Below are 72,089 nucleotides of genomic sequence, written 5' to 3'. Positions count from 1 at the left end.
GGACTCCTATGATTCAAATGTTGGGGCGTTTCACATTGTCCCAGAGGTCCCTGAGGTTGTCCTCATTTCTTTTAATTCTTTTTTCTTTTTTCCTCTCTGCTTCATTTATTTCCACCATTTTATCTTCTACCTCACTTATCCTATATTCTGTCTCCATTATTCTATCTTGGTTCCCTCCAGAGTGTTTTTGATCTCATTTATTGCATTATTCATTTTTAATTGGCTCTTTTTTATTTCTTCTAGTTCCTTATTAAACATTTCTTGCATCTTCTCAATCTTTGTCTCCAGGCTATTTATCTGTAACTCCATATTGTTTTCAAGATTTTGGATCATTTTTATTATCATTATTCTAAATTCTTTTTCAGGTAGATTCCCTATCTCCTCCTCTTTTGTTTGACTTGGTGGGCATTTTTCATGTTCCTTTACCTGTTGGGTATTTCTCTGCCTTTTCATCTTGTTTAGATTGCTGTGTCTGGAGTGGGCTTTCTGTATTCTGGTGGTCTGTGGTTCCTTTTTATTGTGGAGGTTTTACCCAGTGGGTGGGGTTGGACGATTGGCTTGTCAAGGTTTCCTGGTTAGGGAAGCTTGCGTCGGTGTTCTGGTGCGTGGAACTTGATTTCTTCTCTCTGGAGAGCAATGGAGTGTCCAGTAATGAGTTTTGAGATGGGTCTATGTGTTAAGTGTGACTTTGGGCAGCCTGTATGTTGACGCTCAGGGCTATGTTCCTGTGTTGCTGGATAATTTGCGTGGTATGTCTTGCTCTGGAACTTATTGGCTCTTGGGTGGTGGTTGGTTTCAGTGTAGGTATGGAGTCTTTTGGATGGTCTCTTTATTACTTAATGTTCCATGTAGTCAGGAGTTTTCTGGTGTTCTCAGGTTTTGGGCTTAAGTCTCCTGCCTCTGGATTTCAGTTTTATTCTTCCAGTAGTCTCAAGACTTCTCCAACTATACAGCACTGATAATAAAACTTCTAGGTTGATGGTGAAAAGATTCTCCACCGTGAGAGACACCCAGAGAGGTTCACAGAGTTACATGAAAAAGAGGAGAGGGAGGAGGGAGATAGAGATGAGCAGGAGGAGAAAAGGGGGACTCAAGAGGAGAGAGACAGATCTACGCAGTTCTCTGTTCCCAAAGTGTTCTCTGTAGCCCAGACACCCACAAAGATTCACAGAATTGGATTGGAAAGAGAAGGGGAAGGGAGGAAATAGAGGTGTTCTGACGTAGAAAACAGAGAGTCAAAAGTAGGAGAGAGTAATCAACACACTCCTGAATAAAAATGGGAGCTGAATATTGGATTCTTAAATGTCCAAAATTTATATCACATACTAAAAAACAAATATTAAAAATCTAGAGTAGAGGTTAGACTCTTAAAAATACAATATTAAAAACAAAAACACAAAAAATTTTAGAAATATATATGAAGTTCGGTTTAAAAATAGGGCTTCTCTTTTTTTTGCAAGGTTATAGTGAAATGAAAATGAAAATTAAGGAGTAATAGAGGGCTTTAAAAGAAAATAAGAGAAAAAAACAAGAAAAAAAATTTTTTTTCCTAATTAAAAAAATCATAAAAATATATGAAAATGAAAGTTAAGGAGTAATGGGGGAGTAATAGTGAATTTTAAAAGAAAATAAAAGAGAAAAAATAAAAAAGAAAAGAAAAAAATTTTAATTAAAAAAAAAAAAGGTGCAAGTATATCTAGGAATTTCTCTGGAGCTGTTGTGGTCAGTGTGGGTTCGGTTCTGTTTCAAATAGCTCCTCGTTCCAGCTTACACTTCTCGATATCTACAGGCCCCTTCTGGTGTAGTCGGTGTTACCTACAGGGATTTTAATCTGTTGCACCGGTCACTTGTGAAGCGGTTCCCTTTGTTTATTTGGCTTCTGTTTGCCGGTCTCTTCAGTGTCTAATTTCCGCCCTGACACAGGCGGGCGGAGGTGGTCTCTTGTTCAGGTTCGCTAGTTCAGTCCTGCTGCGGGGAGGGAGGGGCACTGCAGACAGATATCGCTGTGTGCGGGGAGCACTCACAGTGTCCGGCTACACTGGGTTTGCCCCGCTCACGGGTGTGTGCTCTCCCCGTCTACACTGCTCAGGCTCCCGGCTGCTCTATATGGAGCGTGCCCTGCGTGGCGTGCGGTTCCAGTTTTCAGGTATTCCACAAAAGCGCGGGCTCAGTTGGGCCTGCGTTATGTGCCTTCCCCGGCCTGGGCAGCTCAGGCCGCCAGGAGCTTGATGGGCGCATTCTCCCAGGGTGCGGTGCGCCTTCTCCCCTCCGCGGCCCCAGCCCCAGTCCCTGCCCGCGCCAGTCGGGTGCATGCGCCGTGTGTCTAGCCGCGACCCTCCCGGCGGATGTCCACCATCCAGAATCTCAGGAAGTCTTTGGTTAGAAACTGAAGGCCTGTTTGCAGTTTGGTAGGGGATGCGGTCTCTGGGGCCGAGTTTGCCCCTTTCCCCTCCCCCCTGCCTCCAGCCTCCGGAGGGGATGGGCCGGTCCATAGCCGGCTAGCTCTTCTCTGGAGTTATTCACTCCCTTTGTTCTGCGAATGGCCGGCAGTGGGTTCGGGCCGGTTAATTTTCTCTCTCTCTCTCTCACTATCCCACAGTGTAAGTTGCTGTCTCACTTTAGCTCCCTCCAATTGCCCTCAGGGCCTTTGGCCCGGTCCTTACCCTAAGCAATGCCGGCTCCTCTCCGTTCCGCCCCCACTTGCTGGTGGCGGATTCGGGCGTCTGGGGTACTTTTCTGCTGGGAGTTGCTTTTAGGCATGTAATCTGTGGGTTTTATTTATTTTTCCTCCCAGTTAGGTTGCCCTCCGAGATTCGAAAACTTCCCCCAGGCCCGCCAGTGCGAGGGTTTCCTGGTGTTTGGAAACTTCCTCTATTAAGACTCCCTTCCCGGGATGGGTCTCTGTCCCTAGCTCTTTTGTCTCTCTTTTTATCTTTTATATTTTGTCCTACCTCCTTTCGAAGACAATGGGCTGCTTTTCTGGGCGCCTGATGTCCTCTGCTAGCGATCAGAAGTTGTTTTGTGAAGTTTGCTCAGCATTCAATTGTTCTTTCGATGAATTTGTAGGGGAGAAAGTGGTTCCCCGTCCTATTCCTCCGCCATCTTGGCTCCTCCCCTATTCCTTCCATTTCAGAAAAAGGCTGCATTTAAAATTCAGATTGTAGTTCAACACAATTATTGCACACGTGAAAAAGTTGAAACATGGAGCCTTTAGAAAACAGACAGGAAGAATACGCGCTAAGTGTCCGAACTGTAACTGGAGCTCAGTTGTCCCGACATGGGACTGTCCATCTCTCTAGCAGTCACTGGTTGCTCACGCGTGATGCTGTTTAATCATTAGAAGAAATGACCTCCTTTTGTGGGAATTTCATCTTTCATAAACTATTCAGTTTCTCATTGAGCCTGATGGCGTGGTCTAATTTCACAGTTTGAGGAGCAAAGAGGTTGGGGAGGGTTTGCATCAGAGCATGGGGGAAGCCAGGGCCAACCATAGCGTGAGAACTTGCTTTTCCTTCAAATGAACCTGACAGTTGAGTAAAAGAAAAAAAGTGAGTGAATTTCTCAACCAAGCCAGTAATAAGGATGCTGCTGTTTCTTTAATTTCCTATCAACAGCACTGATGGCATTATTTTCCATGATACAGGCAGTGAGAGGTAATTGAAAAATTGGGAACTATGAAAATGTGCAAGGAAGAAAAATAAACACGAGCACTGCCATCAAAACAACATTATTCTCAGCTCTGGTAAATTTCTTTCTAGTTCATTTTCCATTGAGACATCTGACTGCACACATTTGAGTATATAATTTTATATCTTACATTTACCCTTCATATTATAATGTAAGGATTTCATGTTATTTCATAGTCTTCTAATACTTCTTATTAAAAGGTTGCACAATACCTTGAGAATGGCATTTTATTTCACTGTTTTTTTTTCTGGTAACCGCTTGAGTTGTTTACAGCTCTCTGCTAATACAACAGAACTGTAATAGACATCTATATAGATGAAGGTTTTCTGTATTAAAGATTACTGGACCAAAGAGCATGAACAATGCTTGCGGCACAAGGTAACTGTAGAAGGATCACGCTCTGTTGACATTTAAACTGTCATTGAAAACTTCCAGTTTATTAATTTTAAATTTATTATACCTATTTATATTTAAAATGAGACAGAAGCATTAAAAAACTACATAAGCAATGGGTAATGCTTATAAAAGTTTACAAGATACAGAGATGAATAAGGTCAAAAATGAAATTATCCCATAATGTCATTTCCTAGAGTCATTACTCTCTATAGTTCATTGCATATTCTTCCAGATTTTGTGATCTGCACATACTAACCTTTATTGCTGTTATCATTAGTATTAGAGATGTGCATAGTGTTTTGCATTTCACTTTTTTCATTTATTGGTAGATGTTAAATATTGTCACCTTGGCACATGTAGATCGACTTCATCCTTTTTAATAGCTTCATGGTTGGAAAATAACTCATTTCCTTTGATAGACTTGTGGGTTAACTTCAAGTTTTCTCCTCTGGCAAACAAAGCTGCCATGAGAGTTCTTGTCTATATGGTTTATTTTTAAAGAGCATTTACTGCTGTGCTAATGTGACTTTGAAAACAATGGTTGGCAAGATAATTCTCGTTTTGTGTGGAACATACAATATGTAAACGTCATTTAAATTTTAAAACTAGAATTGAGTCACTTCCATTAAAACCAGGTTAAAATCACAGCGATCTCTTTCTCTTATGTACGAATGAATCCTCTTGCTCCAGATGGGACGTAAAACTCCTTAAATTGAAATTCAGTGCATGGGGGCTCTGATGGCCCTTAACAGATTGAAGGACAATCTCATCTGGGTGGTTATGTAACAGTGATTCTCATGAAAGCCTTTGGAGAGCCTCAGACAGCAGCTGGACTGTTAGGCTCGGGGCAGAGGCAGGTGAAGAGGCTGGAGTCACTAGTTTCTTTGTGTGTGTTTATTTGCTAGTGTCAATAAGACTGGGGTCTGAGATCTGAGCAGTATAACACAGTCTGGGCGAATGACTAATGTTGGGACCTCAGAAATCTCCCATTTGGATACAATTTGAGTTAGAAAAGACCCTAATGCTGGGAAAGATTGAAGGCAGGAGAAGTGGACGACAGAAGATGAGATGGTTGGATGGCATCACCAACTCGATGGACATGAGTTTGAGTAAGTTCTGGGAGTTGGTGATGGACAGGGAGGCCTGGTGTGCTGCAGTCCATGGGATCACAAAGAGTTGGACACGACTGAGTGACTGAACTGAACTGATAGGTATTTATTCAGTTGTATGGCTTCTAAGAGCTAGAGATACAATTGTAAATAAAAGAGATAATCTATTTTCTTTTTGCCCTAAAGGGGAGGTTGTTGCCTTCTTCATCTGAAAGTAATCCGCTAATCTGCTTGAATTTTGTCAACATACCCACTGAAGTTTAGCCTTCACGCGTTACCTCTTTTTGGTATTGTAGGCTGATGGTGAAAGCATTAGTTGCTCAGTCATGTCCGACTCTCTGTGATCCCATGGACTATAACCCTCCAGGCTCATCTGTCCATGGGATTCTCCAGGCAAGAAGACTGGAGTGGGTAGCCATTCCCTTTTCCCAGGGATCTTCCTGACCCTGGAGGGGATCCAACCCAAGTCTCCTGCAATGCAGGCAGATTCTTTACCACCTGAGCCACCGGGGAAGCTGCAAGGCAGGCTAAACTGCGGCAAACTTATTAGCCAAATCAAACGAACTTGTCTGAACCTATCCGTTCAACAAGATGCTATTTCTCCTGCCTTGCATCATGCCTGCATTGCCGAAGTCAGCGCCTTCCTTTCTTTAAAAAAGCAGATTTATTTATTTATGGCTGCGATCGGTCTTTTTTGCTGCACATGGGCTTTCTCTAGTGGCAGCGGGTGAGGGTTACTCTCTCACTGTGGAACACGGTTCCGGGCATATGAGCTTCAGTAGCTGTGGTGCGCAGGCCTCGTTGCACCCTCAGGCCTAGCCGTGCCCGCAGTTCGAAAGCATCAATTCTTCGGCGCTCAGCCTCCTATGGTCCAACTCTCACATGCATACATGACTACTGGAAAAACCATAGCTTTGACTATGCAGACCTTTGTTGCAAAGTGATGCCTCTGCTTTTAAATACACTGTCTAGGTTTGTCATAGCGATTCTTCAAAGAGCAAGTGTCTTTTAGTTTTATGGCTACAGTCACCATCCACAGTGATTTTGGAGCTCAAGAAAATGAAACCTGTCATTGTTTACACTTTCCCCCCTTCTGTGGGACTGGATCCACGATCTTAGTTTTTTGCATGTTGAGTTTCAAGCCAGCCTTTACTCTCTCCCCTTTCACCCTCATCAAGAAGCTCTTTAGTTCTGCCATTAGAATGGAATCTGCCTTTCTGAGGTTGTTGCTATTTCTCCTGGCAACCTTGATTCTAGCTTGTGATTCATCTGGCCCAGCATTTTGCATGATGTACTTTTCATATGTCCCCTGTTAAATTAACAGGGTGACAATATACAGCCTTGATGTACTCCTTTCCCAGTTTTGAACCAGTCCCTTGTTCCATGTTTGGTTCTAACTGTTGTTTCTTAACTTGCATACAGGTTTCTCAGGAGACAGATAAGGTGGTCTGGTATTCCCATCTCTTTGAGTATTTCCCACAATTTGTTGTGACCCACATAGTCAAAGACTTTAGTGTAGTCAGTGAAGCGGATGTTTTCTGGAATTCCCTTGCTTTTTCTATGATCCAGCAGATGATGGCAGTTTGATCTCTCCTTCCTCTGCCTTTTCTAAATCAAGCTTGTACCTCTGGTACATAGTAGGTGGGAAATAAATTTTGGGAGTCTAGATATCTAAAAATATTTATTGTCTAAACTTTAGGCACTCAGAACACCTTTGGTGGATATAAGTATAAAATACTACTTCTGCTTTCAAATATCTCATATCTGCTTAGGAGATAGGCACATTAACCAGAAATATGGATGCTTTAAGATTGTGTGCGGTGTCTTCCTCCATCGCCCCGATTAAAGTCACCATTTCCCGATTTCTTGTTCTATTCACCTACCCTATACTTTTTAATTTGCCTAAAATCGCAGACCAGATAAGCCAAAACATATTTTTGTTTCTGTTTTTGGTGAATCAGAGGTTACATTTCCCATCTTTTTCAAGGATATCTTTGGAGGCAGAACTCTTAAATGTTTTATACTTATTTGAAAAGCTGATATAAATATTTCAGGACACAATTGAGCTTTTCTCATTAAAGCCCATTCTTCCCTTTCTGTATGCAGAAGTTTCTAGCTGTGGAGTGTAAGTACTATTTTCAAATAATTGTGAAGAGCCTAATTCCATGGTAACCATGACAAACGGACTTTTGCTATAATAGGTTTTGATGAGCTTATTTTAAATCAGAACAATGACAGTTTTTTAACCTAATTTGGTCTGTGTTTTTCAACTTGCTCTCACTTAAAGGCTGTGGTGGGCTAGACAAGTCAGCATCAATCTATTATTCAAACCAATAGCATAATCTGTGAGTCACTGCTCTCAGGAAGATTTGGTGATATTTGTTGTAGAGTTGGTAGCTATCTTTAATCTTTTTTCTTTTTTTTCTGCATAATATAAAAATCAACAAATAAGCAAAAAATCTTCCTTGGTACTTTCTGTAGAATTACATTTAAATGCACAGTAAGGGATGAGAAAAATTTTCATTTCCCCTTGGGTCACTTTTAATGTCCTACCCATAGGTGGCAGCAAGTGCCTACTCTGCTAGACCTCTGGGCCTTTGTTGTTCAGAAGCTGAATTGTGTCTGACTCTTTGCAGCCCCATGGACTGCAGCACACCTAGCTCCTCTGTCCTTCACTATCTCCCGTCGTTTGCTCAGACTCATGTCCACTGAGATGGTGATGCTATCTAACTTGGTGATGCTATCTACCTCATCCTCTGCCGCCCCCTTTTCCTTTTGCCTTCAATCTTTTCCAGCATCAGGGTCTTTTCTAATGAGGCAGCTCCTTGCATCAATTGACCAAGGTATTGAAGCTTCAGCTTCACCATTAGTCCTTTCAATGACTATTCAGGGTTGATTTCCTTTAGGATTGACTGTCTTGATCTCCTTGCAGTCCAAGGGACTCTCAAGAGTCTTCTCTAACACCACAGTTCAAAAGCATCAATTCTTTGGCTCTCAGCCTTCTTTGTGGTCCAACTCTCACATCCATACATGACTACTGGAAAAACCATAACTTTGACTATGCGGACCTTTGTTGGCAAAGTGATGTCTCTGCTTTTAAATATGCTGCCTAGGTTTGTCATAGCTTTCCTTCCAAGGAGAAAGCATCTTTTAATTTCATGGCTGCACTTACTGTCTGCAGGGCCTTCTAGTTTCTTCCTATCAGCCCTGTGTTGTAAAACTCTGGTAAAGGAAAGAACAGGGAAGATGACAGATTACATCACTGACGGATGCTTCATTTTGTTTTCTGAGATGTGGCCCTTGTCTTCAGAGCTGGAGAATTCTGTTCTGTTTTGATTCTTCTTCTGTGGCTTTGGAGAAGAACCCCAGTAGCACTGAAGTAGCCATCAAGGTCAAATAGGGAGGATCAGACTGGATGGGGAGGGCCAAGGTCATCCAGGGAGTGCATGTGGTTGAGGCCTTCCTTGGATTGCCCAGGGCCTTTGCCTCCTGCCTTGACTCATTCCGGTCAAGGCTTATGAATTGGAAGTGCCTCTGACAATTCAGCATCATCTATTGGCCCCTGGGGGTCTGGAGTCTCTCTCTCTTTTCTCTCAGCCTCTCAGCAAATTGTATTCTTGGGCAGCCCCTGACTTGAGTCCCGATGTGTATCACTGGTCCCCAGAGACTGGACAGCCAGCATGCACATGATTTTAGACAGAATAATTTAAAGTCGGCATAAATGGATTTGTAGGTATATTCCTTTTATTCTGTGCTTATTATTTAACTAGCACTGTGTCAAATACTATATATACAACTTCTTACTATCCACAAGAGCTCTATAAAATAGAAATTATGAATCTCATTTGACCAGTGTGGAAATGGATGTGAATTAACTTGTTGAAGTTTATAAATCTGGTTTAAACTTCTTTGGCTGGTTTAAGGAGGACCTTTCTTGAGATGTGGGAAGACTTTGACCTTCTCATTCAGTACGTACAGATTACTTCCATGTGCCTCATGAAATGTGTAAATGTTCCGTATCCTTGAAGACTTTATTGTGGGTGGGCTTACACACATCAGAAAGACATCAAGGCAGCAGAATTTGAGAAAACCCAAATTATAGTAAGTGGAGTCTTTGGGAGATACTGGAATAAAAGAGTTTTCATAGAAACAGAAGAGGCCTGGGTAGAAATGTAAGCTTACTAGGAGACATATTGAACACAAGATGAACTTGTCCTATTCTTTCAGTTTCTTTTGATTGGTATAACGTTTAAAAACATGGCTAGTATTCTCACCTGGCAAGGGCCAAGTTGTATGAGTAACCTGGATCATTTCAAACTCTCAAGAGAATGTAGGAGCTGGATCTGCTCTCAGAATAACTCTTATGATGTAAGTTTTCTGAAGCATCAACAAGAGATATTTTATAAGGACTCATAGCTTACCAGTGGCCAATAAGCACATGCAAAAATGCTCAACATCATTAGTTATTCAATTCAGTTCAGTTCAGTCACTCAATCATGTCTGACTCTTTGCGACCCCATGGAGTGCAGCACGCAAGGCCTCCCTGTCCATCACCAACTCCTGGAGTTTACTCAAACTCATGTCCATTGAGTCGGTGATGACATCCAACCATCTGGAAATGCAAATCAAAGAGATACCATTTCCCACCCATTAAGGATGGCTAGAGACCAAAAGTCAGAAAACAGCAAATGTTGGTAGAGATGTGGAGAAATTGGAATGCTTATGCATTACAAATGGGAATGAAAAATGGTGCCACCTCTTTGGAAAACAGTCTGGCAGTTTGATTAAATTTAGAGCTACAAAATGACCTAACAATTCCACTCCTGGGTTTATACCCAAAGGAAATGAAAATGTACATCCACACAAAAACTTGTACATGCATATTTATACCAGCATTTTTTCATAATAGTGAAAATGTGGAAATAACACAAATGTTCATTAATTGACAAATGAAGATATCCATAAAATGGGATATTGTTTAGCAATGACAAGGAATGAGGCACTGACATATGTTACAACATAGACGCACCTTGAAAACACTTTGCTGCATGTGAAAGAAGCCAGTCATAAAAGACCACATATTGTGTGGTTTCATTTATACGAGATGTGCAGAACAGGTAGATCTATATGGACAGAAGCAGATTAGTGATTGCCCTGGGCTGGGGGTGGGATGTGTGGGGACATGGTGATAGCTAAAGAGCATGGTGTTTCTGGGTGATAAAAATGTTCTAAAATTGAGTGTCATGATAGTTGAATAACTCTGTAAATACACTGATTGATACAATGGGTGAACTGGGTGAATTGTGTATATGTGAATTACACCTTAATAAAGCTGTTAAAGAGGGGGAAAAAAAAGAATCCATAGTCCCCTATGGTTACTTATGTAAAACTTTAAATCATTTTCATATGTTAATTTTTGTGATCTTCTCAACAACCTCATGAGGTGGAAACTTTTAATCTTCCTTACAGGTGTGTGTTAGTTGCTCAGTCATGTCTGACTGTTTTTGAGTCCGTGGACTGTAGCCCCCAGACTCCTCTGTTCATGGGATTTTCCAGACAAGAATACTGGAGTTGGTTGCCATTTCTTCCTCCAGGGGATCTTTCCAACCCAGGGGTCAAACCCAGGTCTCCAGCTTTGTAGGCAGATTCTTTACTGTCTGAGCTTAACTGTAGACACAGAGGGAGGAAGGATACTGACCAAGGTTACTCAGCTTTTGAGAGGCTGAGTTAGAGACACGTGGGTAGAATGGGAGGCTCTGAATCGTCGCTCTTCATGGTAGGTCTCACTGTCTGTGAAAGGGAAGTCTTTGGGTGTGATCACCTGGCGGGGTTAAACCCTTTCACGTGCTGTGTGTGGTTAGTTGCTCAGTCCTGTCCAATTCTTTGCGACCCTGTGGCCTGTAGCCTTCCAGGCTCCTCTGTCTATGGGGATTCTCCAGGCAAGAATACTGGAGTGGGTTGCCGTGCCCTCCTCCAGGGGATCTCCCCCAACCCAGGGATCGAACCCAGGTCTTCCGCATTGCAGGGGGATTCTTTCCTATCTGGGCCATGAGGGAAGCCCATGAATACTGGATAGGGTAGCCTATCCCTTCTCCAGGGGATCTTCCTGACCCAGGAATTGAATCTGGGTCTCCTGCATTACAGGTGGATTCTTTACCAGCTGAGCTAATATACAGGAAAAAAAGGCACACTTAGGGTGCAGCTGCCACATACGCCCCAGCTGGGGCTCTCCACTGAATCCCGTCACCCAGCCACAGAAGGCCTAGCAAGGACAAAGTCTGAGCCATCTGCATACACAGGAAGACAGTTTTTCTTAAATTCTATATTTATTACTTTTGAGTCTAGGGGGAGAGGTAGGTCAGACTGCATAGATGGTGTTGGAGCAGTATTAAATAGAAGAAAATGATGGAGCAGGCAATAAAATTGGTTGGGGATTTGGGAATTTATGAGAGAGAAAGTGAAATAATATGCAAGCATGTCCATGAAATAGTGCCTGTCTCATTCTTCATTATGTATTATCAGAGGATTTCAAGGCAACTAAATTTGCAGAGAGATTTTTGCCTGAAGTTAGAGGGATTCTTTTTTATAGGAGAAACTCAGGTATTCCACATGCCACTTCTGCTTCACTGTTAAATCTAGTTAGGAAGAGGGTGGGTAGCAGCAGGCTATGGAGAAAGATGGGAGAGCGGGGATAAACCTTAATATTCTATTAAGTGACTTACAGGCATGTGAGCACACTCAGTTGCTTCAGTCATGTTCGACTCTTTGTAACCCCATGGACTGCAGCCCTCCAGGCTCCTCTGTCCATGGGACTCTCCAGGCAAGAATACTGGAGTGGGTTGCCATGCCCTCCTCCAGGGGATCTTCCAGACCCAGAAATTGAACCCATGTCTCTTACATCTCCTCCATTGGCAGGTGGATTCTTTACCATAGCACCACCTAGGAAGCCTGATTTAAAGGCAGAGGACCAGTAAAAGCCTTCAGAATTAGTGTATGGTCAAATTCGCCATCACTATTCCTCCTGCTAGCTATCTTTCTCTTATTTACTAGCCCAGCCTCCTAGAACAGACCTCCAACAGCTCTTAGTTTACCCTGTCTTCTTTACAGTAAGGGCAGTCATCTGGTCCAAGGTCTTCTGAGTTTCCGCTGAGCCTGAACTATCTTTCTGTTCCCTGGCATTTTCATCCTCCTTGAATTGTTCAACTGCTCTGTCTGTTCCATCGCTGTTTCTTGAAAGGTTCAAAGTGGAGCACAGCTTCAAATAAGACTCTGATTTTCGTAGTCTTACATTGGAATTGTAACCCTGACGGCTTCCCTTGGGGGAATGTCTGTGTCTGTGGGCAACGTTAGATTGCAATGTGTTCAGAAGAACGTGGCAGTGAATGCAGGACACAAAGGAAGAGCCACCCACGCAAAAATAAAGGAAATAAATTTGAGGTGAGAACCACTGAGGAAGAAAGGCTAGCAGGAAGTGTCCCGGGAAGCAGTGATAAAAGGTAAATGACAGCTGTAGTTGGACCAGCAGGAAGTGTCAAAGTTTGGGTGACTCAGTTTGAATGAAAGCTCACAGTGACACACAGATGGAGAAGAATTTTCCCACAGGTTGGGATAAGCCTCCAGGCCCAGTAATTATACATAAGCCACTATTTAATTTAGCAATTGATGTGAAAAGAATAAATAGTGATAGCCTTTCAGCTTAATTCAAGTAAACATAAGATAAATGTTTTCAGTAACCCTGTATAAAAATACCCAGGACAATAAAACAAACTATAGCTTAAATCGGGAAGACAGTCTTGGTCTTTTAAATTCTCTTCTTTATCATCATCCTGTTTGATGATGCTGATAATTACAACAACAATGAAAATAACAGTGGGTTATTATTAATATTTGATTTGGAGTAACGGGAAGTCCTTTCACTCTTATTAGTACTGATTGATTATCCACAAAAAATACCTTCTTGATTTTGAACAAGATGAAGAGCCATGTACAGCACTTGGCAGGTAAAATGGGGACTGCCTACTCAAAAACCATGCCCTGTTTTTCTTGCTCTCAGAGCCCATTTCTTTTTTATCTGACAAGGTGCCCAGCTCCTGTGATGATGTTATTGGCCTACACCAATCACGACTTCAGGATTTCCCTTTAACAGTGATTGGTCCAGGGATGAACATGTGACCCAATTCAATCCAGCAAGACAAGTTACTGAAGAATTCTGGGAAAAATGTTCCTCTCTGATGAAAAGCAGCAGCAGGATGAGAAAGGCCTTTTGTCACACCCCATTTCTTCCTGTTTGGATGTGGTTGTGTGAAGATGTGGTACTTGCAGTCATGCCAGTCATTTGGGGACCCTGCTAATTACTGGGAGAGGAGAGCAAGGAGATAGCAAGAGCCCTATCCTTTGCTGATGTTATAACTACCTTCCTGTAGGACTGCCTTCCTTTAGATGTCTTGTTTGATGAAATAAACACAATTATTTGGACTACTTTTATTAAAAAAAAAGTTTTTTTGACCATGCCCCACCATGGCATGTGGGATCTTGGCTCCCCAACCAGGGATCGAACCTGTGTCCCTTGCATTGGAAGCACGGATTCTTAGCCACTGGACTGCCAGAGTAGTCCCAGAACGACTTTTAATCAGTTATTTCCCTCCTGTTAGCTGGAGGTGTCTTACCTGCTCTAAGTTGCTGTGATCTGAATGCTTGTGCCCTCCCCCGCCAAATTCTTACATTGAAACCTTCTGCCCCCATGTGATGGTATTAGGAGGTGGGGCCTTCAGGAGATGCTGAGATCATGAGGGTGAACCCTTCATGAATGGAATTGGTGCTCTTATAAAAGAGACCCCAGCGATAGCCCTTCTCCTTCTGCCATGTGAGGTTAGTGCAAACAGATGGTTGTCTATGAACTGGGGAGTGGGCCCTCGTCAAGAGCAATCTGCTGGCACCTTGATCTTGAACTTTTCAGCTTCCAGAACTACAAGAAACAAATGTTTGTTGTTGAAGCCACTCAGTATGTGGTATTTTTGTTATAGCAGCCTGAAAGGACTTAGATACAGGTACTGTAATCATTGAATGTTTTGCCGCCGCAAATGTGCAAACAGTCAAGATGAACATCTGTATGCTGCTAGTTCGTCTCAGTGTCCCCTGAGACTGAGCTGTCTTTCTGCTCTCTGGCATTTCAAGCACTTTAATCATCCGATTTTGCACACACACATTTCATTTTTTACAAATAAAGTCCCTGAAGAGAAAACAAAACCAAATTAAAAGTTTGCCTAAGCAAACTGATCCTATAAAATCCTTTTGGAGTAAAAGCTGACAAAACAAATGTGTTGCTAGCGCTAGGGTGTTCTGGGCTGTTAAACAGGGCAAAGGTCCAAGATGGAAAAAACCTCCAACAAGGGAGCCCACATGAGTAATTAGGGACGCAGGAAAGGAAGCTCAGATTGCAGTGCCAAAGCTGGGCTTCTGCACCAGTAAGAGCCCCTTCAGGGCAGGGGTTTAGTTGATTTCCAGGCCTCGTTTAACAAATGGGCACCTCTTCAGTTTGGCTTCGTCCCAAACCCCCAACAGCCAACAACCACCTCCCGCACAAAACAGAAAAATGAAACAAATCCTGGATGGACACTCTTGTCTGACAACTAAACACAACGCCACACGAAGCTACGCCTGGGCTGGGAGTTCTATGTGGGATCAAATACTTACGTCCTTAAATCAACAGACACACTGCCAGTGAGGGCAAGACACTAGGCTAGGGAGAGAGACGCCATGCTAGGGGCTATGAGGGATTCAAAGAGAAGACACACACTTTGTGGTTTGGGAGTTTTTATTCCTGACATATGCAAATACTGGGCTTCCCTTGTGGCTTAGCGGTACAGAATCCTCCTGCCAATGCAGGGGATGTGGGTTTGATCCCTAGATTGGGAAGATTCTCTGGGGAAGGAAATGGCAACCCACTCCAGTACTCTTGCCTGGGAAATCCCATGGACAGAGGAGCCTGGTGGGCTAGAGTCTATGGGGTTGCAAATGAGTAGGACACGCCTTAGTGACTGCGCACGCTCACGCACCCACACACACACAAGTACTCACGCAGATACCACTCTGGCACAAAATGCAAGGTGATTAGCTCTATAAGAGAGATGTGAAGTCATGGGCTATGGGAGCTACCAGGTGAGTCCATCCCACCAAAAGGATGAGAGATTGCTTCAGGGAACTGTGGACATCTGAAGTCAGCAGTGAAGGGTGGGGAAAGTTGGAGAAGAGGGCACTTTAAGTTGAATAAACCTGTCACTACAGAAGGACAGTATGTTTTATTTCAGCTGCTGCATGAAGACAAAGTAGTAGGCATTACAGTGGGAAAGGTGAGTTACTGCCAGAGCACAGAGAGTGAAAGAGTTGGGCAAGGATGTCTTTCTGTAGACAACGGGGAGTTACGGAGTGTTCAGGGGCAGAACATGGCATGTTCAAAGCTCGGCTTTAGAAAGATGGAGCCAGAAACAATGAGTCCGATGATGAGTGATGGTAAGGGGAGACTGACGGTCACGTGACCAGTTAAAAAGCTATTATGATATTTCAGATAAAAATATACTAAAGTCCTTACTACAATTATGAGAATGAAAGTGAGCAGGAGGATGGGTTTGAAATTTAAATAAAAAGATGGAATTGACAGAGTGTGGCAAATCGCCAGAAAGCAGAGGAAAAAATTTACCCCGGGTTTCCTCCCTAATGTTTCTGAGAGTACAGAGTACCTCTCAGGCAACAGGTTTTGTTTTCATGAAAATCAAACTGTTCTAATGAATGTCTTTCCGGTTAAATGAGTGAACTGAAGCCCCTTGTGATGCTGTGATCCCCGTCAGCCTCCACAACAGGCAGCTTAGGATTCCTGGCTCGCCGCCTTCCTCTGGCAGGCTGTCATTGAGGAGGGTGATAATGGCGCCGGTCTTGGCGACACTGGATATCCGTCCATGGGAACCTGGACTGGGACCAGCCGGCCTCTTAACTTCCAATGCACTTCATTATTAATCACACGCGGCTTTAATATTTGCTCAGCGCTTTTGAAGGCAGTCTCATGGAGAATGTCAAACAGCATTCAAGAAAGGATGTGTATGTGTGTATGTGTGTGTGGTCACCTAGAAAATAAAGTCCCAGCTCTCCAGCTTGGAAGAACAAGGGTCCCCCTGAGGCTTGTTAGTATTGAGAGTCGCCAGGAGGTGGGAAAGATCCAGGAGGGAACAGAGGCTTTGTGAGTTCCTGTTTACCAGGCAAGACTTTTTTCCAGAACTAGATTTTACTGTCTTGGGTTTTATTTACTAAAGAAAATGATTTTTCCTTACAAAAGTCCATCTATTCTGGTTTGTGTTACTGTCTCAGTATCATTTCTGTCACTGACCCTTAAACACCCTGAATTCTGGCCATGCTGAATCAAGGGCTCAGAACTTGATAGCCCAGCTCAGCATCTTTAGCGCCTCACATCTGCTGTTTCCTCTACCTGGAATGACCTCCTTCCTTCATTATCTCAAGATAGTGGGAAACTTACCTCCATGGTGGCTGTCAATACCTGAAGCCTGATCTGCAGACTGCTACAGAAGGCTCACCACCTGTTCTACCGTTGTGCTCAGTCGTGTCTGACTCTTTGGGACCCCATGCACTGTAGCCTGCCAGGCTCCTCTGTCCATGGGATTTTCCCAGGCAAGGAGACTGGAGCGGGTTGCTATGGTGGGTTGCTATTTCCTACTCCAGGGGATCTTCCCAACCCAGGGATGGAAATCGAGTCTCTTGTGTCTCCCGCATTGGCAGGCACGTTCTTTACCACTAGGGCCACCTGGGCATCTCCCATGCTACCATTACTGAGACTCCTATCTGCCCTCTGCACACTGCCTTCCCTCACAGCTGGGCTGACCCTTCATCTCTGGATCCCTGGCCTTGCTCAGAGACTGCACATGGAAGGAATAAAACCTTTGAATTAGCTAATATTCATCAGCAGTAAGACAGGCTAGTGTCTTACTTAGTGGAGTATTCTTCCCTTGATGTATCTGTCCTAATTTTTTTTTTTTTTTCAAAAAAAGCTGTGGCTTTTCTTTTTATTAGAGGTTGTTCTTTTTGGCACCTTTCCTGGTCTTTGTCCAGCCCCTCTACTGATTTAGATTTCTATGTGTATTCTGGTACAGCCCTTTTGTTGGTAAGGTCAAGAAGTCACTCAAATAAGATCAAGGAAAAGAAAAGATTATCATGAGGACGTGGCGATTTTACAGCAGCCAAGGGTAGAAAGCAATTTATGGCTGGATCTCTGTGAACTAGAACCTGGAACCGGGAAGCCGGCCAGATCAGAACCGACTCACCAGGTGTTTACTGACTGTCCGACCATGCCAGGTGTTGTTCTGAGGGTGGAGGGTGGTCAGCCTGAAAGGGCCAGGCAAGTCCCCGTGGTCTGGGAGCTCGCACTGTAGAGGCAGAGGTGGTGGGCGACACACATACGAATGAATGACAATTTTAGAAGATGGCGTTTTGAAAATATTAAAAGAGGATGCTGATATGATAATGAGAAACTCGGTGTTCTTGCAGATTGGTCGGGAAAGGCGTCTTTGAGTGGGTGACATTTTAGTGGGTGGCCAAAAGACACGAGAGAGGGAGATCTGGGAGGGGGATTCAGAAGGAATATACTTGATGTATTCAGACAACAGAAAGCAAGCCCATGAGGCTTTAGGTCTCTTAGCGGGTCACACGGATCTGGTGTCTGTTTCTCTGTTTGCAGTTGCTTGTCCTCCTCTGGCCCTGGGATGAACATGGCGGTCCACATTGGCCGTGCATCATATGTCCCATCTTTGTCCACTTCCACCCACTTGTCCCCCTCTCTTCTTTCAAGAGAGAGAATCTAACTGGCTCAGGTGACCTCCCTCAGCACAGAACCCTTCATGGCAGGCCAGAAACCTAGAAGGCATTCTTGGCACAGTCCTCTCCTCCATGACCTGGAGGAAACCTTCTGAAGAGGTTTCTGTTCTTCCTCCAAAATGCCTCTTTAATCTTTTTACTTTTCTCCATTTCATCTGCCACCACCCACCCAGTCCAACTCAAAATCATCTGCCACTTGATCTACTAAATTGATACACATGTGAGTTTTCCTGTTTTCATCTTGCTCAACACAAATCCATTCCCCATCAACCAGAATGATTTTCAAAAAACTGCTAATTGGGGAGATAGCCTCGTTCACAGTTAGAAGCTGAAGGGTGGCTTTTTTAAGACTCTATCTCCTGTTGGGAAATTTGATACACCTCCGGGTTCTCTGGACTGTCTGGTTCTGGGAATGGTATGGAGGCAGAAACATGGAGAACCACACTTGCCACCCACTATTTTGGAACTCTCAGTCAGCTCACTCTTGTTAGTGTAGCCTTGATCTTCTTCCCTGTTCTAATAACTGTCTTCTTCCTCTCCATGAGTGCCATCACATCAGCCCTCACTTCCTTCGTGGACGACTCACGGGCACCACCATTAGTAGTCACTGACCGTGGTGTCACTGGGAGATCTTGCTTTGCCCACTAGAATAGATTCTTTCCCAGAGCTGCTCCTGTACCTGATGTTTCCTGATTTAGCAATAAAGATAGAGGACACCCAGTTAGATTTGAACTTCAGATAAACACATCAAAATGTTTTAGTATCTGTTCAGTTCAGTTCAGTTGCTCAGTCATGTCTGACTCTTTGCGACCCCATGGACTGTAGCACGCCAGGCCTCCCTGTCCATCACCAACTCCTGGAGTTTACCCAAACTCAAGTCCTTTGAGTCGGTGATGCCATCCAACCATCTTATCCTCTGTTGTCCTCTTCTCCTCCTGCCTTCAATCCTTCCCAGCATCAGAGTCTTTTCAAATGAGTCAGTTCTTCACATTGGGTGGCCAAAGTATTGGAGTTTTACCTTCAACATCAGTCCTTCCAATGAATATTCAGGACTGATTTCCTTTAGGATGGACTGGTTGGATCTCCTTGTTTGTCCAAGGGACTCTCAAGAGTCTTCTCCAACACCACAGTTCAAAAGCATCAATTCTTCGGTGCTCAGCTTTCTTTATAGTCCAACTCTCACATCCATACATGACTACTGGAAAAACCATAGCCTTGACTAGACGGACCTTCGTTGGCAAAGTAATGCCTCTGCTTTTTCATATGCTGTCTAGGCTAGTCATAACTTTCCTTCCAAGGAGTAAAGTATTGGTATGTCCCCCAAATTTTGTGTCCTGTATTTTAGCTGGTCACTCTGTCCTGCCCTTTGCCTGGAGTCCTCCCACCCTTCTAAGCAGGGTTTGCCTCTCTCCCCTCTGCTTGAGCTGCCCCATCTGGCCACAGTAAACAAGTCTACATGTGGGTACTTCCGGTCATCTGTGCCCGTCTAGCAGAGCAAGGTAAGCTCTCAGAGTGATGGTGAGGAGTCAGTGGAAGGGTCCCGGGCCATCTTTCCTTCCCTGTGCTGTGTGTCTCATCCACGGAGAGCCTGTCTGGTCACAATATCCATGGCTTTGATGGCACAGAGTTCTTCGTTTATAATGTTCAAAAGACCTAGTCACAAAGAAGGCCTTTCAAATCGTTTTACTATTATAATGATGTGTACAGCACGTGGTTTCCTTTTGACACCAATTCTAGTCTTTCACTTCAAAAGTGTCACAGCACTAGAGTTGCACAAAACCTTTGATCAATGAGCTTTATTGAACGATCTAATTCAGACTTAGGAAATCCTTTGCTGGCAACAAGAGCAGCCTTCAGTACCCTCGTTTTATAGGTGAGAAAACGAGAAACAAATCATTTCCAGTCTGCTGAGAGCTATGTCAGGGATCAATAAGTAAATGACCTATGAATTTAAAACATCATGTTGAACTGGTTAATATTCTGACACACTTTTTGTCACTGGAATGAGATAAGCTATGAGTGTGGGGAAAGTCTGACACCGGGGAACCCTGAAAAGAGGTGTGAGGCTCTATTAACGACTCAAGGAAAGGAAGCAACATCTTTATATTGTTTGAAAATGACATTTTTGAACACAGCCCCAAATTAATTGATTTAAAACAAAACTTATTTAAACCAGATTAAAGCACATCAAAAGTTAACTTTAATGGGTTCTGGTCGATATCAAATTACACTTTTGGCTGAGATATCATGTGGAATCTCTCCATAGTGAGCCCTTGGCAAAGAACTGCAATGTATCTGTTTGTTTAACTCTCTGTTTCCCTGCCATTTTCCCCACTGGCACATAATATGTATATATTTTTAATTGGGCTGCACACTACACACCAGCGGCTAAGAAATGATAAAATGGACAGCACCTCTCAATCCTATCTACTTTTGCCTGTATCCTCCAAGATTTTTATAGGATACATTCCTCTAAGTGGCAGCCAATTTCTCACACTGAGGTTGATATGTCAGATAGCTCAGTAAATACATTGCTACTTTCAATTACTGACAATATTTTTCTCAATATCTGAATAAAGAGCGAGGTAATTTCAAAATTCATCTTATCTTTGTGGAATGGATTGCAATGAAAAATTAGTCCTCCATCAGCCCTATAAGCAGTTATGGATCTGTTTGGCACTTCATGGACTTCCCTGGCGGCTCAGATGATAAAGAATCTGCCTGTAGTGTGGGACACCCAAATTCAATCCCTGGGTTAGGAAGATCCCCTGGAGAAGGGAACCTTCTCCCTCTCCAGTATTCTTGCCTGGAGAATTCCATGGACACAGGAGCCTGTTGAGCTACAGTTCATGGGTCGTAAAGAGTTGGATACGACTAAGTGACTAATACTTTCACTTTGGCATTGGTAGGAAAGCTGACTAGAGCCATTTGGAGATGCATAGTCTTTTGTCAACCAACACTTTACACAATACACTCATTTCAAGCTGGGTGACATTCCTGTTGCTTGCTGGATTTTTTTTAATGTCTCCAAAAGATTCACAATGATGAAGGAATTGATGCACAGAGCTCATTTCAAGTTAGGTGACATTCTTGTCATCTGGCTGGATCTTTCTTTCTCCAAGAGATTCACTCTGATAAAGGAATTGAGAATGTTAATTGAGCATCTTTTGGAGACTCTGAAACATATGACTGATAATGTAACTGAAAATTTTTGTTTTTTTTTAAATGGATTGAAATATCTCCTTGATTTTGACAGTAATTTTATAACCATTTCAGGGGTGAGGAGAGTTAAATTTCATGTCTCAGTCACAGTGCCAATCAGCTTACTTAAAGGAAGATGAAAAGATTTGTTATGACTAACTAGACAAATTTAGACTAACCAGAATTGAAGATTAATAGTATAAGTGACAGATCTGACAAAGTATAATAAAAATAATAGTTAAAATTTATTCAGCATTGTATATGATTAGACAGCATAATTAGCGTGTTTCACACATTCATTTATCTCATTCTCAAAATAACTCAATGAGGTAAGTACTATTATGGGACCCATTTAACAAATGTGGAAACTGAGGACCAGATGTATTAAACTGCTTGCCTGGGTCATGTAGCTGATACATAGCAGAGCTGGGATTCAGGCCCAGGTAATTGAACTTTGGTGCTTGTGGTAAAATCTTTCTAAAATATAAACAAATGAGCTACTTTAATCTCTAACATTTGTCTATGTTTAACATTTTCAATAAGTAAAAAATATTTAACATAAATCGCTGTATTATGACGCATGTATGAAAACATTAATGTGATAATTATCTCTTATTTTAACTAAAAGTTAACTTTGGATTTCCTGCTGATTTTTAGCGTAAACACTAGCTCTAAAACAGAGCAGTCCAATATGCCACTTACATAATTTAAAAATTTTTAGTAAGCGTGTTAAAGTGAAAAGAAACTGTACTAATTTTATTAATATATTTTATTTGACCCCATATATTAAAAACATGATTTCACCATGTGATCAATATAAGGATTATTAATGAGATATTATACTTTTTGGGGGTTATTGTTCCAAGTGTTTGGAATCTGGTGAGCATTTTGCGCTTACTGAACATGTCATTTGGACTGCATAGTATTACATGGTATGAGTGTGCCAAAGTTATTTTCCTGATGGACAGACAAGTAGTTTCAATTTTTTGCTAATAAATAACTGCTGGAATGCACATCCTTGTACATGTATCATTGTATACTTGTTTATTTCCGCATGACAAATTTCTGAGAATTGAGCTAGTCCGGAGAAAGAGATGTACATTTAAAATTTTGACAAATACTGTCAGACTGCTTAACAGCCTGTGAGAAGACCTTGTCTCTGGACTTCGTCTGGAAGCACCAATGTTCCCAGTACAGGAAAGCGGCCAGTTGTTCTCAGGAACAGGCTGTTTCTATTCACCCTAAAATGAATCTTCTGTTTTCATTAATTAAAATGCGTGGCTTCCATTGGTAATAACCTTGTTTTGCTTTATGACTTCTCGGATAGGGAGCAAATCCAGAAAACATCAGCTACCCTGGGGTTTTATTACGTTATTGACATTCCTTTGGTGATTCACAAGTGCCAGAAAATAAATGCCACGTTCCCCAGGGTCTAAATGAAGACATTGTAGGTCCTGGGTTCAATCACTGATCTTTCAAGAAAACATAGAATGGGGTGATGACTCACCCCGGTGGTAGCTGTCCTCCAGCCCTGCCCTTCAGAGGAAGTATTACTGTGACTGTGCTGGTACTTTTCCCTCCCTCTCCAAGAATTTCCTTAGGAGAGGATGCCTACCATGTGCCAAGGTCAGCCTCACCCTTTAATCTTGTCCGGAGCACCACGACCTGCAGCGCACGCTCCGGGGCTTGGCACAGAGAGCCCGCGCTCAAGGTAGGCGCTTAGCGGCCACTGCCAGTAGCCGAACAGTAGCAGCCGCAGAGATTCACAGGGGCAGCCTCCAAGTTGTGTTTTAGCGTGAGGTTACAAGTGTATTCAGTGTTTACAATTAAAAAAAACCCCAAACACGAAGCCCCCTTCTCTCTCTCTTACTGGAGCCCCCCACGAGACATACGGATTTGGGCGGAGCGAGCCCAGACCCGTCGAGGCGCAGCTCGGTCAGGGCGGGAGGCGGCGGGGCGCCGGAGCCTCTTGGCAGCGCCGGGCTTCTGCGGCAGCTCGCAACAGATGCACCGGGACCAGTTGCTCCACACTTTCGCGGTTTGCACCGCTTTCTCCCCTCTTCAGTGAATTTCCATGTTGAGGGCACCGCGCCAGAGAGGAGAAAGGTGGGGTGGTGGTGGTTGGTGGTGGTGGGCTTTGGGAATGTCCAGTGCGCGAAGCCTTAGAGGGTGCCTACGGGGATGCCAGTAGGCATCGGGCCCGGGGTGGGCTCCTCTCGCTCCCGCTCCCCCTCTTGCTGGGGCCAGACGAACGCTTTGGGCCCTTGAGAGAGGGGCGTGTGCGGTGGTGGCGGCTCCTTGGGGGGTGGGGGTGGGGGTGGTCCTTGTCCCCTCGGAGCAGCCAGACTGGGAAGGGGAAGGGCGGGGGTCCCGGACCCCATGTGCCCCGTGGTCCTCGCTGGGCCTGGGAAGGGGGCCCGCCACCCCACCCCCCGGCGGTTGCCATGGTGACGCAGGGTCGGCGGCTCCGCGCCGTGGAAACAAAGCCGTCCGCCCGCTCCTAGCCCGAGCTCCTCCTCCGCCGGCGCCTCCCTCCCCTCCCGGGCGCCGCCGCCGCCGCCGCCGGAGCGGCTCCCGGGCCCGCGCCGCCCGCCGCCACCGCCGCTCACACACCCGCTGCCGCGGCCGCCGGCGGGTCAGGTGAGGCGAGCGCGCCCGCCGCCCGGGGGCTGGGGGGTGGGGGGACTCGGGCCGGGCGCCGGGGCGTGGGGACGGGGGGCGTCCCCTCGCCGCGGGGAGCGGGTCTCCGGGGAGGGGTGCGTCCCCGCCGGACACGGTCTCTCCGCCGGGCCGCCCTGCAATCCCGCACGGCGCCCCGGGGCGCGGCGGCGGGCGGCAAACTTCGCGGCGGGCGCGCCCGACGGCCCCGGCCCGTCTGGGTTCCGCTCTACCGAGTGCGGGGCGCTCTGGTGCCCGCAACCGGCGGAGTGCGCGGGGTGAGGCCGTGCGGAGAGGCGGGGGTGGTACCTGTCTACGTTATCCGTCCTTCTCTGTCTCTTTTGGAGTGTTATCCAGGCTTTTTTGGCAGGGGTGGAGGGGGGGGAGACAAAAAGATATGAAAATATTTCCCTCTGGGACTTTGATTTTGCCGAGTTGATCCTCTTTGAGGGAGGGATGATGCTATGGGTCGCCAAGGGAACAAATGAGACTTTTTTTTTTTTTTTTTTTTTTTAACAATCTCTGAAAAGTGAGCCCAGGTTTCCATGCCTGGGACGGGAGCATTTTGAGGCGCTTTTGAAGTTCCTTGGGCTTTTGAACATAAGCACCTTTATCTTTGGAATGGGTGCTGGCACCTGTAACTAAATTGGAGAGGTAGCCTGGGATTCCCTCCGGCAATACCAGAGTTAACAGGACCAGTACTTTCGTAGATTAAGATGCTTGGCACCCATGTCAGCGCTGTTGTTTCTGGAAGGTAATGTGTTCGTGCTTGAGGGAACTGGAAATTCCTTTTTTTTTTTTTTTTTGGTTTCTATATGTGAGGAAGCAAACCACAGCACCTCTGAGGGCAGGTGTCTGGGCGGTGTTTGCGTCTGTTTATGAGTGTGGTGAGAGGGTTTCGATCCCGTTGCCAAGAGCATATTGTTACTGGATGGAGACCTGCCCAAGTTATGGGTAGTCTTCTTTCTCAACGGGCCCCAACCTTGCCATCATTTTATGATATTTAGTTTGTAGCAGACACAGAGTAGATTAAAAACAGAATTGTGAAGACTTAGATATCATCTTTAGGTGTACTCATGTGAAAGAAGACAGTTTTCATTTTTAGAAATAAGCTGATCAGTGCAGAAGGAAATAGGTATTTGTTAATTTTTTTGAAATAGGGGATAACTGGAAGATAATTCAACTTATTGAATTGTATACCCAACTTAGCAAAATAATCCTTAAGTTGGAAGAGGTCAGAGAAAATTTTATGGAAAGCAAGAAATTGTATTTTTGCTTACAGGTAGTTAATGAGAAGAAACCATTGGCACTGATCATTTTGAATTGCAGTTAAGTTGGTCAGAATTATGGATATTAAAGCTACTTGAGGTGTCAGACATAAAGTGATTATCTGATACTTCTCTCTTTTGGGATTTCAACACCTGTTAGCTGGCTGATTACTAGGTTTCTGAGTCTGTTCATATTTGCTAGTAATTTTAAGTGATGTCACTTCATTAGAAGATTGTATTGGAAACTATTAAGAATTGAGTTGCAGCAACAATTTGCAGATTATTTCACAATTGGTTTTGTTATTAAACTGAATCTTAACCTGTAGAGTGATTCACAGACACTCTGCAATGATGGTAGTGAAGTGGTACATTGATTAAAATGAAGTTGATCTGTTTTCAGAAGATAACCAGGAGAGGAAAAATAAGCATTTTTTCATTTAAGCATGAAAGGCAACTAGGATGAACATTGAGGCCTTGTCCTATTCTATAGACAGAATATCATTTCATGTTTTGTACTAAAAATAATTAGTTTTATGTTCTTTCTGAGGCAGCAACAGTACAGCGTTATTCACATCTCTGTTAGCAAATTCAACTTTCAAGTGCTAGGATTCTGGATCTGCTTTTCAGCTACATGAGCCCCTCACTGTGACTTCTAGTCTGTGGTCCTTAGTTTGGCTTCTGCAGATTGGAGATAGCCAATGGTAATTCAGCACACTGATAACTCGTGTTTTGCCTTTGCTACTAGCTCACCCAAGGCACAGGATTCAATATAGTTTGGCATCTTTAAAGCTGGATCACTTTCTGCCAAGAAAATAAAGTCAGTAAACATCAGAAATAAACAGGCATGTATTGCAAGCACAGCCTTGTCCTAGTGGTTTATTTACACAAGCCCTGAAGCAAGAAATGAAGCTTTTGTCAGTGAAGTGAAAAACAATAATTTGGCATATTTATATATGTTACTAGCATCATGAGGTATGTGCATAACCAAATAATGAAAGCAAAAAAAAAAAAAAAAAAATTGCTGTGATATCTATAGAACTCCCTTAGGAAGTGCAGATGGGAGTGTGCTGTAGGTCCATGGTTGAGATTGGCCACCTGGTGGAAGTAGGGAATAGCACAGAGCATCCTTAGGTGTAATATACCAGTTGTCACTCTGGCTCATTCACAGTAGTAGAAATCTTTTGCATTTCTAAGCTTCAGAGCCTTAAAATGAGAAAAGTCTTAATTTTGTAAAATTATCTTATAATTTTGTAACATCATAATTTTATAGTCTTAATTTAATAATTAAAATAAAACTCTGGTCCTAATTTTTGGTATACGTTGCAAAATTTGGTCTGATAATTATAAACACAGCCTGAAGAATTCTGTAACTTGACTTAGCGAGCATATCCAAAGAGATAAAAGGAGTCAAGAAATGTTCTCATTTAAGTCAGATTAACATTGTTCTTGTGCCACTGAAAGTCATATTTTTAACCATATGAGCCTGCATGGGCAGCAATAGGCCATTGAAGGCTTTGTTGGCTGTTTCTGGGTCAGTGTTCTCTAGCAATTTCTAGCTCTGTGATAACGTGATGACTGGTTGGTAATTTAGTGTCTCGTACAATGTGCTGTAGCATTTGTAAAAGTGTATTTGTGAAAAAGATGATAGTTTTTTAAAACATGATTTCTTCATTGCCAAAACACTTGGATTTGGATTTGTGGCTGGGGAGAATAATGTTAGCCCCGAGACCAAGGAAAAAATGCTGTAAATGTAAGGTATTGTCAGCTGACCTGCTGGGTGTGCTGAGTATTGATTGTAACCGCCGTGCTGAGAAAAGGCGTGGGAAACCCATGCTGGTGGTGATAGGAAGGGGCGTTTTGTGCTGTGGACAATTAGTAGAGATTGACGGAGGCTGAGAAACTTTTGTGGGCGTGTATTTCATTTTTTTCCTGCTCTCAGTTAAAATGAGGATAAGATCTCTTAAGCCATTTAATAAACCACTTTACAAAATGGGAAATGCATATATTTATTCAGTCTGGCACAGAATTGGAGTGTTATAAACATAGTTCGAGATCAACGCTTGATTTCCATATGTGCCAGTTCTTTGTAGCAATTATATAGAATAGTTTTGGACATCAGTCAGCAAATGTTTATCAGCTGATTCCTTTTTTTTATTCCATATTGCTTGATAAAGTCATCTGAGATCTTATAGTTGAGAAATTACTTATTTTCCAACTATTAAGATTATTCTTATTATATGTGTAACTATTTATGATACCTAATACCCTATGTTAGCCTTCCTTTTCTTATGGGGAAAAGTTGCCAGTTAATTCTTTAATGCTTTGTAAGTAATTTTATATCCCCCAGGGCTTTTAGAAAATATAAGTTGGTTAATTTGTTTTTCAACCAGAATATTAGAAAACTTAGTTTATAATGGTGTGTATTAAAAAACTCATAATTCAGGTTATAATCTTTTTTTCTTTTTGAGCTTTTTTGTTTTACATTGGAGTATAGCTGATTAGCAGTGTCGTGAGAGTTTCAGGTGGATAGCAGAGGGACTCAGCCATACATATACATGCATCCGTTCTCTCCCAAACTCCCCTCCCATCCAGGCCGTGTTATAATCCTTAATTTCACATTTTGGACATGTACAGAGGTCATGTGGTGGATAGAAAAATCTGGAATCCTGTTAGGTGATCAAATGCTGTTTTCCCTAACTGCCTGGGTCTAGATCTCTGCTTCTTTACCTCATAACCAGTTGAAGTGAAAGCCAAAGAATCTCAAGGTGGAGGGTTCAGTGAGTTAAAAAGTATTGTTGTTGTTCAGTCGCGAAGTCGTGTCTGACTCTCTGCAGCCTCATGGACTGCTGCACACCAGGCTTCCCTGTCTGTCCCTATCTCCTGGAGTTTGCTCAAACTCATGTCCAATCTAACCATCTCGTCCTTTGTTGCCTCCTTTTCTTCCTGCTCTCTTATCTTTCCCAGCATCAGGGTCTTTTCCAATGTGTCACATCAGGTGGTCAAAGTATGGGAGCTTCAGCTTCAGCATTAATCCTTCCAGTGAATATTCAGGATTGATTTCCTTTAGGGTTGAGTTGTTTGATCTCCTTGCTGTCCAAGGGACTTGAGATTAATATATACTGAGACCTTTCAGGGCTTGTGGTGAAGGGGAGGAAAAAGATGGATGGCACAGATCATCTCTTCAGTACCTTGTGGTCCAGAATCCTAAAGCAATTCCCCAGCGAGTATTTACATGGTTTCCAGAGACTGGTCACTCCTACAGCAGAGAGGCTGTTCTGGTCGCTTACCTCCACTTTTCCTCCCAACTGAGTAAAAAGTGACTCCCCTGAACTGGGATGTAAGTGCACTTTGAATATTATAAACCACAAGTTAGGACATAAGAATAAAGATTTTCCACATGGTTATATTTTGTAATTGGTCAGGAAAAGTGAAGTTGCTCAGTTGTGTCCAATTCTTTGTGACCCCATGGACTGTAGCCCGCCAGGCTCCTCCGTCCATGGAATTTTCCAGGCGAGAGTCCTGGAGTGGATAGCCATTCCCTTCTCCAGGGGATCTTCCGACTCAGGGATCGAACCCGGGTCTCCCGCATTGCAGGCAGACGCTTTACCATCTGAGCCACCAGGGAAGCCCATAATTGGTCAGGGAGACCAGTTAAATAGCCAAGACAGCAATGGAGCTATAAAAGAAAACTATGGGTTTGTCCCACGTATTTGGGGCGTTTAAATGAGAAATTGTTTCTCTGAGTATTAGTCTATTGTGAACCATCTTCCCTCTATTACAATCGTAGCTGTTCAAGGAAGACATGGCATTTTACACAGTTTTATTACTGCGTGATGTGTCAGGCATAGTTGAATTGAAGAACAGATGATTACTCAAACTCTTGAATTGTAAATCTCTAATGAAAGGTTTCTGTGTGGTCTCATCTGGCATTTTGTCTTGTTTCATATGGTTTCCTCAGACCCTGGTTAGCATGACTGCAGTTCCATCTTTTTTCTATCAGTCAAACCCTTGCAAGTGCTTCTTAATGGCCAGGCGCTGTTCTGAATACTTCACAAATATTAATCTATTTAATCTTCTTAAGAACTCTGTGAAGTAGGTACTTCTAAGATCCCCATTTAAAGAAGGAGGAAACTGATGTGATCTTCCTGTTACATTAATCTAAAAGTACAGAGGCTTCCCAGGTGGCTCAGCGGTACAGAATCTACCTGCCAATGCAGGAGACGCAGGAGACAGGGGTTCGACCCCTGGGTTGGGAAGATCCCCTGGAGGAGGAAATGGCAACCTACTCCAGTATTCTTGCGTAGAGAATCCTGTGGACAGAGGAGCCTGGTGGGCTGTCGTCTATGGGGTCACACAGAGTCGGACACGACTGAAGCGACTTAGCAGCAGCAGCATAATCGTTGTAAGTTACTACAAGATAATGGCTGTAATTCCCTGTGCTATAGGCGCGTCTGGTCTTTTCTCAGTAGTTCTGTCGTGTCCTGAGGACCAGGTAATATTCCCTTCTCACTCATTTTCTTCCAGGAGAACTCTGTCTATACCTATTTAAAAAATGAAACAAAACCAAAAAACAATTTAGCATGTTGTTTGAAAACACATATGTCTTTTTTTTTTTAATGTGTGTGAAGTGAAAGTAAAAGTGGCTCAGTCCTGTCCGACTCTTTGCAACCCCGTGGACTATACAGTCCATGGACTTCTCCAGGCCAGAATATTGGAGTGGGCTGCCTTTCCCTTCTCCAGGGGATCTTCACAACCCAGGAATCGAACCAGGGTCTCCTGCATTGCAGGTGGATTCTTTACCAAATATCTGCCAGACTGTAAACAAGAACTATGTCTTACTCATTTCCAAAGATAAGATAAATACAAATGTAACTTTCCTTAAATGAATGCCTAGAAGATTTTTTATGTGATATAAAATGATTAGTTTAAAACCTAGTTCCAAAGTCAGGACCGAGGACCTTAAAAGTGTCTATTTTAGGGTCTTAGGAAAGCGACTCAGGTTTCCTGCATGCGTGCATCCTAAGTCGTTTCAGTCATGTTCGAGTCTATGCGACCCCATGGACTGTAGGCCACCAGGCTCCCTCTGTCCATGGGATTCTCCAGGCAAGAATAGTGGAGTGGGTTGCCACGCCCTCCTCCAGGGGATCTTCCCCACGCAGGGGGGGAGCCCGCCTCTCTTAAGTCTCCAGCACTGGCAGAGAAACTGCTAACAGCACCTGGGAAACAGAGTGGTATTACTTCAGTTATCCGAGTTCCAAAATGTATCATCAGGGCACTGCAGAATTACTTTGAACTTTTACTTATTTGAAATACAACATAAGAACTCAAAGATCACAATTTCATTTTCAGTTTATTTAGATTACTAATGGTCATATCTTGAAAGGTTATATATGTGTGTGTGTGTGTGTGTATATATATATCAAAATCATAAAAAACACTAGCTAGGTTAATTTTGAAGCACAAGCTGGAATCAAGATTGCCGGGAGAAATATCAATAACCTCAGATATGCAGATGACACCACCCTTATGGCAGAAAGCGAAGAAGAACTGAAGAGCCTCTTGATGAAAGTGAAAGAGGAGAGTGAAAAAGCTGGCTTAAAACTCAACATTCAGAAAACTAAGATCATGGCATCTGGTCCCATCACTTCATGGCAAATAGATGGGGAAACAGTGGAAACAGTGGCAGACTTTACTTTGGGGGGGCTCCAAAATCACTGCAGATGGTGACTGCAGCCATGAAATTAAAAGACTCTTGCTTCTTGGAAGAAAAGCTATGACCTACCCAGACGGCATATTGAAAAGCAGAGACATTACTTTGCCGACAAAGGTCCATCTATTTAAAGCTATGGTTTTTCCAGTAGTCATGTATAGATGTGAGAGTTGGACTATAAAGAAAGCTGAGTGCCGAAGAATTGATGCTTTTGAACTGTGGTGCTGGAGAAGATTCTTGAGAGTCCCTTGGACTGCAAGGAGATCCAGCCAGTCCATCCTAAAGGAAATCAGTCCTGAATATTCATTGGAAGGACCGATGCTGAAGCTGAAACTCCAATACTTTGGCCACCTGATGTGAAGAACTGACTCATTAGAAAAGACCCTGATGCTGGGAAAGATTGAAGGTAAGAGGAGAAAGGGACAACAGAGGATGAGGTGGTTGGATGGCATCACCAACTCGATGGACATGAGTCTGAGCAAGTTCTGGGAGTTGGTGATGGACAGGGAAGCCTGGTGTGCTGCAGTCCATGGGGTCGCAAAGAGTTGGACACGGCTGAGTGACTGAACTGAACTGAGCTTAATTTTATACTCGCAGTTATGCATAAACTTTTGAATATTCAAGTCAAAGAGAGCAAAAAATGGATCTTTAAAAAATCATTTACGTTATAGTCTTTACAATGCTTTATTATTTTATCTTCTATCCACACCACTCACTTATAAACACATGTTCCCACTGTCTCCATAGAAGAGTGATCAAGTGTTTTAATTTCGGGGGGCTTTTCTTATTTAAGCTAAATGAAAAGCAAAATTGAATAAGAGACAGGTGTCCATAAAAGCAAGTAAGGAGACACAGTTCTGTGGGTTCTTTTAATAATAAATATTGTGATAGCTATCATTTATTGATCACTTACCTGGCACCCAGGTAGTGTAGTCTATTTAGTATGTTACACAAACTATTTCTTTTGATCTTCACAATCACTCTTCTTTCCGCATCTACAAAATGCCAATAAATAGCTTATCCAAGATCGCACAGGGTTGGTAAATTTAAAACCATAATCTGTGTGATAAATCACAATCTGAAATTGACTGTGCTTGCTTTGTTAATTGCCAGTCAACAAAGAATGCCTTCCTGCTGCAGTGAACATGCATTTTAATTACGTTTGCTTTAGAAAGAGTGGCTGCCTGGTGGGGAAGATTCAGGATGGTAGGTGTGGTCAATGTTGAAGCGGGAGATGGTTCTCAGGAGGTAATCAAAACCATAGTACTTCTTTATGCTCATTGCTGCAGACTCCCAGATGGGGTTTTGGTGTAGAAGGAGGGGCGAAGTACCCCCCCATCTATTTCTAGAATTAAAAACAAAATTAAGAGGAATGATCTTCTCTTTTCTGAATTTATTTTGTTTTATTTTGTACTGTGCCCTGGATTCAGAATTAACACCCAGCACTGCCCCCCCCCCCCGCCCCACACCCAAAAAGGGGCCAGATGAGATGTTATAGGATGAAAAGAAATGCAATGAAAAGTAACCCAGTAAGTGTCATTTCCCTCAGGCTGGACTTCTTTGAGGGTCAGAGCAACATGTTCTCTGTCGCTGCGGGAGAGTTCCTTGTCTTAGAACGCCAGCGGCCTGGAGTCACAGGGTCAGGATGAAGTTAGAAGCCTTGCAAACTGTTCTCATTTGGGTCACTCTCTTGTGCATCATGGGTTTTTCCTGGAATTCCTAGTGCAAACCTTTCTTGATAGTTACTGGGGAAAAAAGAGAAACAAGAGACTTTTCGTTAACATCTTAGCAGCATGTGAAAGCTCACCTTTTTGAACAACTAGTTATTTTTGTCAGGGTGAGCTTTTTCTTTCATGTTCAAGGGCAGTCTGAGAGTCAGCAAAGCACAGTGGTTAAGAGCATGAATTTTGATGCCAGACAGCTTGTGTTTGAATTCTGGCTGTGCTACCATCTAGCTCTATGACCTTGGGGCTTAATTGTACTGTGCCTTCATTTCTTGACTTATAAAATGGGGAGAATATTACTTACTTCGTTGAGGTTGTGAAGGTAAAGTGAATTTATATTTGTAAAGTTATTAGCTATTAAGAGTAAATTTTGTCTGCAGAAAGGACAATTTTGGTAGTATTTGATGTTTTTACAGGTAAAAATAAATATCGAGTTGCCTTTAGGCATTTAAGTTACATATCTTCTTAGTCTGCTTACAAATCTGCTAAATGTGAGCAATCACCATCCCTTTCTTTTTGATGAAACTTTAGTTCAAATTGAACAGATTGAATTCCTTAAACTATCAGTCTCATTTGTAAACTTAGTTAAATTTAAACCTTAAAATATTTTCAATTGTGTATATTTATTTAATATATTTGATTTTCTTTTTAAACAAATCAGATGCTCAGTGGGCAAATGTATGATTCAAATGAGTGAAGCCTTTCCCAAATACTTAACTCAATTTCCTTTGACTATTCCGTCACTTACAAAATTAATATTTTATAGACATAGTCAAATCCTCTTAAACACTTCAATCTAAATAAATCATATGTCTAAATATATCTCACATTTTAAGGAGAATCACGTGTCAGTTTATGTCAGATTCTTTTAAACATTAAAAACATAATAATTATGCACAAACTGTTCCAGTTAATATAAAACATATTTCTAAAATATTCTAAAAAGTATTCACGTGAGTCTCATTTTCCTTATCATCTGTATGCTACTGTACCTGCTCAGTCGTGTCTGACTCTTTGAAATCCGTGGACTGGAGCCCACCACGTTCCTCTGTCCATGGAATTTTCCAGGCAAGAATACTGGAGTGGGTTGCCATTTCCTACTTCAAGGGTTCTTCCTGACGCAGGGATTCAACTTGAGTCTCTTGTATCTCCTGTCTTGGCAGGTGGGTTCTTTACCCTGTGCTACCTGAGAGTCTCTGTTTAATTCTAAACCTTCTCTAGATTGGAAAGGCACTTACCCATTAGAAAGAAGTTTATTATTTCCGGGTATGCTGGAGGTACCATTTTAGGTGAACTTTTGCTATCATCCCATTCCACATTGATTTCAAGTTACTGTTTGACTGTTTTTCATTAAAATACGGCTCCTTATTGATCACAGATTTAAGGCTTTAGATACTGCACCTGGGCTACATACATCCTGAGTAACACTTCCTGTGACCTTCATGCACAGGCTTCCCCCATTTTTTTATAGTCACCTTGACAACCGGTGATTCCAAACCATGTTCTTCAGATATAGTATTGGCATTTTAATCTTTAGACTGATGCTGTCCAGCATGTAATTTTAAGTTTCAGGTAGGCATATTTTTACTTTTGAAGGTGTCAATGCTATATTTAGCTCATGAATTTTTTGGTTTTATAAGAGAATATATTCATTTACATAGGTAAAATAAATGGCATATATTTATTAATAGTTTAACATATTAAAATGTCAGACATACTCACTGCAGCATCCGTGATATTTCCATGAATAGAATTGGAGTTTCTCATTAAACTGATTCTACAAATACATTTTCATCAGTTGATATGTTTTATAAGACATATTTCATGTAGCAGTTAATTTTTTTTAGATGGAGCCATCTATTGAAATCAGAATAGAAAAATAAAAATAACTGTGGTTAAATTGTGGGATTTCGGTTAAATATATTGTGGTAGTGCCTTTTTAAAAAGTTTTACTGAAGGTTCCTTAAGATAGAGCTACCATATGATCCAGCAGTCCTACTCCTGGGCGTGCATCTGGAGAAAACTCTTAAGATTGAAAAGATACATGCATCCCAATGTTCATAGACACACTATTTACATAGCCGAGATATGGAAGCAACCTAAATATCCATTGACAGATGAATGGATAAAGATGTGGTATATGTATATATATATATACATGTATATATATATATATATACACACACAATGGGAAACTGCTCAGTCCTAAAAAAGATTGAAATAATGCCATTTGCAACAACATGGACTGATCAAAGGTTTATACTAAGTGAAGTAAGTCAGGCAAAGAGAAATATCATATGATATCACATGTGGAATCTAAAATATGATACAAGTAAACTTTTTTACAAAACAGAAACACAAACATAGAAAAAAAAACTGGCCAGATTGGTGAGAGTAGGCCAGAGCTAAAAGGAGGGAACTTTGAATATTGAAATCCTAGAGTCTATTCTAGGGAGAATATGGCTTCTTGAATAGGTAGAGTTGGGGAGGGGATGGAGTGAAGTTGGGAGGCGGATGAGGGAGTGGCTGGTGAGGAAGCAGAAGTTAGATTAGGGAGACATTAAAATATTTTCAAGCTGGAATCAAGATTTCCGGGAGAAAGATCAACAACCTCAGATATGCAGATGATAGCACTCTAATGGCAGAAAGTGAAGAGGAACTAAAGAGCATCTTGATAAGGGTAAAATAGGAGAGTCAAAAAAGCTGACTTGAAATTCAACATTCAAAAAACAATGATCATGGCATCCAGTCCCATCTCTTCATGGCCAATAGAAGGGGAAAAAGGGAAAGCAGTGACAGATTTTGTTTTTTGGGCTCCAAAATCTCTGCAGATGGTTCCTGCAGCCATGAAATTAAAAGACACTTGCTCCTTGGAAGGAAAGCTATGACAAGTCTAGACAGTGTATTAAAAGGCAGAGACATCACTTTGCTGACAAAGGTCTGTATAGTCAAAGCTATGGTTTTTCCAGTAGTCACATATGGATATGAGTGCATGTGTGCGTACTTAGCAGTGTCCGAGTCTTTGTGACCCTGTGGACTGTAGCCCACAAGGCTCCTCTGTCCATGGAATTTTCCAGGCAAGAACACTGGAGTGGGTTGCCATTTCCTTCTCCAGAGGATCTTCCCAACCCAGGGATCGAACCCATATCTCCTGCACTGGCAGGTGAATTCTTTACAGTTGTGAAAGTTAGACCATAAAGGAGGCTGAGCACCAAAGAATTTATGATTTCGAATTGTAGTGTAGGAGAAAACTCTTGTGAGTCCCTTGGAGTGTAAAGACATCAAACCAGTCAGTCCTAAAGGAAATCAACCCTGAACATTCATTGAAAAGACTGAAGCTGAAGCTCTAATATTTGGCCACCTAATGTGAAAAGGTGACCCTTCGGAAAAGACCCTGATATTGCGAAAGAGTGAAGTCGGCAGGAGAAGGAGGTGGCAGAAAATGAGATAGTTAGATAGCATCACTGAACTCGGTGGACAGGAATTTGAGCAAAGAGGATCCTAGTATGCTACAGTTCCTGGAGTTGCAAGAGTTGGACATGACTTAGTGACTAAACAGCAACACAGTATTTTCAGCAGGGGTATAAATGATCGTATTTGAGTTCTAGAAAATCTCTCTGGTTGCTATGTGTGGACTTTTCAGAATTACTTTCTTTTATCTGTTTTGTGTTTTATGTATCATGTAGAGACTTAAGGAAGCATTGCTTTTATCTTTAAGTAAACTTTTGTCATTGATAGTTAACATGCAGACAGAAAGGTATACAAGTCATAACGTTATAGCCCTATGCATTTTCACTAAGTAAGCATTACCACCTGTGTAATCATCTGTTTTACCTTTCACATTTAGATCTATAATCCTCTTGGAATTGAGTTTTGTATATGGTGTGAGGTAGGGGTGGAGGTTATTTATATCTGTGTAAATATCCTGTTGGACTCAGCATTATTTATTATAAAGATCATCCTTTCCCGTCTAAATTGCAGTGGCACCTCTTTCATCAATCAAGTAATCACGTAATGTTTGTGAATCTGTTTCTGGACTCTGTATTCTGTTCTGTTGGGCTATTTGTTTAATAAAATGCCTTGAATTATTGTAGTTCTGATGTCAGGTTGAGTAAATCTTTCATTTTTGTTTTTCTTTTTTTTTATCTTTTCCTTGGTGTTTAGCATTTACATAAAAATTCTAGAATCACTCTGTCACTTCCCAAGCACACAAAACCTGGCTGAGGTTTGGGTTGGGATTGCATTGAATTTGTAGATCAGTTTGGGAGAGTTTACCGTCTTTACGATATTGAGACTTCTAATCAATTAATGTTACAGGTTGTCTTTAACAATGTTTTCAAGTTCTACTGGTAGCATTCTTATATATCTTTCATTAAGTTATATTCTTTTGTTGTTATTGCAAATGACATCTTTCACCATTTCATCTAATTTTTGTTGCCTGTACAAATCTGTTGCAATGTGATAGATTTTGTTGTATTGACCTCATTTCCAAGGATTTGCTCCATTCACTTCTTAGTCTTAATAGTTTATCCATAGATTCATTTGGATTTTCTTTGTGTATGATCATTTTATGTAGTGAAGAGTTTTATTTTTTATTGTCCAGTTCTTATACTTTCCATTTATTTATTTTTTTATTGCCTTGTTGCACTAGGGGCCTCAGTTATAATTTTGAATATTAGTGATGATAGCATGTGTTTCTGGTTCCCAATTTCAGGAAGGAGAGCTTTCAATATTTACAGTATGGCATTTACTTAGGAGTGTGGTTGAAAACTTTTTCTTAAAGAAAACTCTCTAATTTCTAATTTGATAGGCATTTAACTATGAACATGTGTTGACTTTCATCAAATGCTTTTTCTGCAGCTATTGAGATTATCATATAATTTGTTTCTTCTTTATTTTGTCAATGTGGTAATCATATTAAAAAACGTTAAAACAATCTTGTGTTCCTGTCATAAATCCAACAGATGTGCTATCATTTTTGTGTTTTATTGGATTCAGTTTGCTAATATTTTAAGAGTTTTGTTTCTTTGTTTGGAGGGAGAGGTTAGTTTGTAGTTTTCCTTTTGTGTAACGAACTTGCCTTGTTTTGGCATCAAGAATATGCTGGTCTTATAAAATCAGTGGGGAAGTGTTTCCCTTTTTTGTTCAATTCTCTGGAAGAGATTGGTGTTACTTCTGTCTTCAGGGTTTGATAGAAAATTTATTAGTGAAGGCATCTGAGACTGGAGTTTCCTTTGTAGTAAAGTTTTATATTATGGATATAATTATATTATGGCCTAGACATATTTCTATATACCATTTCTTGTGTCCAGTTTAACTTTTTTTGGACTATAATTAGGTGCTTTTGACCTTTTTTGAGAAAGATACTTATTATTGATTTTCAGTCTGCATTTCTAATATGTGCATTCAAAAGTCTACATTTTCCTTTAAACCATGGTTTTAATAGCATCCTAGAAGTTTTGATGTTGTATTTTAATTTTTCTGCTCAAGATATTTTAAAGTGGTCATTGTAGTTTTTTCTTTTGACCTTTAGGTAACTTGGACACTTACTGTGAAGTCTGTCTCCCCATGTTGAGTCTACGCAATGATGTCTCTGCTGAGTTTTTTTTCCTTGTCTTTTATTTTTATTTTTTTATTTTATTTTTTTTTTGTCTTTTATTTTTAAAGCTTGGCTTCCTGGGGATCTTTTCTGTGTCTCCATAGCTGTAGGTTCAGCCAAAGACAGAGGTTGTTCACAATTTTCTCAAGCCAGGAAGGCTTCCCCTCTCTATGGAGAGAGCTGCATGTGGCCTGGGAAGTCCATTCTGAGTTCAGGGCATTTTCAAGTCTGCTATTGTTTTTACTTCCGTGGGCACTCATGTCTTCTCTATGCACGTATTCAGACCCTGTTTGCTGTGAATGTGTTCGTGTGTTACACATTAGTCTCTGCGATGCATGTGCTCAGCCTCTGGTTAACCCCAGGCTACGTGGAAAATTTTTCAAGCCTGTCTTTGCCGTCTCAACTTCCAGAACACCCTATCTATGGCTTGTCTCAAATCATTGTTTTCTTAGGCTAGCAGAAACGCTGTCTCTATCAGCTTGTAACTGAGATCACCACCTTGAACAGCACTGTTTCATATCAAGCGAGCTGGATGAAGCAGCATGCTGGGGGTGGGGGTGGTGGGAAGGGCCCCAGGCAAGAGTACTACAATACTTAGGTTCATCTCACCAGACTTCTCCTTCTGTTTGTTGTATGCTGGAATTTTCAGAGTGCTGAAATGATTGTATTTGATGGTTCTGACTGGCTTTATAGTTGCTTTGTGGGGAGACGATTTATCAACCTCTTCATCATGCCAAAGTGAATCCGTTCTAGCTATTGTGTTTTTGAGATTTACAATCTTTATTTGATTTTTACCTTTCCCTTTTCTCTTTAAAACAGGTCCCAGTTCTCTGGTGTAATTCCTCACTTGTCATTTTATTTTTTTTTTTTGGACATATTAATCATAGTTCTTTTAATGCCCGTGTCGGATAACTTCCAGTATTTGGATCACCAGTGGGTCGCTTTAGCTCCTGTCTCCCCACCCCACTCCTCTGCCCTGATTTTAGACGTTTGGTCTTGTCCCCTTGCACGATATTTTTGCTAGAATGTCAGAGCATGTATTTGTAAAAATTGTAAGAAGCTCTGAATGATGCTATCTTTCTTCAGAGTGCAGTAAGTTTTCTTCTGGAAGACGGAGTTAGGGGGCTGCTTGTCTTGATTCGGTCAAGAATTGAGAAGATTTGGTGCTAAGTTTCATTTGTTTTTTTTTCTGGCCGCACCAAGTCGTCACTGCTTTTGTGCAGGCTTTCTCTAGTTGGGGCAGATGGAGGCTTTTCTTCTTGTGGTGCTCGGGGCTCATTGTGGTGGCTTTTCTTGTTGGGAAGCATGGGCTCTGGGGGTGCGGGCTTCAGTAGTTGTAGCACTTGGGCTTATTTGCCCCGAGGCATGTGGAATCTTCCCCCACCAGGGATTGAACCCATGTCTCCTGCATTGGCAGGCAGATTCCTGTCCATCGCGCCAGAGTTTTATTCTTTTTGAGGAATATCTTACTTTGATATTCTTTTATTCCTGGGGCACAAGCTTTTAGACATCCCAGTTGAAACCTAAGGTGTTTACTGGGGGCTTCCTCCTTGGTGAGCCTGAGCCCCACTTTGCTTTTCTTCAGTCCTACAAATCTACCAAAATCTCTGCTTGGTATTTTAACCTCATGTATGCCACTTTCTCTGGTTTCCTGGCTTCTCATTGTGTGCAGCTTAGGAATCTTGAAGGGAAATGCTTTGTGGAATGTTAGTCTTGCTCTCTGCACACGTCTTTTCTCTGGAGTCTTGGCTCATCCAGCCCTACTCACTTTGGTAAACCTGAACTCTAATTCTTGAGCACATACCGCTGAACCAAAATATTGGAACCGTCGCTTTCTTCATGGTCTCCTGGCCCCCAAGTGTACACAGAAATTGTGTGCACGTGACCATCAGCGTGGCAGATAATGGCAAGTTACCCACGTTAGTGCTTGTCCCTTCTCTCCAGACGCTTGTCTCTCAAGTCCTGGATGCTTTGGTTGCTGCTTAAGGACTCAAATAGCTTTTTTGCTTTTGTAAATTTTATCCCGTCTTTCTTCATGGGATTACTGGCCTGATAGCAACCACTTCACTTTTTATGGAAGTGGAACTCCACTAAAGTATTGTTAGTGTCATTACTTTATTTGATCTAAGTTGACAAAGAGATGTATGATCATGCAGTTTTTTTTCCTCTAGATTAGAATCTTGGAATAATCAAGGAGTCTCTTGAAGATACAATAACTAGATTGGAAAGATTGAAAAATCATCTTGCAAAATTTGAACTATGGAAATTTTACTCAAATATATCAGTAGCTAAGAGGCAAAACTGTTTTGCATAAACTGACCAGCAGTGTTATTATAATTTTGGTCTTATGAATGCTTTATTTTGAATTATTTCTTACAGTAAAATCAATCATGACTATATAAGGAAATTTTACAAAAATTTGATAATGACTTCTAGTGTGTGGGTCACAACAAACTATGGAAAATTCTGAAACAGATGAGAATACCAGACCACTTTACCTACCTCTGGAGAAACCTGTTTGCCGGTCAAGAAGCAACAGTTAGAATCGGACATGGAGCAGCAGACATGGAACAACAGTTGGAATTGGACATGGTTCCAAATCGGGAAAGGAGAATGTCAAGACTATATATTGTCACCTTGCTTATTTAACTTATATACAGAGTACATCATGTGAAAGGCTGGGTTGGATGAATCTCAAGTTGGAATCAAGATTGCCAGGAGAAATATCAATAACCTCAGATATGCAGATGACACCACCCTAATGGCAGAAAGCAAAGAACTAAAGAGCCTTTTGATGAAGGTGAACGAGGAGAGTGAAAAAGCTGGCTTAAAACTCAACATTCAAAAAACAAAGATCATGGCATCCAGTCCCATCAGTTCAGTTCAGTTCAGTTGCTCAGTCGTGTCTGACACTTTGCAACCCCATGAACTGCAGCACGCCAGGCCTCCCTGTCTATCACCAACTCCTGGAGTGTACTCAAACTCATGTCCATCAAGTCAGTGATGCCATCCAGCCATCTCATCCTCTGTCGTCCCCTTCTCCTCCTACCCTCAATCTTTCCCAGCATCAGGGTCTTTTCCAATGAGTCAGCTCTTCGCATCAGGTGGCCAAAGCTTCAACGTCAGTCCTTCCAATGAACACCCAGGCCTGATCTCCTTTAGGATGGACTGGTTGGATCTCCTCACAGTCCAAGGGACTCTTAAGAGTCTTCTCCAACACCACAGTTCAAAAGCATCAATTCTTCGGCGCTCAGCTTTCTTTACAGTCCAACTCTCACATCCATACATGACCATTGGAAAACCATAGCCTTGACTAGGCGGACCTTTGTTGACAAAGTAATGTCTCTGCTTTTTAATATGCATCGCTTCATGGCAAATAGATGGGGGAACAATGGAAACAGTGACAGACTTTATTTTCTTGGGCTCCAAAATCACTGCATTTGGGGACTGCAACCATGAAATTAAAAGATGCTTGCCTCTTGAAAGAAAAGCTATGACCAACCTAGACAGTGTATTAAAAAGCAGAGACATCACTTTGCCGACAAAAGTCTGTACAGTCGAAGCTGTGGTTTTTCCAGTAGTCATGTATGCTTGTGCAAGTTGGACCATAAAGAAGGCCGAGGGCCAAAGAATTGCTGCTTTCCAACTGTGGTGTTGGAGAAGACTCTTGAGAGTCCCTTGGACAGCAAGAGGATTAAACCAGTCATTCCTAAAGGAAATCAACCCTGAATATTCATTGGTAAAACTATTGTTGAGGCTAAAGCTCCAATACTTTGGCCACCTAATGTGGAGAGCTACTCATTGGAAAAGATCCTGATGCTGGGAAAGATTGAAGGCAGGAGGAAAAGTGGGCAACAGAGGATGAGATGAGTAGGTGGCATCATTGGCTCAATGGACGAGTTTGAGAAAACTTCAGGCCATAGTGAAGGACAGGGAGGCCCGGCATGTCCAGGGGGTCACAAAGAGTTGAATTTGATTGAGTGACTGAACAGTAGCAAAGAATCATATTGTTTGAGTTTACTATTTGGAAAACACAAACATTTAGTGTCAAATTATTTTTTAGGTGTTTTTTTTTTTTTTAGTGAAACAACACAGAATGCTTAATTTTTAGAGCTAGCTTATTTTGGATCTAATACTTTTCATTATATTATAGAAAGTAAAAATCAATTTTGAAAATAGCTTTTAAAAATTATTAGGTAAAATTCATCGGTTGTAACACATATACTGCTCAGATGAATGATATGGATTATGTGGGGGGCTGTGCAGGTGTGGGGGGAAAGGGTATGTGGGAAATCTTTGTACCTTACTCTCAATTTTGTTGTGAATCTTAAGCTGCTCTAAATAAAAATTAAAGTCTTCAAAAAATTGTTAGATACACAGAAATTACATTCACCTACTCTGATATACCAGTGTTATATTGTTATACAGCAATCTACTTTTCTTAGAAGTAATTTACATTAGTAGCAGTTAATATCGATAAGCTGCTTACTTGGTGTCAGATCCTAAGGGGAAAATTTAGTAAGGTCTAATAAACTCTGAATAGCGAGAAAGAGTGCTTTGCTTTGTCCAGATGTAAATGCTCTCGGCTGTCATGTGAATGACTGCGACACCCTAGTACCTATGGAAAGGCCGGCCCTAATCCTAGATCCTTGTAATGTTGGAACAGGGAGGTCTTTAGCCATCAAATCCAGAATCTTAATTTCTCAGATGAAAACGTCATGACCCAGAAAGGGTAAGTGATTTCCCCAAGTGATTTACTCCAAGATCCCAGAGCCTGCTCATTAGGCAGAGCTGGGATTGGAATAGACAAATTATTGTGGCCCAATTTGGAAATTTACCCTGAGATGTCCTTATCACAGAACATATTTATCAAATGTCAAACTGCCACAGCGTCTCCACCGCATTCCTTTAGGAAAATAACCTTAAAAGGTGAAGTTGTCCGTGGGTGGAGATGACAGTGACTCAGCAGTGCCCTTGAGCCCGTTGGTGACTTAGCGGAGCTCTCTGTGTAGACGCTTCTGCCTCCATCTGCCGGATCGCTCTTAGTGACCCTCCCCCTCCACCCGGGCCCCAGTACTATAGCTTCGGCAGAAATAAAGGAACAGCAGCATGACAGTAACAACAAAACAGGCAACCTGCGTGCGTGCTAAGTTGCTTCACTCCTGTCTGACTCTTTGTGACCCTGTGGACTGTAGCCAGCTAGGCTCTGTCTGTCCATGGGCTTCTCCAGGCAGGAATACTGGAGGGGGTTGCCAGGCCCTCCTCCAGGGCATCTTCCCAACCCAGGGGATTGAATCCACTTCTTTGATGTCTCCTGCATCGGCAGGTGGGTTCTTTACCACCAGCGCCACCGGGGAAGTCCAAAACAACCAACACACATCTAAAAAACAAAAACAAAAAAACCCAAACCTTTAAATTTTTTTTTTTTTGGCCTAAATGTGACCTTTAGAGCATGTTAGAAATTTCAAAGATTAAAATGCGCCGTTTTTGTTACTTATGTCAAATCTTTTCACTTATGCTGTCTTAGGTGTTAATCAGGCTTCCCTGGTGGCTCAATGGTAAAGAATCCATCTACAGTGTAGGAGATGCAGGTTCAATTACTGGGTTGGGAAGATCTCCTGGAGAAGGAAATGGCAACCCACTCCAGTTTTCTAGCCTGGAGAATCCCCGTGGACAGAGAAGCCTGACGGGCTGCTGTCCGTGGAGTCGCAAAGCGTCGGACACGACTGAGCGATTAAGCCCACATCCGTGGTGGCTGGGCAGCAGGAGAAACTAAGCATCCCTGAACACAAACATTGGCAAGTAGGGACAGAAAGCTTTGCTAGTGGTTTTTATTTTTGTCATTTTATTATGGAAAAACTTTAAATGTATTCAAAAGTAGAGAAAATGGTAGAATGAATCCCTCTTTTACTAATCATGAAGCCTTAACAATGGTCAACATATGGCCAATCTAGCTTCTTTTATCTGCCCCTCCCCACTGGATTATTTTAAACAAAGCCCAGATGTCGCATTATTTCATCTGTGACTATGCCAGAGTGTATCTTTAAAACAATAAAGAGACTTGCCTTTGTAAAAAAGAAATATAACCACAATGCTATTAGCTCACCAGAAAACAGCATTCTTTGCAGTCATCAAATATCTGATGAGTATTCAGATTTCCCTGATTGTCTTGTAAATTTTTTCTCTGTTGGTGTGTTAGAATCAGATCCAAATAAGAACCATAAATGTCTCAGGACTCTTTTAATCTATAGGTTCACTCTTTTCTCCCTCCTCTTGTGATTTATTGCAGAAACCAAATTCTTCACCTGTAGACCTTCCTACAGTATGAATTTTTGCTAATTATATCGCCCTGGTGTAGCTTAATTTTTCTGTCCCCTATATTTTCCCATAAACTGGTAATTAGAACCAGAACTTTGACGGATTTTCCATTTTTTGGCACCATTCCGGGGTAGGGGGTAGATACTTTCTAGTTACCTTCCCCGGTGGCTCAGCGATAAAGAATCCGCCTGCGATGCTGGAGATGCGGGTTCGATCCCTGGGTCAGGAACATCCTCTGGAGGAGTAAATGGCAACCCACTCCAGCATTCTTGCCTGGAGAGTCCCATGGACAGAGGAGCCTGGTGGGCTACAGTCCTTGGGGTCGCAAAGAGTTGGACACGACTGACTGAGCGCACACACACACATACACACACACACACACACACACACACGTGTACTTTCTCCTGCAGGACATCAGGGGGCACATGCTGCCTGGCCTTCTTGTTTGTAGGGTTAAGTTTGACCTGTGAACAAGCGTCGTCAGCCTGACACATCCATTATAAACTCCCCCATCTGCTTTGTGCCTGGTGGTTTGAGCAATCATTGGCAATTATTGTCTAGATCAGGGGCTGGCAGACTCTTTCTGTGAAGGGCCGGATAGTGAATATTTCGGACTTTGAGAGCCATGTGATCTCCATCATTGCAGACAGCAGCCTTCGGTAACGTGTAAATAACTGGGCATAACTGTGTTCCTATAAAACTTTACTTACCAGATTAGTTCTGGCCTATTGGCCACTTTTTTTTTTTTGCTGACTCCTGATCTACATCAATTATTTCATAAGGGGTTGCAAGATAATATGATTCTATCATTCTTCCTTTGTTTATTCACCGAAAGGCTTCTATAAAGAATTTGACCTCATCAGTTATTTGGCTTCTCTAAGCAACTGTTTGTAATGGAAAAGCAGGGTCAATACTTGAGTCTTTCTCTTTGTTTATTATCCATCTTCAGAATGGATAATAAGGTGTTGGTTTCCTAGCATCTTCCAGAGGTGATCATTTTGTTTTTTAAGTACCATCATGAAATTCCAGAGCTTTGACACAGTCGATGTTTCAGGCCTCCTAGACTTGGGCCCTGTGGCTGTTGTCTTAATGGTCAAACTGCAGCTGTGTGGCACTTCCCAGACGTCTTTATTTTATTGTTATTGTTATTTTTTTGTCTTTGAGTGAATCTAAATCCCAAATCTCAAGGACAGATGTCCTCAAATATTTTCCTTTGGCAGGTGTTAAATGAGTGCCCCTTCTGTGTCAAACCCAGTCCTGGATCCTTTCCTCCCAGGCATCTTTAGCTCCCCGGCAGAAGGTCTCTGATGAACAGTTGTTATAAAATAAGTGGTCTCCTTCTGCAGCTGTAGAATCCATGATGGTCTGGTTTTCAGTTTTGTTAGGTAAGAAAGACATATTTTTCAAATTCAACAGTGAGATTCTTTCACATAGATTTCCATAGTTTTTAATCTATGTTAAAACATTTGTTTTTAATCATGGCTCAGTTCAGTTCAGTTCAGTTGCTCAGTCGTGTCTGACTCCTTGTGACCCCATGAATCGCAACATGCCAGGCCTCCCTGTCCATCACAAACTCCCGGAGTTTATTCAAACGCATGTCCATAGAGTCAGTGATGCCAACCAGCCATCTCATCCTCTGTCGTCCCCTTCTCCTCATGCCCCCAGTCTGTCCTAGCATCAGGGTTTTTTCCAATGAGTCAGCTCTTCACATGAGGTGGCCAAAGTACTGGAGTTTCAGCTTCAGCATCAGTCCTTCCAATGAACACCCAGGACTTATCTCCTTTAGGATGGACTGCTTGGATCTCCTTGCAGTCCAAGGGACTCTCAAGAGTCTTCTCCAACACCACAGTTCAAAAGCATCAATTCTTCGGTGCTCAGCTTTCTTCACAGTCCAACTCTCACATCCATACATGACCACTGGAAAAACCATAGCCTTGACTAGATGGACCTTTGTTGACAAAGTAATGTCTCTGCTTTTTAATATGCTGTCTAGGTTGGTCATAACTTTCCTTCCAAGGAGTAAGCATCTTTTAATTTCATGGCTTCAATCACCATCTGCGGTGATGTTGGAGCCCAAAAATTAATCATGGCTAGGTCACTGCTATTAAGTGAGATTGACATTTAAGTGTTCATCATGCAATGTTATTTAGTTAGCCTGCAATCTGAAATTTGATTTAATACCCTCTGGTTTTTCATTAGTGCCAAGTGGGGGAAAAAACGGGCACATTTAAAGAGCTGAAATTTAACATTGTTGTAAATATTGAAATGCTGTCTCCTGGTGTATCATCCAGATTTCGTTTCAATCAGTGGACTGTTCTGGTGCTCCTTCTCGTGTCCTCTCTCTGTCGTTTTAGCGCTGAGTTCACTCTGCATTTTCTCTGTTGTGCCCAAACTTTCACCCTAAACCCACAGGGTCTGTCTTCCCCTCAGCTGTTTGAGGTGCCGTGAGGTCTCTTTTAGGTCCTGGTATCACTATTCTGCTGCTGCTTTTGACACCTCCTTGTCACCCCTCTTTCCTTGGATTAGGGGTGACCTTTATTTTCTCTTCTCGTCCTCTTCTTGCTTGCTTTCCTTTCTTCTCTTTTCCCAACCCACCAGCAACATGCCCGAATCGTGTTTGATCTCATCTCAGTGTTTCTCTCTCTCTCTCTTTCTCTCTAAGCCTCTCTGACTTGCTTGGGAAGCTCATGGTTTGCCAGTCTTGCTATCACGATTTTAGTTATCCCTGCTCTGCACGTTATTCTAGAGCCCTGTCTCCAATGCTGAGATCCAATGTTTCTATTTCTATATTTATTGTCAAGGATGAGATGTTTAAACATTGACTATTTTTTTTTTTTAACAACTGAAAACAAAATCCAAGAGAAGAGAGTATTCTATGTTCCTGAGGTTCCTTTAAATGTAGTCCTGTCCCTCTTGAAGTTCCCGGTGGCTGGTTGATCAATGAAACCATCCTGAAGATGGGTTTAAAGCCTTCTGAAAGTTGTCTACCCATCCCTCTCTGCTTCCATCTTCGGCTGTACCCTGTCTCTGCTTTGGCCGTATATCTGCTGGCTGTCCTTGCTTTAGACTACCTTATAATATTTCTCTATTTAATGTGTCTTGTCACACCACAAGTTTCCCTTCTTTCTGGAGAGATTTTCTAAACGAATTCTGACCATCATCAGAAACCAGCAGTTGAGCCCCTTTTCTCTCAACCATAAAGCTGGGGTGTGTGTGTGTATGTGCGCGCACGTGCTTTTGGCAACCCCACGGACTGTTGCCCGCCAGGCTGCTCTGCCCATGGGACTTCTCAGGCAGGAATACTGCAGTGGGTTGCCATTTCCTGCTCCAGGGGATCTTCCCAACCCGGGGATCGAACTTGAGTTTCTTGGGTCTGCTGCACTGACATGCAGTTCTTTACCACCGAGCCACCTGGGGAGCTGGAGTAGGTGGCTCAGGGGTAAAGAAGCTGCCTACCAGTGCAGGAGATGAGGGTTCTATCCCTGAGTCGGGACGATACCCCTGGAGCGGGAAATGGCAACCCACTCCACTGTTCTTGCCTGGAACATCTCACGGACGGAGTAGCCTGGCAGGCTACAGTCCATGGGGTTGCAGAAGAGTCTGACATGCTTTAAATGACTAAACAACACCACCACAAAATTAGGAGGAATTTTTTTTTTCATGACTTGAAAACTTCCCCAAACCCATTATTTTCTGCACCGATAAGAAGGGAAGCAATGTTTTATTTTTTACCTTTTGAAGATGTGAGTATTTAGTATGTCTGACACACAACAAAATCATTAAACCCTAATGTGTAATAAATGTAAAACTTTATTTCCTAACAGCATGCTCATTTTCCTATACAAACGTCATTTTTATCTCGTTTTAAAAACATCAAAGCTCTTTGCTTTATCCTAATCTTCACAGTTGAGTATGTGTCGATCAATAAAGCCACTTTATGTAACTGTGTTGCAGAGTGACACATTCATTAAGATTGAGGCTGAAAGGCCTTTTGAGAAAAGCCCTTCAGGGCAAATAAATTCAATAACATTTAATCTAATATTTCTGTTTCTGCTTACCAAGCTTGTATTAAGGCAAATAGTAAATGTGGTAGAATTTAGAAAGTGATTTTTTTTTCCTTTAAAAATCTTTGCCCACTATTAATTGAAGTATTTTGTTCATCGGATTGATCACATTTTACTGAGTCAGAGCACAGGTGGGCTTTGGTAAGTACAAACGTTCAGGATATGTAGGCATTTCTATTGAGGATGGAGGAGAGAGGATATATTCCTTAGAATTATGGGAAGTGAGCAAAACACTTTTGGGAGAGATGGAAAGGAAAATATTTTCATTTGTAACTTTGTTTTTACTTTAGAATAATAGTATAGCAAGTATAGTCTAGCTTTTACTATATTTATAATTTTGAGAAAGTTGTGAGTTTCGAGAATAGCAGTGATCACTTTTAAATAGCAGTGATCACTTTTACTTGGTGTATAAGGAAACATTTAGAGAAAATTTTAAACGCTTTAAGGGCAAAGTATGCCTCTTCATGGAGAAGGAAATGGTAACCCACTCCAGTGTTCTTGCCTGGAGAATCCAAGGGACGGAGGAGCCTAGTGGGCTGCCGTCTATGGGGTTGAGTGACTTAGCAGCAGCAGCAGCAGCATACCTCTTCAGACTGATGTCCTGATATTTACAGACAAACAATCCTACAGAAGTTGTAATCTCTGATTTTTGTTAATGAGTATCTAGGAGGCTAAACCTGAACTGACTGTGGATAAATATTTATGAAAACGGGATTTTCACTGATGAAGATAAAAGAATTCATTCATTTGTTCAACATATATTGAGGGCTTTCTAGATGGTATGATTTAAGGACATCTCATATCAACCTAAAGCAGGAATGAGTTTGGACTATTCCTAGAACTTAGCAAAGGGGAATGTGACAGGAAGGTGATAGGAGTGGTGAATACAGACCAGACCGAAGGGAATGTAGAGGCCAGACTGTGCAGTGAGCACCCTGCGTAGGGAGTCTGGATTCTAATCTCTACGTAATGGGAAACTATTCAATAATGGTGACTGTTTTGCCTAGTATTAGTACTCATATATAAAAAAATATTTAGAGAAAATATAGAAACCTTAATGACAAAGTATACCTCCTTAGGTTGATGTCTATAAAAATATAATCTAATTTACATTTCTAGGAGTTCATCTTTGAGCTGCAAAGAAGATAGTTTGTAGTGGGGCAAGATAGAAACAGGAAGATCATTTAGGAGACAATATCCTAATGGACAGGCTTTCTAGGTGGTGCTGGTGGTAAAGAATCTGCCTGCCAATGCAGGACACGCAGGAAATGTGGGTGCGATCCCTGGGCCGGGAAGACCCCCTGGAGTAGGGCATGGAACCCCACTCCGGTATTCTTGTGGGGAAAATTCTATGGACACAGAGAAGCCTGGCAGGCTACATGGGGTGACCATGTAGGTCACCCTTGGGGTCCCACCATGGGGTCACAAAGAGTCGAACACAACAATTGTAATGGACAAGGTCACCCGTGGGTGCAGTTGAAAGACTGGAGACACACTTTGTGGGCAGAATTGACTCTTCTCCCCAGTGGGTTGGATGTGATGAGTGAGATGCAGCGTAGGATGAAGCGTGACTGTTGGGTTTTGGCCTGCAATAGAGAATGAGAAACTAGCACACATTGTAAAGCAGTTTTACCCCAATTTACAAATTAACTAATAATCAATTAAACAGAGAATGGCGGTGCCATTCATTATGATGGAGAAACTGTACTGGGTGTGGTTAGAAGTGAAGATCAAAACTCGTCTTGGATTTAATTCAGGTCTGAAGTGTTAGTAAGAAGACACGGGGTGAGGTCTAGTAGGTGGTCTGGAGCTCGGGGGAAAGGTGTGAGCTGTAGACACAGAATCGGGGGGAGCAGTCAGGTGGCATTCAAAGCTGTGGGAGCAGATGGGATGATCTGAGGCACATGGCAAGGAACAGCGGCTCCGGACCAAGCACTCGGCTGCCCCAGCCTTCAGAGACTTGGTAGACGAGGCGCGGGCAGAGAACACTGGGAACAAATGCTCCTGGAGAGAACTGGGGAGTGCGGCATCCTGGCAGGAATGGGAAGAGAGGGTTTGGGCAGGAAGGAGATGGGCAGTGGGTGGAAAACGCTAGAGAGGTGAAACGAGATGAAGGCAGAAAAGGATCCGTTTGTTACCTTTATAGTCGACTTCTGCCTTCAGAAATCTCATCTCATTTGCTTTTGTATCCTCAATGTCTCACACATTGCTTGACACATAATAGGCATTGGGTAAATGCTTTGTTGAATAATTAAATGAAAGAGGTGGTATGAAAAGAGGGCTACCTCATGAGTCTATTGGAATTAAAATCCAGTTACTGCTCTTTCAAGTAATTTCTGTAGGAATTGAAAATGACTTTCCTATTATATTGATTAAAATGTTTTGAAAGTCTTTGATTTTCAGCTATGATTTCAGGAGTATGATTGTGTAGTTTTTTGACCAGTAGGTATGTTTCCTCTGTTTTCCACAATAAAGGCAGTTACATTGGTTTGGAAGAAGAAGGAGCATTTGAGTGTGTGTGTATGTGTGGTATTAGTTTTATTTGAAACCAGCATTAAAATAATTAACTTACTTCTACCTAAGTTTGAAGTTGTAAAAATGTTGCAAAGTATCTACGTTAGTCTCTGATCATCTTATTCTTTCTTGATATGGTTAGAGATTTTTATTAAATTTGGCCAAGGGCAATTATGGGGGAAGGATTAATAGCAAAGAGATTTGTCTAACAGGAAAGGATTCAGTTACTTTTAACAATGTAATTTGCAGCCTATATTCCTATTAACGCTTGATCTTCTTATATTCTACCTTTGTCTCTTCCAGGTAAAGTAAGGTACCAGGCAAGCAATCTAAACTTACAAAAGAAAGAATGAAAGAAAGTGTAGTTGCTCAGTCATGTCTGACTCTTTGTGATCCTGTGGACTGTAGCCCACCAGGCTCCTCTGTCCACGGAATTCTCCAGGCAAGAATACTGGAGTGATTGCCATTCCCTTCTCCAGGGGATCTTCCTGACTCAGGGTTCAAGCCTGGGTCTCACACATTGCAGGCAGTTTCTTTATCATCTGAGCCACCAGGGAAGCCCAAACTTAATAAGACTTATACATTATCTGTTCATGTCCTATACAGACAGAATACTCATGAAAAAAAAAATAATAAAACTTCCCTTTCAGCTCATCAGGTTGTGGAGATTATTAGAATCCTGTAAATTTGGTAATTACATTTCACCTGCTGTGTGTTCTATCTACAGATAGAAAACCTGGGTACCTTGTGAAACTGTGTTCAGTGCATAGTCTTGTAAAACTGCTACCGGTTTAGAATGCCGAAGTACTTAAAAATATCAATGGATACATTATTTATAAATTTCTCACAGTATCCGTATGGTGTTTACTTATGTACAATATTCCTACCCATACGATTTCATTGCATCCTTACAACAATCAGTGAGGCGGGTGTTCCTTCTTAGTCCAAGATCATATAGCCTGTCAGTGTCAGAGCCAAGCCCCACATCTGGGTCTTCTGAGTCATTTCAGACCGCCTGTACGTGATGGCCATGCCTCTGGCTCCCCGCGTGCCCTGAGATTGCAGGTGTGGATATACGTAAGGTGAGGAGAGCCTGACTATTCTCCCTCATCGCTGGACATACACGCTGGTTTAAGAGAGTTGGCAAATGATGAATTGTTAAATCCCTTCTCCATCTGTATAAACAGTGGCCTCTCATCCAGAAGTAAAGCCTGGAGCTCTACGTCATTAATTCTGCTGTATTCTAATAAATAGATTATGATTCCCCATCAAATTAAATTGCCTGATCGTGGAGGGAGGGGTAGAGTAAGAGTTTCAGTCTTGGACGGAAGTTTTCTGGAAGTGCTCAGAAGGCTGCCAAGCAAGCACTAAGGGTTATTGGCGTTGGAGGTTAAATTCGTTTAGAGTCAGCTGGTGATCCTTCAAGAATGAGCATTTGGCATCTACTGAGCCTCTTCTTCCGGGGTTTTCTAAGTTAGAGCCTTTTTTAATAACAAGAAGGATCGTTCTTAATGAAAAGGCATAGCAACCCCCCCCCCCCGCCACCAATCTGAGCTTATCATGCGATACAAAAGTTTAAATATTGTTAATGTTCCCTAAGGGGGCGCTATGATCACTGGACTGAAACCAGCATATTATTGGCAATTTGTAATTATTAACAGTAATGTGAGTTTTTCAGACTCTAACTGGAAGCTAACTTAATGAATCTCTGGATGGAAAGACTCGACTTTCTTGAAGGTAGATGCCACATGTATGGTATAAGTTTACTTTGAGACTCAAGAACCGTAAATACTAAGATTTGGAGTATAGGGATTTGTGAATGAGATTTAGCATTATATGGCAAACATGTAATTTTTTAGTAGCTGAGCTTAAAATCAGTGTCCTGCCTTGGTTATTCACAAAGAAGGATGGTGCTGCAAGTGCCAGGATCTCTCATATTGTTTTTTACTTTTGGGGTGGGGGATGAGTTAGAGCTGTTAGTCAAGAATTTAAGATGTCATAAAAACTGATGATCAAAAACTGAAAATGTTTGAACAATGATGTTCCATTTTGCACAAAAAGAAATTAAAGATAGAAGCAAGTCTTTAGCACCATCTCTAAAAACAGGAACCATAGGTAATAAAAATAACAGCTGCTCAATCTGTATCAGTTTTTTGGTTAGAGAACCCCTTAAAATATACTGGCTACCCATGTAGGAAGCAGTGTTAATACTGTTTATTTTCCAGGATTGGAGGAGGATCCAGGAAATGAGAATTGAAACTTGGCAGTGTTGCTGTTTCATAAGGGGAAAAAATATAACCTGTCCTGTTAATGCCAAATTAAAATGGTTGATGGACTCCGTGAGCATGATTCAGGCTAAATGAAACCAGTATGAGAAATATTGGAAGAAAGTAAATTCACCCTGAGACATATAAATATAATTTATATGGACAGTGTTGTGAGACAGAGGATAGAGCCCTGGACAGGCAACAAAATAGTATCACATTTGATGGCTTATTTTTTTAGCTCCCTTTGTTCTTATTTCTTGTGTGATCCTGGAAAAAATGCTAACCTTTTGTGTCCATTTACATATCCTTTGGGGCTTCCCAGGTGGTGCTAGTGGTAAAGATCCTGCCTGCCAAAGCAGGAGACACAGGAGATGAGGGTTTGATGCCTGGGTTGGGAAGATCCCCTGGAGAAGGGCATGGCAATCCACTTGAGTATTCTTGCTGGAGAAGCCCCGTGGACAGAGGAGCCTGGGGGGGCTACAGCCCATGGGGTCGCAAAGAGTCGGACACCACAGGAGCACCTTAGCACGGCACAGCATATATCTATTAAATAGGAATGATGGCGCCCTTCATTATTATGAAGGTTATTATGTTTCTAAAATTTTTGAGTTTCTTAAGAGAAAGTCTCTTAATTAACAGAAGTAATTACATTAAAAATTATAAAGTTTATGTGTAGAAGAAGATACAGGGACTTTCTTTTGACCAAGAACTTTCTAACACACACAAAAATTGCAAGGATCTCTTAGGCAGCTTCAAAGTGTGCGAGGAAGTCTTTTAGGTAGCACGATGATCGCTATGGATAAAAGGTGCCTGCCTGCTGGCACTCTGCGAGGTCACAGAGCAGAGACCACTGTGTCCCCTCATGGAAGGGAGTCCCGTGGGTCCTCCAGCTCCCCGGCCGGAACCCCAGGGATGTAACAGAGAGAAATAATGGTTCCCTGAACACACGGCTAGTGCGATAGAGTGGCAGCTGGAGACAGACGCCGACCTGACAAAATATAGTAAGAGCACATAAGGAGATTTAAATGCAGCCTAAGAAGACTTCCTAGAGATGAAAAGCACGATTTTCCCAATCAAACATTTCAGTAAATGAATTGAAGGAGATGACAATCTTCCTGGAGACTTGAATGAAGAGTCGGGTCTCTCAAGTGGAAGAAGCTGAAAGCATAGGACAAAAATATAAAGAAAGGGATCGAAATCACAAGAGAAAATGGATCTAGGAAATATACCATGTAAGTAACAGGAGAGCCAGAGGGAGGAAAAGGACAGATGGAGGAAAGGCAATAATTAAATAAATATAAGAAATAAATTTTCTGAGCTTGAAAATCAAGACTTGTATCTGTACATTCAAATGGCTCATCAAATTCCAGGCAAGATTTCTAAATTCTCTGTATATACTGGAAAAGTTCTTGAACTCTTAAGAATACAAAGCAAAATCTTAAAAGCTTCCAGAAAGAGAGAATGAATTACCTACCATTTAGGGAGTATCAGACTAGCAACACATTTCTCATCAATGACACCAGAAGCTGTAGATCATGGAGTAACTGCCTTAGACCATGGAGACCAAAGGCCAGCAGCCTGAAAAACACATACACAGCCAAGCTACCATCTCTCTGTTAGGGTAAAAGGAATGTACTGTTACAGAAGAATTCAGAGATGTCATCTCTCATTTTCTAACAAAAGCACTCAAGAGTATCAAATGAAAAGCATCCAAACAAAAGTTAATCAGAGACACTTCAAGGTGAGCAGAGATAATAGCAGAGGAAATTTTTCTTTCTTTTTTTTTTTTTTGAAAATTTCTAAATTAGCCATTTAATTCAAGTGGAAAGGAAAGAGTAAGTTCAAATAGTCTTTACATTAAATGAATTTTCCCATTAAAAATTTGATACTGTTAGACTAAATTCAAAAGCAAAACCCAGCTATATGATATTTTTAAGAAACATTTGAAACAAAGTGATGGAAATTGAAAAAAAAACAAAAACGGTAGACAAAGATCCCAGGTCAAAGATCCCAGAGAGTCAGAAGAACTAGCGATATTAGGTTTAGTATTTAATTTATATTTAAGTTAAAGGCATAATTAGGATAAGGAAAGAGATTATATAATGATTCTTAAAAAGCACAGTTTATGAAGAAGATACATAAACCTGTGTACATAAAGAACATAGCCATTAAACCTGTAAGGCAGAGTATTAGAAATGCAGTTACGGTGAGACACTTTAGTAAGCCTTTCCCATTTGTCTCAACCCATCTTAACTTCATGCAGACCTCTAAGATGGGGAAATTGAATAAATAAAAAAGTTAGATTTAATAGATATGCAAGAACCTTACATCCTTTGAATACAGAATATTCTTTTCTGGTTTACTTACAAACCTTGATTATATACTTGACTACAAAGAAGACCTTAACAAAGCCAAAGGAAAAGAGATTTTTACAGATCTTGTTCTCTGATCATAATCCAGTAAGATTAGAAATGAACAAGAGAAGGTAATAAAAAAGAAACTTTACTTGGAAATTTAGAATCACTCTTTATGGCTTTTGTATCAAAGGAAGAGGCAAAAATCAATTTACAAGATATCTAGAAATCAATAAAGAGGGCATGATTTATTCTAAAAGCTATGAGGCAGAATGAAAGCTATAGGCAGTGGAAGTTTACAACCTTGGGATGTGTTCATTATTTAAGAATAAGGACAAAGTGTACCTCATCATGAAATGAGAAAGAAGAATGACAAAACAAACTAAAATAATCAGAAAGAGGCAATAACAAAGATAAAAGCTGACGTTAATGAAATAAAATATAATAGAAAGGATAAATACATATTCATGCATGCTAAATTGCCTCAGTCGTGTCCAACTCTTTGCTACACTTTGGACTGTAGAGCCTCTGTCCCTGGGATCCAGCTGTAAACAGCTGGTTCTTTGAAGCAGTAAGATAAGACGTAAAGATTTGTGTCTGATTAGGAAATGAATAGAGAGTAAAAAATTTACAGACTAGAAATCAGAAAAAGGATGTATAATCAGAGCTACAGGAGCAATTCAAAGAAGATAACAAAGATGACTGCATTTGAGATTTCCCTGATGGTCCAGTGGCTAAGACTCTGTGCTCCCAATGCCAAGGGCCCAGGTTTCATCCCTGGTTAGGGAACGAGATCCCACTTGCTGCAAGCAAGAATCCTGCTGCATGCCACAACAGAAATAAAGGATCCGGCGTGCTGCACCTAAGACCCAGTGCAGCCAAACCAAGACATAAATAAAAACAAATATTAAAAAAGATAACTGCATTCAGCTCCAGGACAATAAAATTTCAGAAACCTGAACTGGATTATTTCCTTGCCAAATATAAATGTTTAAGTTTGACTCAGGAAAAAGTAGAAAATTTGAGTAAGACAATAAATACCATAGAAGACATTGGAAAAGTCGTTAAAGATCTTCCATTTAAAAAGGCCGTGGTGGGACTTCCCTCGTGGTATAGTGGATGAGAGTCAGCCTGCTAAGGCGGGGGACGCGGATTCGGTCCCTGACTGGGGAGGATCCTACATGCCATGGGCAACTGAACCTGTGTGCCACAACTACTGAAGCCTGCGCTCCCTCGGGCCCGCGAACCGCTGCTAATGAGCCCCTGTGCTGCAACTGCTGAAGCCGGAGTGCCCCAGCGCCTTGCTCCGCAACCAGAGAAGCCACCACGATGAGAAGTCTGTGCTCTGCAACTCGAGAAAGCCTGCTGGCAGCAGTGAATACCCAGTGCGATCAAAAATAAAAAATAAATAAAAATTATTTTAAAAAAGGCAATGGGATCATCTGAAGTTATAGATGAGTTTTATGTGTGTGTATGTTTAGTCTCTCAGTCATGTCCAGCTCTTTGAGACCCCGTGGATTATAGCCCACCAGGCTCCTCTGTCCATGGAATTCTCCAGGCAAGAATACTGGATCGGGTTGCCATGCCCTCCTCTAGGGGATCTTCCCAACCCAGGAATCGAACCCAGGTCTGCTGCATTGCAGGTGGATTCTTTACCATTTGAGTAGGGTTTATTCCAGGAACAGAAGAATGGGAATCTTGTCAGTGAAATCCCTCACCAGATCAAATTAGGGCTAGAAAACCATATGGTCACATCAGGAGATGCTGAAAAGTGTTTAATGAAATGTATAGACACAACTAATAAAAATGAATAAATCAAAAACAGGAAGAATGGAAAGAAACGACGTTAGTATAGTAGAGCTTAGTTGCTCAGTTGTGTCTGACTCTGTGACCCCATGGACTGCAGCCCGCCAGGCTCCTTTGTCCCTGGGGATTCTCCAGGCAAGAGTACTGGAGTGGGTTGCCATGCCCTCCTCCAGGGGATCTTCCCAACCCAGGGATCGAACCCAGGTCTCCCTCACTGCACGTGTGTTCTTCACCATCTGAGCCACCAGGGAAGCCCTGGTGTACCATTTGCCAAAACAAACGGTATCATCCTAAATAGCAAAACACAAAAAACTTAGTTATTATTAGGAACTAAACAACCTTGCTATATCACTTGTTTATTTAACAAATGTCTTTTCTAGCATCTTCTTTGGGTCAGGATATTGGTCTGTATTCTCAGGGATGAATAGAATAGAGAAAAGGCTGTGATTCATGGAGCTTACATTCTAGTGGGAATTATTAACTTTGTCTTAGAATTTGTGGTAAGTTCATTAAAACAAGAAAAATGAAATAACTGGAATAAATACTAGAAAAGACAAGCTAAAACTATCTTTTCCCCCTAATGATATCATTGTATACCTTGCAAATCCAAGGCACCCCCAGTAAATCCTGTAAACATAAGAGAATTTGGTAAGTGGCTACATTTAAAATAAATAAAATCAAAGCCTACTTCTTGCTCCATAATAGCAACAGTCCCTTAGAAATGAAGAGTAAGGACAAATTAGAATAGTGGCAAAACCTTAAAAATACTAAAGAATAATTTTAAAAGGCATGAAACATGGAGAAAATGAAAATATATTGAAGAACACAGATCAAGATTGTGAACAAGTGACAGACCATGTTCTTGGATTGGAAGTCTTAGTATATTTTTTTATTGGAGGATAATTGCTTGGAAGTCTTAATATTTATACATTTGATGCAATTTCAATCCCAACAGTTTTTTTTTTTCCAATTTGATAAAATCTGAAAATTTATAACAGAAAGTTAAGTGCCACCAATAGCCAAGAAAATAATTCCTCCGTTGCCTCCCTCCAGACGACTGAAATGTAAGCTCAGGAGAGAAGGGATTTTGCTCATGGTTGTCGTCAGCACCTGTAATTGTGTCTGGAACATACGAGACACTTAGTAAATAGTTGAGTGAATTAATAAAGGAGACTTCCTCAAGGAGACATAACTTACCAGGTATCAGAACACACTAAAAAGCCATGATATTCAAATTACTATGGTTGAGACAGATTGCTAAACACATAGATCAATGCAGTGCAGTAGACCATCAGAAATAGATCTCGGAATGCATGAGATTTTAATATATGTCAAGCAGATGCAGAAGGCCAACAAATTAGACTTGACTCAGCAGAAAAGAATCTGCCTGGAATGCAGGAGATACCAGTTCCATCCCTGGGTCGGGAAGATTCCCTGGAGAAGGAAATGACAACCCACTCCAGTATTCTTACCTGGAAATCCCGTGGACAGAGGAGCCTGGTGGGCTTCAGCCCATGGGGATGCAAAAGAGTCGGACCTGACTTTGTGACTAAACAACAACAACAACAACGTGAAGACAGAATTGAGAGAAGAACAAATCCTGAAGGCCAACAAATGATGAGACAGACACACTCAAATCATGACATATCACCCCTCAGATTGGCAAAAATTACATCAATATCATCTGTTGCTGTTAGGCGAGAAGAGCTCTCACATTACTGAGTTTTGACGTCTGTGTGACAGTCTTTTTAGAAGACAATCCATCAGCATGTGTGTGGAGTAATATCTGTTTGACCCAGGAATTCCACTCCTTGTTCTCGTAAAAAAAATGAAACGCTGTATGCGTGGGTGTGTATTCCAAGATCATGTTCTACAGTAATGTCAGTGTGGAGGATAAAATGGAGATACATGAATGCTTATCAGGGGAGGAATGGTGGGCTATATTACATCCATCCCAATGGTGAAGTGTTATACAGCTGTTAAAAAGGAATTTGGGGCTGTCTTGGTAAAATTGAGAGATTTTCTGAGTCTTTATTGAGTGGGAAAAACAAGATGCAGAAAACTGGATATAGTATAATAGTTAGCAAAAATAATGGAAAAAACTATGCTTATAGTAATATCTTTCCAATTATATGTATGTGGATAGATAATATGCACGTTGGAAATATGTATGGAAGAAAACATAGCAGGTAGTTAATATGGGTTACTGGAGGGAAGGGAGTGACTTTCAGGCTGATACCAGTGAAGGGAAGTGAAGAGGAGAAATTAACCAAATGAAAAGGGAACACACAGAGAGACCACTAATAAATAAACAATATGTATGATGACTTTTGAGGGCTTCCCAAGTGGCTCAGTCATTAAAGAGCCTGCCTGCCAGTGCAGGAGACACAGGAGACATGGGTTCGATCCCTGGGTGGGAAGATCCCCTGGAGGAGGAAATGGCAACCCACTCTAGTATTCTTGCCTGGAGAATCCCATGGACAGAGAAGCCTGGCAGGCTGCAGTCCATAGGGTCACAAGGAATTGGACACTACTGAGCACACACACACACAAGCGATAATTTTTATACGTTTTTGTATATAAATTTGTGTGTGTGCATGCATGCACATGCACACGCCTGTGCAAATGAAACTTTTAAAGAATTCCCATTGGCTCGGGTTGTTTCACTCAATTATTTATAATTTCTGTAGTACTAAGCAGAAACCTAGATATAAATACACAGTAAATTCTCAAAGTTAAATGCAGCGTGGTAATTATATCCTGGCTCTTTGTGTTGTGAGTAGCAGAAATCCTACCAAAAAAACTAACATGAGCAAAAACGGGGATTTACTGACTCACGCGAGCCTCACACAAGATTAGGTTCAGAAGCTCAGTTCAGCTCTCATCAAAAGTCTTTTGCCTTTATCTGCGTCTCTGCCTTCTGCCTGCCTTTACTTCTCCCTCTGTCTTTTTTTTTTTTTTTTTTTGCCTATCTTGTTTCTCTCCCTCTTGATGGCATGACAGTTCCTTGATGCATTTATTTCTGGTCTGTGCTCCTTCCCCTGGCCTTCAGCATGTTTCTTCTTTGCTCCAGGCTTTTCATTGGCAAAGCCTCAGAAGGCGCAGTGACAGGGCTGGTTTGAGTCGTGTGCCCACCCAGACTGTGGTCCCTGTGAGCAGGGGGTGTGTGGAGTCCTGGGCTGAGGCAGGCCGGGGTCACGGATCCCACCTTGGGAGAGAAGGGAGGCAGGGTGGCGTAGTCACCATCGCAGAATCTGAGTGAGGGAAGGCTTCCGCAAAGAGTCCGTGGCAGGTGGGAAGGAGCAGTGTGGTCTAAGGGGAAAAAAAAAAAGATCCTGGGTGGGTGGACAACAGATGTCCACCGGAGGGACTTTGGTTTGAAATACAAACCAAGCTTGCATCTCTAATAGCAGAGGACTTGAGTAGTGGGGAAAGTGGATTTGAGTCAAGTAGGAACCACAGCACATTTTTTGTTCAGTCACTCCATCGTGTCCGACTCTTTGCCACCCCACCGACTGCAGCACACCATGCCTCCTTGTCTTTCACGATGTCCCAGAGTTTGCTCAAACTCATGTCCACTAAATCGATGATGCCATCCAACCATCTTATCCTGTCATCCCTTTCTCTTCCCGCCTTCAAGCTTTCCCAGCATCCTGGTCTTTCCCAGTGAGTCGGCTCTTTGCAGCAGGTGGCCAAAGCATTGGAGCTTCAGCTTCAGTATTAGTCCTTCCAGTGAATATTCAGGATTGATTTCCTTTAGGATGAACTGGTTTGATCTCCGGGCTGTGCAAGGGAGTCTCAAGAGTCTTCTCCAACACCATAGTTCGAAAGCATCAATTCTTCGGCTCTCAGCCTTCTTTATGGTCCAACTTTCACATCCATACATAACTACTGGAAAAACTGCAGCTTTAACTATATGGACCTTAACACATTTAGGGCAGTGAAAATATTTAGTCCTTTGTCCAAAAGCTCAAATTAATTTATAAGAATTATAGTAGGTGATTATCTCTTTGTATATACTTACCCCAGATAATCTATAAAAGGATTAAAGACTTAAATGGCTAATGAGGAATATCAGCTTCAGATATTTGAATAGATATTTTTCTAGGAAAAGAAAATCTACATTTTGTATTTATTCCCCCCCAGCTTTACTGAGATGTAACTGATACACAATATTATGTAGGTTCAACGTTCACAGTGTGATGATTTGGTACTTGAATGTACTGCAAAGTGATTAACATGATGAAGTACCACATCCCTCACCTCACATAACCACATGTATTTATTTTTAAGGCAGTTTTAGCATGCCAGATTCTTTGCCCTGTGTCTGGTGAGACATACTTTTAGGAGTTGTTCTCATCAAGCAATGCTCCAGATTTGCTCACTTTAAAGACTCCATCCTTTGTAATATTGATTTATAGCGATGCTTGGATATTTAGGTGATAAATAAATGATTGGCATCTCAATTTTGTGGGGGAAAAAAAAAATGAATGAGATCACAGAGGAAAAAAGTTGATCCAAAGTATCCATGGACAGAAGAATCTGGGCTATCAAAGTAGCAAATGTATTTAGCCGTGGACTTAAAACACGTTTTACTGTGAAAGTAACGCCAGTACAAAAAAACGCGCTGCGCGATGGTGTAGGACGACACGGACGCTCACAGGTACTGCCCAGGTGTTTCTGCTGTCCTGACTTTTATGCTAATCACTTCCTGGCTTGTCTTCTTGGTTTTACCACTTGCATCCCTACCACGGCTTACCTTTGCCTGTTTTTTGAGCTTTCTAGAAATGGAGTCATACAGTATGTGCTGTCTGGGGTCTAGTTTCTTTCATTCAGCATTTGAATTGTGGCCCACAATTATGGAGTGAATGCAGGGTGGGGATGAGCTGCAATGTCCATTTTTTAGACGATCAAATGAACAACTCCCACTCATCGTAACCCTATAAAGTTACAGATTTTAGGTTATTACTTGAGTTCTTAGGGGCACCTTAGAATTATAATGAGACACATGAAGTATTTAAGAATCCTAGTGCTTGGTACCCCATCCTCCCAAAAGGAACAGTCACTGCACTGTTTATGCCATTCCAGAAAGAAAACACTTGTGCTGGCTGCATTTCCTGGGATATGACCCGAGCTCAAGGCTGTCAGCCAGTCCTGCCCAGAAGTGCCACTTTCAGAGTCTGGAGTTGATGAAGTATTTCAAGCTAATGGAGTGGGTTTTCTAGAAAACTCCTTACAGATAAAGTAGGTACCCTTTTAATTGGATATTTAAGCATTTAGTATTTTTTTTTTGCACGTTACCAAGAAGTCCCCATATGAGTTTTTAGAATGTTATGATCATAACACTCTAAACATGTTCGTAGGAATGGAGAGTGGTTCTGTGAAAAAGGTAAGCTTTATTTAAAATAATAGCTCAGCATTGGCTCAGTGAGGCTTCCCTCATAGCTCACTTGGTAAAGAATACGCCTGCAATGCAGGAGACCCCAGTCTGATTCCTGGGTCAGGAAGATCTGCTGGAGAAGGGACAGGCTACCCACTCCAGCATTCTTGGACTTCCCTTGTGGTTCAGCTGGTAAAGAATCTGCCTGCAATGTGGGAGACCTGGGTTTGATCCCTGGGTTGGGAAGATCCCCTGGAGAAGGGAATGGCTACCCACTCTAGTATTCTGGCCTGGAGAATTCCATGGACTGTATACTCCATGGGGTCACAAAGAGTCAGACCCAGTTGAGCGACTTTCACAGACACATTGGCTCAGTGAATAACTTATGTTCCCAGAATTAGGAACTAAAAATTGTCCTTGGCTCAACATATTAATAGAACTCTCCTGCTACTCCTCTACTTGTAGGAAGCTTGGGTATAGAAAGTATTAACGTAACCAGCTGACTGTCAAATGTTGACAATGTAATGTGTTCTCAGACACATACAGCCTTTAAAATTTCTTTCATTTCCCTCAGTTTTATTGAGATTCAATTTACATACAGCATTATAGGGGCTTCCCTGGTAGCTCAGCTGGTAAAGAATCTGCCTGCAATGTGGGAGACCTGGGTTTGATCCCTGGGTTGGGAAGATCCCCTGGAGGAGGACATGGCAACGCACTCCAGTATTCTTGCCTGGAGAACCCCATGGACAGAGGAGCCTGGTGGGCTACAGTCCGTGGGGTTGCAATGGAGTCAGACACGACTGAGTGACTAAGCGTGTTGTAACTTTTAGGTGTACAGCATAATGATGTCACTTACATATATATTGTGAAATGATCCCAATAAGTTCTATATATTCTTTTTTGCATGTAAGTGTGGGTACAGAGAAATTAGCTCTCATAGCAGTTTTGAAATACATGCATTCATATACAGTGTGAAGTGAAGTGACGTGAAAGTCGCTCAGTTGTGTCCGACTCTTTGTGACCCCATGGACTGTAGCCCACCAGGCTCCTCTGTCCATGGAATTCTCCAGGCAAGAATACTGGAGTGGGTTGCCATAGTAAACTCTATTTAAAAAAAAAACCTACCTATACTTTTTGGCTGATGCCAGAGGGAAGAGCCTAACTTCTTGATTGACTTCCTTTTCCCACCGAGAGTACATCTTACCATGCTAGCCATTACACTATACATTCTTGTACTATATTGAGTCAATTTAAATTTAACTAAGGTCATAATTTAAAAGGAAGATAATACATATTCACAAACCAATTAATCATGATTCCAAAAATCATCCAAGTTTACCTGCACACTGGCTTTTCTCCGTTAAGGCAGTAGGGTCCATAGCAAATTTAAAATGCTGGCATAGTTGCTTTCTACTTCTCAGAACTCTTATGACAGCCTTCTGCTGTTATTTCCTTGGGGGTCTGCTCAGAAATTCAAATACATTCTGATATTTTTCCAAGCAAAATATAATTTAAGACAAATCTTTGCACATACCTAAGTCGTGTCCAGCTCTTAGCGATCCTATGGATCATAGCCCACCAGTCTCCTCTGTCCATGGGATTCTCCAGGCAAGAACACTGGAGTGGGTTGCCATGCCCTCCTCCAGGGGATCTTCCTGACCAAGGGATTGAACCCGTGTCTCTCAAGTCTCCTGCACTGGCAGGCAGATTCTTTTCCCCTAGTGCCACCTGGGAAGCCCAAGACAAATCTACTACCCCCCAATCACATATATTAGAGCAAAATAAAAATTATTTGGACATTTCCCATATTGCTGCTCCCTTCTCTTAGTCCTAATAGTTGAGAATGGACTGTTTATGTGACATCAGTCTTCAGCCATTTGTCCAAAGCCAGCAGTAATAGCAAGTATCATGCTTTCTGTTCACCACGGAGAGAGTTTACATGAGCTAAAGTCGGCCAGTGGCTGGAGTTTGAGTGCTTTTTGATAGCCATGCGTGCACGATTCTTCATGTTTTGAGACAACTGCATGTGTGTTCTCTTTTCTTCTCTGTCTTGGAAATTAGACTGGACTTGGATATAATGCTTAATTTTAGGTGTCACATGCTTCACTCTTCTTTGAGTGAATGCATGTGTACAGCGATGGTTTGCAAGACTAGTATTGAAACAGAAAGTTTGACATTGAATAGTCGAATAAGGAAGACACTTGTAACAGATTTCTTTACACTGGGAAGGTAAGAATAGTCTGCTGTATTTAAATACACTCTCATCTGTATAAATTGCTTTCTGAAAATGCATTTTAAACATTTATCCTTAAGTTTTCCCTTCTTTTGTGTGTTCTGAAGCACTACTGAGGTTATGTAGACAATCGGAGTTTATTACCAATGAGCCTCTAAAAGAGTTAATTTATACTGAATGGAGTTTAACTGCAAATGTATCTATTTCTGGTAAGTGTCCCAGTCTGTCTTCCAAGAGGCCAGAATTTGTACAATTTCAGAGAGAAAACTCTCTCTATTGAGCTGAACCCACAGTGCTCTGCAGTGTACTTCACACCGCTAAGATTCTTAATGCCTTCTTTACTATCATATCTGTGGACTGAAAAAAGCTAAGCGTGGGGATAACACTTTCCTATATCCTGGAGGCAGAAACGCGTGAAAAGATGCCGGGGATTTAACCTTTCAAGTCTGCCACTACTAATCGCTGGGAGCTCAGAAAATTCCGTAAAGCGCATTTCAGCGAACCGTTCACCATATTAGAATCTCTTTTCCTTTGCAGACCCCTCACGTGGCCTTTGTCAATATGCTGTTTGAGACGGAGAGCGATAAGCAGAAGCTGAAAACACCCAGCTGATTTCTGTCCCTCCTTTTCCTGCCTGTGTGCGCCTCCGCCTGATTCGGGTGATGTGATAACTCAGAGAGACGGCGCCGTCCGAGCCTGCCTTCTGCGAGACCCGTCCAGCCCAGGACGGGAGGCACAGAGCCCGGGATGGCCAGTCAGCCGCCAGAGGAGGCGGCCGAGTCTCAGGTCTCGGACGAGCTGGAGTGTAAGATCTGCTACAACCGGTACAACCTCAAACAGAGGAAGCCCAAGGTGCTGGGGTGCTGCCACCGGGTGTGCGCCAAATGCCTGTGCAAGATCATCGACTTCGGGGACTCCCCGCACGGCGTCATCGTCTGCCCTTTCTGCAGGTTCGAGACGTGCCTGCCGGACGACGAAGTCAGCAGCCTGCCCGACGACAACAACATCCTGCTGAACCTGACCTGCGGCGGCGGCAAAGGCAAGAAGTGCCTGCCGGAGAACCCCACCGAGCTGTTGCTGACCCCCAAGCGGCTGGCCTCGCTGGTCAGCCCCTCGCACGCGTCCTCCAACTGCCTGGTCATCACCATCATGGAGGTGCAGCGGGAGAGCTCGCCGTCGCTCAGCTCCACGCCCGTGGTCGAGTTCTACCGGCCCTCCAGCTTCGACTCGGTGACCACCGCCGTGTCGCACAACTGGACCGTGTGGAACTGCACGTCCCTGGTCTTTCAGACGTCCGTCCGGGTGCTGGTGTGGTTGCTGGGCTTGCTCTACTTCAGCTCCTTGCCCTTGGGCATCTATTTACTGGTCTCCAAGAAGGTCACGCTGGGGGTCGTCTTCGTCAGCCTGGTCCCCTCCAGCCTCGTCATCCTGATGGTGTACGGCTTCTGCCAGTGCGTCTGCCACGAGTTCCTAGACTGTCTGGCACCGTCCTCTTAAGCGAGACTGGTGCCGAGAAGTCTAACACCCCTTGCCACGTGTCCAGTTAGGTCACTTAGCCTTTGTTTTCTATCACAGTCTCTGTGATCGGCGCCCGTGGCGTGAACAGAGCCCGTGGGCATATGTCTATGGTCCGTTTTCCATCCAAATGTTGACTGGGTGGCTTTTCCCGTATGCTGGAAGTAACATGTGCGTTTCTACTTACGTGTTAGCAAAGAGACAGGGATCAGCTCAGCCTTCTAGGGCTTTTCTCCTGAGTCTTCCCAGAGACAGGGCAGCCGCCGCTCAGAGCTGCTAGTCGGACCCCGGGGCCTGACGTGTTGCGCCGCGGCAGCCCGAGTCTTTGTGGACGGTTAGGCATGAACTGGTTCCTCTTCTCATCATCTTAGCCTGGGATGGAGGGTAGACCCAAGAAGGGGGGCAGCCCCAGGGCACACCCATTTGCACAGTGCACACCCCTGCCCCCGGCCCACGGTTGGCACTTCCCTGGATCCTTTCCAGTTCAGATGCTGGTCCCTCTGTGCGTGGTACTTGCCAAGAGGAACCCAGCCTCTTGCGTGGTTTCAGTTATAAGCATGTTTTGTCACAGTACTATAGAGAGTTTAAAACGCTGAGGAATCTGCATCAGTAAACCTCAAGGCAGAGTGTGGCCACTCATTTTGGACACACACCCTTTTTTCCTCCATGTTTATTTTCCACCCTCCAGGTTTCTCTGAAATTCTCTGAGAGCAGTTAATGTTCACAGAGACCCAATTTGAGCTTTTCCTTAAAGCATTTTAGTTTAGTTTCTTCTTTTTTTTTTAAAACGACGTTCATTCAGCACCATCCTTTATCCTGGGTGGGGTTCCATTTAATTAGTTGCTATAACTATATGTGGATTTCAATTATTTTTTCCCATTTCATTTTAAATTCTAGTATGGACTCGCTTAACTTAATCCTGTAACAATTTGGCGTAAATTGTGGCAGCGAAAACCCAGGAACAGTTCAGGAGCTGTTCCAGCTCATGGTTTGATGTGCTGAGAACTGAAGTATTTTGCTGTGTTCTAATGAGCTGTACCAAAATATAATGGCTTAGGTTTATGTGCAGTAGCTCAGGCAAAAGGATGGGCAAGAGAGATGTCAAGCTGATGCCCTTCAAGGGAGTCTATAACAAAATGGAAGGGCAGAGTGCAATCTACCATTCTGCCATCCCTGTTAAGTCCCTTTTAGAATGGATTCAAGTTCTCATGCAATTTATTTCAAATAAAAGCATAAGCTTATGTGACTTGAGTTAATGAACTTCTTTTCGTGAGATGGGGGACATTGAATGTATATATTTATGAGAAGAAATTGGTTAGCAGATTTTAGGTTTGAGGGAATAGAATGCCCACAGAAAGTAGCCCCCCCCCCGAAAAAAAAAAACTTTTTTAGCTTAAAACTCATTACTGATGATAAACATTTAAATATTCATAGCTCTTAGAAAAGGGCATTACTAAGGCTACTTTACTTATTTGTGATGAAACATTTGGTGGGTGAAAGACAGTGGACCCTTCCAATCTCTCTGTTCAGGAAAAATTGATACTTTTCTAGACCAGTAGTTTGATTTTAATTCTGTAACTGTTAACTTGGAGACTATGTATGCCCCGGGTAAATATGATGGGAAAGTATATGTGGGATGTGGCCCAATGAATTTAAGCCCCGATATAGCCTAATACACTTATAATTTCCTGAAATCTAGTTTAGATGGCATTGTGAATGCAATTTCCAAATATCCATTTGTACTTAGAATAAGTGTAATGTTTAGGAGGTGTTTTGTGGTTTGGGTTTATATATTTATAAGGTTTTTTAAAAAGCATTCATTTTGCCTGAAATGTAACGTCAGATGAATTGGTGAGTTGTCAGAGGGCGAGATTTCTAGAAGGCTCTGGATGTGGGCACTATGTATTTTGCTTATTTGTGTAAGGTCCGCAGTGCTCAGTTTGTGTCTCTGTATTGCGGTAGTCTTTTTTTTTTCCAGTTGCCAGTAAGTTAATTTGGTGTTAACCAGTTTTAAATGTATGACAACAAAAAACCCTTCATGATGTTGAATGAAAAAAGGACAGTGCTTCAGTCTTTTATTTATTGTGGTGATGTTTTATTTGTCCATTAAATTGTTATTATTTCCAAGCTAGAAGTCTGATTTTTCTGACTGATGGTTGAAATGCAATCATTTTGGACTTTGTTTAACATTAGATAATTGCACACTTGAGCTTTCAAAGACATTGATTAAGCTAATGCCTTTATTATACAAATAAAGATTCTAGAACTTTCTGACAAAGCTGATCTACTTATCATAAAAGACCTTCATGCTTTTTTTTTTTTTTTAAAGAAAAGGACAAAAGTAGGAAAGATGAAATCAAAACTTGTCTTTATAATAAATTTTTTTTGGTTTTAATTTGCTTGATTTGTTTTCCAGACTGCCTAGCTGCTGAGCAAAACAGAATCCATTTTGGTTGGGAATTCACTAACCTTCTGTGATCAGTACAAATTTAAAAAATATACCTGATATTTAAATATGACCAGTGTTAGGCAAGGTCACAGTAATTTGGGAATATGTAGCAGTTTTATGCCTATGATGCTTAGTAAATTGGCACTATATGTTAATCTAGAGTCATGGCTTCATTCATTTCTGAAATCTACGTAAATGAGGAAAGAATCGGATTAAGGGAAACAGTTACCTGTGCTTGTCATAACTTAAGGATGTGAATTTATGCTCATCTGCTGAGAGACTCACTGAGAGTAATCAGCAGTCAACCTTTTGTTACATTTGTTTTTGCTCTCTCTCCCCTGAGAATAAAGTCCCTGGGATTCTCCAGGCCAGAATACTGGGGAGGGTAGCCTTTCCCTTCTCCAGGGGATCTTCCCAACCCAGGGATTGAACCCAGGTCTCTTGCATTGTGGGTGGATTCTTTACCAGTTGAGCCACAACGGAAGCCCAAGAATACTGGAGTGGGTAGCCTATCCCTTCTCCAGCAGATCTTCCCAACCCAGGGATCAAACCGGGGTCTCCGGCATTGCAGGTGGATTGTTTACCAGCTGAGCTATCAGGGAAGCCCCAAGAATAAGGGACATACTTTAATTTGACTAAAATATCATTATTGTATCTAAAACACTTAAAAATACTTTTCTAATATCACTTAATATGCGGCCTACTCAAATTTTTCAATTTGTTCCCAAAATACCTTTCATCATTTGAAACACAATTTACAAACCAGAATCCCATCAAGCTTCACACGTTGCATTTGGTTGTTGTGTATCTTATTCTCTTTTATCCTGGAACAGTCCCCCACCTTGTTTTCCCTATGACATTGACTCAAAAAAGCAGGCCAGTTACCTTGGACAATGCCCCCACATTCTAGATTGGACTGACTTTCAGACAAATGGTGATATTTAACTTCTCCTGTCACTTGTATTTCCTGTAAACTAAAAGTTGGGCTTGAAAGTGTGATTGGATTCAGATTTGGGGCAAGAGTTTGTCTTAGGATGATGGCGTGTACTTGGAGTTGCATCCCATCAGGAGACATGAGTAGAAGTCTGCCCCATCGTTCAAAATGCTGACTAATCACTCGGTTAAGGGGGTAACCTCCAGGTCTCACCATTTTCTGTGTGCAGTTAACACAACATAATCTGTGCAGTGAATTTTGGTACTATGCAGATAGCATTTTCCCTAAAAAATTTTACCTGATGGTCTTAGCATCCAGCGAGGATCCTTGCCTGAATCAATTATTTCACTTTTCTCACTAATCTAATCCAGTGAGAACTGACTTCTCTTTCTTTGGAGGTCTTCAAGAGAAGCTGGTCCAGTGCTTCTTGACAGGTGTCTGGTGGAGGAGAGAGAATCATGGAAGCCTGTCTAAAGCTTTGGTAAATCTTAAGGTTGGAATGTGTCTTTACAGTCATCCGATTATTGAAGAAAAAAACAGAAGTGTATAATAATCTTTTATCTCCCGAGGTGTCTTCTATGAGCTCATAGAAGAAGAAACCCAAATCGTCTGTGAAACAACATTTTTTTAAACTTGTAAATAACGCACTTGACTCTAACCTCAGACTTTCAATGTATGATACCACTTGGGTTTCTTAACCACCCATCTGAAACATGTCTTTACTTTCTACTTAAGTTGCTTAACCAGCTGTCTAGTTATCTTTCAAATCATGTTTGGTCTTTGTGTGATTTTTCTTTGTTTTGGCTTTAAACAACAGAAGTTCATTCTCTCATGGTGCTGGAGGCAAGAAATACGAAATCAAGATGTTGTCACAGTTGTTCCCTTTTGGAAGCGGGAGGAGGATTGGCCCCATGCCTCTCTTCTGGCTTCTGGGGGCTGCTGGTAATGTTGGGGTTCCTTAGCTAGTAGCCACATCACCCCAGTCTCAAATCTCTGCCTTCATATGGTGTTTGCTCCATGTGCCTCTCTGTCTCTTCTTGAGGACTTGTGGGCGGGAATTCTGTTTTATTCATCTCCGTATTCCCAGTGCTAGACTCATAGTAGCTTCTCAACACTGTGTAAGTGGGAGGAAGAAAAAGGGTGGGAAATTTCATGTGCAGACTTGCCTAAGGTTCTAAGAAATGGGAGCTGACAGGGCTGCAGACTTTGGGATCCTTTCCCAAATATCCTTTGATCTCACCTGATGTTCCCAGAGCCATGAGAAGTAACTGGCTGCCACAAACAGCCTAGAACCAGGATGTGAGAAAGAATAGGATAACAGTTCCCTGACCAGCTCCGTGTGACCTTGGGCGAATCTCTGGGTCTTAGCCAGCTTCCCGCTCTCAAAATGGCAGTGCCACGCATGGCGGTTGGGTTACTGGAGGAAACTTCTCCCAGAATCCTCCTTGCTGGAATCCATCTTGGCTGAGCGACGCCTGTGATTTTCCTTGAGTTCCGTCCCTCAGTCTTCACCAGGTCTTCTTCTTGAACTCTTCATTTCAGACAGCTCATTTTCTTGTTATTCTAGTAATCCGTTTCATTCCTCAGTTTATTTCTCAAAATGATCTTGTTTGGTTAGCATGACCCCTTGTTTTTTATCTGGCCATTCCCCTCCTCAAACCCCTGTAGGTGGTGGGTTCATTCATAAAGTTCACTGTGTGCTCCCAGCCTTGATATTGTTCTGGCACTTTGTCACTCTTGGCTTTAGATTTTTCAACCCCTTGAGTGGTAGATGAAATGCTTGCAGAGCTATTATCAGTTCACATAATAGATTCTGTAGTCTATAGATAATGTTTTTAAATGTTTATTAAGTATGATTTGTAGGTAAAATGCATGCTGTATAATCCTAAACGTAGTATCTTCCCCTGACTCTTGCCAATACAGTTCTAATTTGGTTGAGCCAAGCATGAATTATCTCTTGGGTAATAAATTTGTGCTGGACTAGGGTCAGGTCATTCTGAGAGTTGGCTTAACGTTTCAAATTCCTT

General features: G+C 42.1%; 1 protein-coding gene across 3 annotated transcripts; it reads left to right on the top strand.

Annotated features, from left to right (window-relative positions):
- The first annotated feature begins 23,257 nt into the window (after window positions 1-23,257).
- RNF182 (ring finger protein 182) lies at window positions 23,258-68,040 on the top strand. Of its 3 annotated transcripts, XM_043908503.1 has the most exons (3): window positions 23,874-23,909; window positions 62,640-62,795; window positions 65,702-68,040. In XM_043908503.1, exon 3 carries the CDS (start codon window positions 65,912-65,914, stop codon window positions 66,659-66,661), a length of 750 nt encoding a protein of 249 aa, XP_043764438.1. In that variant the 5' UTR covers window positions 23,874-23,909; window positions 62,640-62,795; window positions 65,702-65,911; the 3' UTR covers window positions 66,662-68,040. The 3 variants fall into 3 exon arrangements, with proteins under 3 accessions (XP_043764439.1, XP_043764440.1, XP_043764438.1); XM_043908504.1 differs by lacking the exons at window positions 23,874-23,909; window positions 62,640-62,795 and adding an exon at window positions 23,258-23,375; XM_043908505.1 differs by lacking the exon at window positions 62,640-62,795 and having other exon boundaries at window positions 23,864-23,909.
- The last annotated feature ends 4,049 nt before the right edge of the window (window positions 68,041-72,089 follow it).

The sequence above is a fragment of the Cervus elaphus genome, chromosome 7 (assembly GCF_910594005.1).
Source record: "Cervus elaphus chromosome 7, mCerEla1.1, whole genome shotgun sequence".
NCBI classification, from domain to species: Eukaryota; Metazoa; Chordata; class Mammalia; order Artiodactyla; family Cervidae; genus Cervus; species Cervus elaphus.
The sequence above is the reverse complement of the archived record's forward strand: the minus strand, read 5'-3'. Positions and strand labels throughout refer to the sequence as shown.

Excerpts from the sequence above, each read along its gene's own strand:
- RNF182 (XM_043908504.1), top strand. The coding sequence starts at position 65,912 with ATGGCCAGTCAGCCGCCAGAGGAGGCGGCCGAGTCTCAGGTCTCGGAC.